Source organism: Oncorhynchus gorbuscha, linkage group LG04, assembly GCF_021184085.1.
Source record: "Oncorhynchus gorbuscha isolate QuinsamMale2020 ecotype Even-year linkage group LG04, OgorEven_v1.0, whole genome shotgun sequence".
Classification (NCBI taxonomy): Eukaryota; Metazoa; Chordata; class Actinopteri; order Salmoniformes; family Salmonidae; genus Oncorhynchus; species Oncorhynchus gorbuscha.
The window spans coordinates 56768417-56840505 of NC_060176.1; the positions used below are offsets into that span (position 1 = coordinate 56768417).

At 44.3% G+C, this 72089-nt stretch overlaps 2 protein-coding genes across 4 annotated transcripts; one reads left to right on the forward strand and one right to left on the reverse strand.

The window, feature by feature from the left end:
• Nucleotides 1-8195: 8195 nt before the first annotated feature.
• On the reverse strand, nucleotides 8196-31939 carry LOC124034339 (rho-related BTB domain-containing protein 2-like). The gene is given in 12 exon segments (XM_046347404.1): nucleotides 8196-12551; nucleotides 12734-12839; nucleotides 13027-13115; nucleotides 14239-14389; nucleotides 14610-14728; nucleotides 14812-15296; nucleotides 15298-15497; nucleotides 15499-15757; nucleotides 16008-16193; nucleotides 16302-16405; nucleotides 16740-16941; nucleotides 30996-31939. Coding segments are annotated over 12 exon segments (2172 nt in total). The 5' UTR covers nucleotides 31061-31939; the 3' UTR covers nucleotides 8196-12345.
• A 1177-nt stretch (nucleotides 31940-33116) lies between these two features.
• Nucleotides 33117-42290, forward strand: LOC124034340 (indoleamine 2,3-dioxygenase 2-like). Of its 3 annotated transcripts, none has more exons than XM_046347405.1 (10): nucleotides 33117-33326; nucleotides 33884-33979; nucleotides 34365-34484; nucleotides 39674-39792; nucleotides 39906-39920; nucleotides 40104-40203; nucleotides 40448-40565; nucleotides 40660-40711; nucleotides 41365-41513; nucleotides 41713-42290. In XM_046347405.1, exons 1-10 carry the CDS (start codon nucleotides 33234-33236, stop codon nucleotides 42135-42137), a joined length of 1287 nt encoding a protein of 428 aa, XP_046203361.1. In that variant the 5' UTR covers nucleotides 33117-33233; the 3' UTR covers nucleotides 42138-42290. The 3 variants fall into 3 exon arrangements, with proteins under 3 accessions (XP_046203361.1, XP_046203363.1, XP_046203362.1); XM_046347406.1 differs by having other exon boundaries at nucleotides 33118-33326; nucleotides 41767-42290; XM_046347407.1 differs by lacking the exon at nucleotides 33884-33979.
• Nucleotides 42291-72089: the final 29799 nt, after the last annotated feature.

The window sequence follows — 72089 nt, forward strand, 5'->3', positions numbered from 1 at the left end:
TCCTTCGCAGATTATGAATCTCTGTTCAAACAGATCTGAGAGTCAACTGGCTAAACTGGCAAGACGGAGCTGCCATTTGAATGATATTCACAAAAACCACAGGTTGGGTACTGACTGTCTTTTCATCTTCCTCTTTCAGTTGTCTTTGCTCTTGATTCTTTCTGTTTTACCTCACCAGAATAGAGCGAACTGTGAAAACGCATGACCAGGGTTCACTGAAAGCAGCCGACACGTTTGGACAATAATCCAGGATTTACAACATGTTATACGTCTGCTTGCATACTAACCTGGACTTAGCCATTCACACTACATTGGTATCCCCCTGCTCTGCCCTTACACACCACCCTCATTGGTGATAAAAACATAATTTCATGGTAATTGAAAGCATATTTTACTCATGGTCACTGTGTAATACTAAGCAAGAGAGGGAAGGAGAAAAATAAAAAATAAGATCATGTCAAATCTACTCCTCCTCTCTGGTGCTCGTTGTTGTCACCCCAGTTGTCTAATCATTACGCACACCTGCCACCATCGTTACGCATACCTGTGCCTCATGACACTCAGCTGAACTCCATCACCTTCTTGATTACCTCCCCTATATCTGTCACTCCCCTTGGTTCTTTCCTTCAGTGTTATTGACTGTTTGGGTTTCATGTCTGTACGTTTTTCCTGTTTCTTGTTTGTACCATGTTCTATTTATTAAATTATTCACTCCCTCTACTTGATCCCAGACTCCCAGTGTGCACATTATAGAATAACACCTCCCCGAAGTGGAGCATCAGGGAGGTTTTTTTTCTTCTTTTTTTCTGCTGACTTCGGGTCCAAATGCCGCTGCCGAGCAACAGGGGATGCCTCAGCTGGCTTGTCAGGCTTTCAGGATTCGGTTGGCTCGGTAGGCTCCCATGCCTCAGCCACCTCGTCAGGCTCCCATACCTAGGCCGGCTTTAAAGGTTCCCGTGCCTCGGGCCAAAGCAAATGGGGATGCCTCAGCTGGCTTGAAAGGTTCTCAAGACTCGGTTGGCTCGTCAGGTTCCCCGCGCCTCAGCGACCGGGCCATTCAATGTCCTTGAGACAGTCTCTCTAATCGGCATCCTGCGGCTGGAGCCGTGTGTCAAGGAGGGGTACTGTCATGTCTATTCCCGCTCCTCTCTAGTGCTCGTTGTCGCCTGTTGTCTAATCATTACGTGCACCTGTGCCTCATTGACACTCACTTTCTTGATTACCTCACATATATATAATATATATATATATAATATATAATATATATATATAATATATATATATATATATATATATATATATATATATATATATATACACACACACACAGTGGGGAGAACAAGTATTTGATAACCTGCACAATCGACAGTGGTTTCTACTTACAAAGCATGTAGAGGTCTGTAATTGCTATCATAGGTACACTTCAACTGTGAGAGACGAAATCTAAAACAAAACTCCAGACAATCACATTGTATGATTTTTAAGTAATTAATTTGCATTTTATTGCATGACATAAGTATTTGATCACCTACCAACCAGTAAGAATTCTGTCTCTCACAGACCTGTTCTCCACTCATTACCTGTATTAACTGCACCTGTTTTTACTTGTTACTTGTATAAAAGACACCTGTCCACATACTCAATCAAACAGACTCCAACCTCTCCACAATGGCCAAGACCAGAGGGCTGTGTAAGGACATCAGGGATAAAATTGTAGACCTGCACAAGGTTGGGATGGGCTACAGGACAATAGGCAAGCAGCTTGGTGAGAAGGCTGTTGGCGCAATTATTAGATAATGGAAGAAGTTCAAGATGACGGTCAATCACCCTTGGTCTGGGGCTCCATGCAAGATCTCCCCTCGTGGGGCATCAATGATCATGAGGAAGGTGAGGGATCAGCCCAGAACTACACGGCAGGACCTGGTCAATGACCTGAAGAGAGCTAGGACCACAGTCTCAAAGAAAACCATTAGTAACACACTACACCGTCATGGACGGTAGTAACCGTCAGTAACACACTACACCGTCAAGCCAGCGCATGTCCAGGCCCGTCAGAAGTTTGCCAATGACCATCTGGATGATCCAGAGGAGGAATGGGAGAAGGTCATGTGGTCTGATGAGACAAAAATAGAGCTTTTCGGTCCAAACTCCACTCGCCGTGTTTGGAGGAAGAAGAAGGATGAGTACAACCCCAAGATCACATTCCCAACCGTGAAGCATGGAGGTGGAAACATCATTCTTTGGGGATGTTTTTCTGCAAAGGGGACAGGACGACTGCACCATATTGAGGGGAGGATGGATGGGGCCATGTATCGCGAGATCTTGGCCAACAACCTCCTTCCCTCAGTAAGAGCATTGAAGATGGGTCGTGGCTGGGTCTTCCAGCATGGCAACGACCCGAAACACACAGCCAGGGCAACTAAGGAGTGGCTCCGTAAGAAGCATCTCAAGGTCCTGGAGTGGCCTAGCCAGTCTCCAGACCTGAACCCAATCGAAAATCTTTGGAGGGAGCTGAAAGTCCATGTTGCCCAGCGACAGCCCCGAAACCTGAAGGATCTGGAGAAGGTCTGTATGGAGGAGTGGGCCAAAATCCCTGCTGCAGTGTATGCAAACCTGGTCAAGAACTACAGGAAACGTATGATCCCTGTATTTGCAAACAAAGGTTTTTGTACCAAATATTAAGTTCTGCTTTTCTGATGTATCAACAACATATGTCATGCAATAAAATGCTAATTAATTATTTAAAAATGATACAATGTGATTTTCTGGATTTTTGTTTTAGATTCCGTCTCTCACAGTTGAAGTGTAACTATACTTCCATTCCTTTTTTTCAACTGGTACCAGGGGACATTCAGACGAGTCTTGTGAGGCCTGTGGGTGTCCTAGAGCAAAACAACTGACATGTACATACATGTTCCTGAGAGTCTCACCTTTGCACAGAGGGGTTACTGTGTAGCCCAAACGGTTCGGATGCTACAGACAGAAGTTGGCAGTTCGGCAGTACAGACTTCCCAACAAGTATCCTGACACTTGTGGAGGTAGTAGAGCAAAACGGAGATAATAATAATAATAGTTTGCAAGCCAAACCGTTCAGACGCTACAGACGATTTTGTGAGATTTTCGGGATGTCTCATGGTCTGACAAACATCGCTGTAGCTCTGTCACCGTTACGGAAGTACGACATAGGCGGATGCGATGTATGGAGACACATCCAATGCAAAACAAACTGATATCAAGTTTAAAGTGACAGATTTTATGGGGATTTTTTTATATTATGCTAATTAGATTTCAGAGGGGGCGCGGAAATCAACGAGAGTTTTTGTTTTTTAAACCTCTAGGCGGTCTTGCCTTCTCTCCATTCAACTGAATATGCATAATCAATCCATCACTTCTAGTATCAGAGGTAATGCTTTACTCTTTAGAGAATTCCATGAATCATACAAGTTGTGTAAGAATGGGTGATGACTGAATAAAGTGGGTCACAGGTCAGTTTAACAGGGTTGTTATTATGACAAACTGGACCATTAGATACGGAAATAAACACCCTCAATCTTGGCTAAATGAGATGCTGTAATCCTACCAGCCAACTACACCCACTTGATGACACGAGACAGACATCACATTTAATTTGCAGACCTTGGGTCTCATGTTATGATAACTAATGGTATTGTGAAGTATCCTCAGACATCTAAATATAAATTGCTGACTCTTCCACTGAATGAGGACGATCGCCTACAGAAATTCAAATCCACATCTCTGCGCTCTCACATCCCCAACAGGAAGACCTTTCAGGAATCCTGCATGGGTGGACGTGTAGGCTTTCCTGGGAATGACAGGGTCTGTTGGAGAGGAACCCCACCCTCGCGTTCTCCACCATGCCAAGGCTGGTGAGAGTGGGCAGCTAGCACTGAAACGGCAGCCTGCCGTGGGCACTGCCAGGCTTAATGCTGCCCTGTCGTCATCAGAGGCTTGCAGAAAAGAACACTGAGATTCACCAAAAAAAGAGGAGGGGGATCTTCGAATTTAAATCCTCTCTCAACGCCCCCACATGGTTTAGCAAAGCGTAAAAAATCATTCACACAGAGTGAGACAGAAAGAGAGAGAAAAAGATATTGAGAGAAATAGAGAGGAAACAGCTATTAGCAGCAGTAAGCAAGCTCAAGAGATCATAGTGAGGCAGTTCTAATCGCAGTAATGGTTTAAGCCCTCATACCCTCCACCAGATGTGGAAAAAAACATCTCCACAAAAACCAAAATCCCCATGCCTAAGACTGTGCCCTGTGGCTCTGGGCCCTTCTCAAAAACCAAACTCCACAACTGACTTACATTTTAGAATACCAAGGAAGTGAAGAGTACTCCAGAGGCCAGATTTGCTTAAACAAAGCTGAAAAGATTGATTTACAATCTTGCAGTTACTGCAAGTTGATGCACAACTGATACCTTAATGCAAAGCTCACAAGTTCAAGTAGTGTAGCTGCACAACAGACAACACACAGCCTAAACACTTCTTATTGATGGATGGACGTTGGGTAGGTGGTAGGTTGATGGTAGGTGAGCCAACACATTTTTTCACTTTTTTCACTTGAAATGTGATTTGCCTTGGTAGTGAAAAGTATGCAAATATTTACCATTAAAACAGTAGATGTTGAATGCCATCCAAATAAATAACACTCAATGCAAAACACTTCTACATATTCTTATGTGTGTTCAATGGCCCATGTTGTTATACAGACTATTCATGGCAGCATTCTGTGGAATAGATTTCAGCACACTATACCCAAGGGGACCCTCTGTGATCCTAATACATTTCCCACGGGTTATCATTAAATGATAAACAACTTCAATCACTCCCAAGGAGTTTGTCCATAGCCCACTCTTGATCCTCATTAACACTTCATGACATCAAAAAAGTTAAATATAAAGGAATGTGTAACAGCACGTAGGTTTTTAAATCTACCGCCAACTGAAACAAACTCCCAGTGCTATCAACAAGCATTTCAACTCATCATGTTATATCATTACTACTTCACATCCACATAATAGATGCTTATGGTGCTTTACGGCTCAATTAGTCATTTCAAAATGCATTGCAACAACATACATACAGCCTCTCCAAATGGGAAACTAAATTCAAGTCATGTGGTGAATCATTACTTTGTAGTGTGGACAAGGAAATCTGTTGTTTCTGTGGGCCTTTGCTTTTGTTTTTGGTAATAAAAACCTATTTAGAGGCAGCGTTTGCTGGACTTCTGCCCATTCCGCTCCATTACAATTACTCAGCAGGCTAGCATCAGGGTAATGAAGAGGGTGTCACAGTGGGTGGACCGGACAGTGACTGACCACTGCTCTGGAGCTCTGTTCTGTTCCTCAGACACTGGCTCCTGCAGTGGGCCCTAATGGCACTGCTGGCAGCACTACAGTGGCAGCCACAGACACGCTGTAGATCTACCGCAGAACAAACACACATGTACTGTACAGTAGTACACTACCTGTATGCAACCTCCTGCTCAAGCCTCAGCTAGTTCTGCATGTGTTTTTAAAAGTGTCAGGGAAAAAAGGAATTACATTTCAAAGCCCAGTAAATAAAGTTTGTATTGATTTGATCTAACATGTAATCTGTTTTGCTGTCTGCCACCGATTCTGGCAATAAAAGGGAATTATGTAAGACAGTATTATAGATAATACGACCATACATCAATTGGAGTTTGGCTGACATAAGGGCAATAGATCACTGCTTAGCTCTAGAATTTATAAACTACCTCCTAAATTGAGGTGGCTTTCAATTTTAGTTTTCGATTTAAAGACAGAATTTTGTCTGAGTTGATTTGTTTTGTGTTTAGTTTGTCTAAGGGGGGCTCTAGATCTCTCAAACTGAACCACACTTGCCATTGGGCCGATTCTAAAAGGAATGCATTGCTCAACAGTACACTTGCAGGGTTTCACACCTGTTCAGAACATTGTTTTATATAAAGTTATGGCAGGAAATCATCTGCCATACAGTTGGCTGTGACATTAGGAGCTACTGATACACTATATTTTGTTCCCTTTCACATCATATCTTCATCTTTGGTCATAATGCTGAATGCACATGAATATGAGCAGAATAATGCATATCAAGGGATGTGCTGGTGGTGTCACCTTTTGCTAACATGATAAATGACAGTATGATTATTTCATAGTTTGCTACTATATCAAATTCAAAATAATTTAATTTCCACATTGTATCTTGAAAATCTGCATTTTTAAACTGAGTCAAAATCATACTGATAATACAGTAATAAGATAATGTATGCTGTTACATACAATGGTTTACAATTTTAAAGCATATTATACCATATCTTAGTGATTGAGTGAAGCAGACTTTATATTCCACTGATTTTATTCCCAATAAGATAAAACATTCTTCTATGATGTAATTACTGAATCATCTACAGCTATCACAAAAAGACTAATACAGTGATCATTTTCTTTGCTTATGGTACTGTAGTGAGTAGAACCAACAGAACTGAAAAATGTGTTCAGTATAGTTCTACGATTTAGATTAAAATGTATTTAAAATCCTCCACATTTATTTGTCTGTATTTTAATTATGTACAGAACATGTCAAATTTATATAAAAATGTAAAAATTAGATTTCAAATCACAATGCAGTTCTGGCTAAGAAACATTTGGCTAAAATATAGGGTGCTTACACCACCCTCTGGTAAACAATGGTTATAACAACACTGACAACGGAGAAGGATGTGAAGGCTCAGAGAAGCACATGAACCCAAGTAAAAAATAGGTTATGGTGACAGAGGCCTAGTGTTGTGCCATTAATTGATTAGAGAGTTTGAATAATACATCTATTGTACACACTGAAGGCACACAATTGCTCATAATCACTGCATTCAATGACTTAGGCTCAAACAATTATTTTAATTATTTTACTTAGATGTGCTTTAGTACTCTCTAGTGTTTAAATAAAGAAGTTAATTGAATGGTATTTTTGAATCAGATACATTACAGATTCCTCGCCTTTTTAGCGCTGGCTAGACGGGTGTATCTTTGGAGCACCCTGTCCTTTGCTGATCTTCTCTCTGTTTTGATGATCCCCAGGGAATATCAGGCACTTGTTGATGTCCAGTTCTGGATCAGTCAACTCTACCCTCCCAATTAAAAAAATAAGTTGATTACTTACATCTCCCAATATCATCCCTGATTAAGAAGAGAGTTGTGCAGGATTATATAGAAACAAATGCTTTTGTAAAGGGCAAAGCATTCTGAGATGAGATATTCCCCCAAAATATACAGTATTTACATCAGGGGAGTCAAACTGACTTCGTCCCAGGGCCGCATTCGGTCTTCAAAGAGGTCCAGAGCCACACTGAAAATGTGTCAAAATTGGCCAATTATTCTATCCATTGTTTTTAGAAAGTATAGAAATGTAGGTCCATTATCATTTCTACATGGTTTTGATTGGATTATAGTCATGTTAAAGTATATTTGGAAGGTTGTGGTGATTTCCACGTGGAATGGAGAAATAACAACAAGTAGGGCACTGACATTATCCGCTGGATAATTTGTAATGTTTAACTTTTTTTGTTGGTCTGTATTAAAATAAAATATACACTATATATACAAAAGTATTTGGACACTCCTTCAAATGAGTGGATTCGGCTATATTTCAGCCACACTCATTGCTGACAGGTGTTTAAAATTGAGCACACAGCCATGCAATCTTCAAAGACAAACATTGGCAGTAGAATGGCCCGTACTGAAGAGCTCATTGACTTTCAACGTGGCACCCTCATAGGATGCCACTTTTCCAACAAGTCAGTTCATCTCATTTCTGCCCTGCTAGAGCTACCTCAGTCAACTGTAAGTGCTGTTATTGTGAAGTGGAAATGTCTAGGAGCAACAACGGCCCAGCCGTGAAGTGGTAGAACACACAAGCTCATAGAATGGGACCGGCAAGTGCTGAAGTGGGTACCGCGTAGAAATAGTCTTTCCTTAGTTGCAACACTCACTACCACGTTCCAAACTGCCTCTGGAAGCAACGTCAGCACAATAACTGTTAGTCGAGAGATTCATGAAATGAGTTTCCATGGCTATAACCGGCCCCGCCTAGATGACTGGAGAAGTCAGATCATTAATCAACACCCTGTTTGGCGATTGGACCACTTTCTATAGGATCGGAGTCATACACAAAGACATCTGTGTGCAGGCTGCTACTTTATATTTATTACATAAACACTATTTACACATTTCAAGAACACATGCTACAGAACTCCAGATCTACAGCTCCTAACAAACAATACAAACATCTGTAACTCTCCAGAACAACACAAATAAATACCTGTTGACGAGCAAAAATGTCAGACCAGGCTATAAACACTGAGAAAAGATTCAAGTTTTGAATTCAACCATTCAATACAAGTCTTGTTTATAACTATGCAACTGATTGTGCAGCAGATTGGTGTCCTGGTACTGCTACAAGCTCCCTTTGGTTTGTGCTTCTCTGCAGCGGTGATATAGCACCTAAACACATGGAAAAGGGCTTTAAAAGTTCTGAGTTAGAACTTTTCTTTTTATCTAGTCATAATATATTTGCAATTAACACCTGAGGTTGCCTACTCATCTAAGGATATGAGCTAAGGCTCTCAGTCTACATAATGCAATGTGCATGTATGGTTTAAACGACACTGGTGTGCCTATGTCCTGCATAGTGTACAAAATCAGCCAGTATCTATGCTGAAATATGTACAGCTCGGCCACATTATAACAATTGGCCATTATCTATGTTTTTGATTTATAATCCCAACTTTTAATTCCCACACCAAGTCAATGCCATCCATTGTAATGATAATACTGGTATTTCTCCATAGTGAAGTTAATGATCAGAAAACAAATTAGAATTGGTATTCTCTGCATTAATTTGATGGGGATGTGCTGACTTTTGTAATTGATTAATGTGTTGCCTAGAGTGGGCTTGTCATCATGTTAGTCTATTGGTGTGGTGAAAAGTGGTTTACTACTAAACATTCCATTCAGAGCATGAACATATTCAACCAAAACACTGTTTAAACTAACAAAAGCACAGGCTCATGATGCTTTCAAGTGTACACACATTAATGCCACACTCAGATATGTACACTTACACATAAACAAAGCCTTCAGTACCATGGTACATTGACACATCTTTAGTACACACAAACTAGTGACCACAGTAACAATATCTACATTCAATGTCTCTCACACACTATACATTAAGGCATGAGGTGTCTTCTTGGATGCAGTGCATTAGCAGAAGAGGGCTAATTGAGATATACTCAAATGCATTTCAACCACAGCATGTAAATGCGGATTGTCAAGTGGAATGGACAAAACTGAAAAAAAAGAAACAAAGGTCTGAATCAAAACATAAATCTTCTAAGGGTAAATTTGATCAAATATATGATTAATACAATATTTCAAAGTGAGACAGTGGTTCATTGATGCATTTACCAATTTGACAAAACACAACAAAACCATTTTACAGACAAACAATTCCAAAACATTACTTGGTAAAAACAGAACATTGACGACTAAACAAGCCTACATACTCGGATGTCCAGTGCAATACAGAATGATCCAAGTGATTAGGAGTTGGGATGGTATGCCAAGTGATTCATCCTTTTACAAGATACATATGTCAAACCTGCCTTTTTCAATTAGATTATAGCAACAAATCACATATGAACTTGATCTAAAAATACTGCCTTGTGCTCCTGCACTGGTCCTTCTGTAGCTCAGTTGGTAGAGCATGGCGCTTTTAACGCCAGGGTAGTGGGTTCGATCCCCGGGACCACCCATACGTAGAATGTATGCACACATGACTGTAAGTCGCTTTGGATAAAAGCGTCTGCTAAATGGCATATATTATAATCTATACCTTAAATTACAGATTACACATCTATATGAGCCTTGTACATGCAGTCTATTTGTATAATTGAGCATTTAAACAACATTCTGAGATATCATGTTAAGTGGATTCATGGTATTTAAATTACTGTGAAGCTCATTTTAGTGAAGACATAAAGGATGTAGGCTATATTTTCTAAGTGCATGAAGGAGAACAATATCCTACAAGTAACTTACATTATCTTACTAAAAGCTATGTCTACAATCTATTATTTTTATATTTATATATATATATATATATATATATATATATATATATATATATATTACAAGTAAATTCTTCACAATAATGTATATTGGCTAGAAGGGTGCTCCATGTCATATTTTCCTTCTCAAGCCATAGAGCCACTTCTTTTGATCTGAAAGCAGTTTGCCTGCATACCATACATGTAACCAGAGGTCAGCACAAGCACTGGAGAAATCTGAAAAAACTATCCATAAAACAAACAAAATCTAGTAGACTATCACACCTTACAATAAGTTGCCCAAATAGCACAAAACAACATGGATTTTCAATTTCATTGATAAGTTAGCAGCATTCATAATTATGTGTGTGAAACAAGTCAAGTTTTGTTATTAATTCTGGTCACCACCGGCATTCCATAGTAATTCCAGGGCACTGCAATGGGGACAACTTCACGTAAAGTGTTGCTAGAAATCGGTGATCCACTTTTGATATACACCTGCTGTAAATACTCACAATAATGAATGAGCACCATGCTTTTAAATCAAAACAATACTGTGGGTTGTCGTTGTTGAAATTACAACAGGGATATAAACATCCTCTTCAGATATCTCTTCAGCGTACACCGAGGATTGTCTTGTAGTGCTGTTATTTTTCTCATCCTATGATCATCTCTCCAAGCTCATTTAGACTGTTTGAAGCTTGTCAGACATGTGTGTCCAGTAGTGTAATGGCCTCGGTGCTCTTCTCATCAGAATGCTGATACATACAGGTGGTGCTCTCACCTCTCTTGAGAAGAGTCCAGTAGCAGGGTGTGAGGAGGAGTTTATAGATGAATGATGAGACCCAGACACGAGACAGTCTCCTGTATGTGTATGTCTGAAATGACCAATGACATGCAATCACAGGGATACCCTATAAGCATAATGTCAAACTTCTAAAAGGCAAGGTCACTGCCATTACAGACAGACAAGCCTAAGACACCACCGTCCAAGAGGGGAACTGCTGTACATGTGGATTCTCCAAGTCCAAGAGTTGGCCTTATGGTTTCTGAAATGCACCAGATCCATTGCTATAATGTGGAATGGTCCGGTTGATAGTGGCATTCAACATAAAGCTGTGGGGTCCAAGATACGTGGATAATTATATCAGACTGTCCTGATAAGGTACAATTGCCGATTTTAAGGAAAAGGAAACTTGGTAGTGCAAAGCTATTCCATTGTTGCAACACAGTGTGGTGAGCTTTGTTTATGTTTGTTGTGCGTTTCAAAAGCAAATGCTGAACAATACTCTGTGATTCAGGTTCTCTTGCATCTTGTCAAAAGACAAACGTGGCTGTGTAAAAGAAAGCCCTTTTCTGACATGTAGCCATACGTCACAACACATGGGTCGTGTATTACACTCACATCAATGTCAGCTGTGCAAGTTGTACAGAAAAATGCAAGATACAATAACTGTACAAAAGAGGACAGGAGTCAAATCTCCGCTGTTGTCATTTAAGTCGTAATTCTGTACAGACTTAGTGGTTTCCAGTAGGCAGATGATCTAAGGGGATGTCCTATATGACTTGAATAGATTCATCTTAATGCAGACCTAATGCATTTTGTTGATATTTCTGGTTGAGTGATTATAATTGTACTGTACACATCCTGGTTTGGTAGATTGTGCAAACACTTAAGGGCAAGAAAGTGTTATCACTGAGATTTGATTTCTGTGTTACTTTGCTGGTTATTGGTCTTTGCTATGTCTGTTGCAGCTGATAAGCACTTGGATGTCAATTCAAGTCAGTCAATGGTTATCATGAGCTTAGGATCACAGTTCTATACCTTGAAGCCAAGCCCCTTCATAACTTGCTCAGTTCTCCCCCTGGTGGTGTATGCAGGAATATCAACAACATATTGAGCAGTCATCAGCACCATCTACCTTGCCTTGTTTATAAGGTTTAAGTCACTGATCTTTAAGGTTTGAGCTTCATTGTCTTTGCATGGATAAGCTAACACAAAAAGAAAGAGAGTAATTACGTTCATTATCGGATTTAGCTGACCCTGCAAACCTGGGGGAGTGTAGCTTGGCTGCAGATGCAAAACAGAAATGAGGGAGGGAGAGGTGAGGGCCTGAATGAGTGGGCCTAGCGTCTGGCCAACAGTGCTGATTCTCCACTTTCCCAAGCCATCTCTACAGATCCCCACAGAGGGCCTTGCCTGTAACCTGAGTGCCAATCAGACGACAGCATTGGAACCAGAAGAGGCGGAGTTGGCAGAGGGAGAAGAGGGAAAGTTCCAGAAGAGCCACTTGCGTTTACACTGCCTCCTCTGGTACAAGTAGTCCTCCTTGTCCCGCTCCTTCCTTGCTCTCTGGTAGTGGTCATCCTCCTTCAGGAACCACACTGGTGGCCAGCGGTGCTTCTCAAAGTAGTCCTGGTTGTCTGCAAGAGGCATGGCTCAACAGCTTTAGCAACATCAAATGCAGACAGATGTGCAGACACAAATGCTTCATATAATGATAACTTCTCTATAAATCCTGCATTGATGTAAAGGGGAGATTCAAATGACAGTCGTAGTTTCACGCACATACAGGTCTCTTTAGTTAGTATTTCACTTGCATTACCTGTAGACGTGGCCTTCATGTCTCGAGGAAACTTGCGGCACACACTATTATAGTTGGTGCAGATGTGGTGAAGGCACCAGCCAGTTAGCTGTTGGGCACAATGGAACTGCCAGAGAGATACAAGATATTATAGAAGACCCTATTCCACACGTTCTAACTTTTTACATTTAAAAGTGTAACACTTGTTAAAGAAATTAGCATTAGAAATAGAAACAGTTGTGAGATTGGAGAAAAACAGTATAAAGAATAAATACACTCCTGGAATTGCAATAGGAACAAGGCCTCCATCTTACCTGAGCCATCTCCAGGTATAACAGCACATCTCCGTCAATATCAGCCCCCATCATAGCAGCCTCCATCAGGACTGTCACTGTATAGAGTTCTAAAACAGAGGCATGACATGCAGGGTATCCCAAGAACAACATAATAATAATCATTTGCAGTAATTATGATTATTGTATTGTCAAGTTTTCTGATGATACCACCATTCTTGGTCTGATGTATAAACATGCTGATACTACTGTGTACAGGTCAGAAATTCAAAGATTTGTCAAGTGGTTTGATGAGCACCAGCTCATCCTTAATGTAAAGAAAACAGAGAAGATAGTGTTTGAACCCAAATCTGTTTGAACCCAAATCTGTTAGTGACCATGTGCCTGTGGTTGTACACAATGTCAACATAGCACAGCTTAGTTTGTACAGGTACCTGGGTGTATATATGGACAATGTGCTGAGCTGGAAGGTCCAAGTAAAGAGTGTCTGCTCCAGAGTCCAACAACACCTCTACTTCCTATGGCTTTCAGGAGTTGTCCTGAAAATAATTATCCTGATCTACCATGCGGTCATATAGATATTCAACTGAAATCTCAAATTGCCCACCTCATACAAACTGCCATGAAGGTCATGGGTGTGAGGCAGCATCATTTCTGATCCCTCCCATGTACTTCACTCTGAGTATCAACTCCTCCCTTCAGGCAGACGCTATAGGGTCCCTACTTGTAAGCTGAACAGATATAAGCACTCCTTCCTTCCCATGTCCATCAAATACCTAAACAGCAATACTATAAGTCAACCTGAGCTATGATAGTACACCACTGACAGAATATAAGGGAATGTGCAACGTATTATGTATTTGGCTATATAAGAAGTGTACAACATGTATAATAAGAGTAACATGTAGTCAATATATTATGTTGAGTGTGTAATGTACAGAGTCTCTTTTGTTTACAGCAGTAATGTGTCTAAGACAATATTTCCTTCTGGGACATTGAAGATCATCCTATCCTATAAAACCCAGTCTGTCACTGTGCACATTGCCAAATCTAACTTGCAACAGAATTATTAAAGTAACAGAAACAACTCTCTCAACATACATATTAGCCTAATAGACACTATGAAGAGAATGAAAAAGAGGGGGAAGTGTGTGTTAAACTATAAGTGTGCATGTCTAGTGTTGCACAGATGTGGCTTTGTGAATGACGGTGTGCTCAAAAACAAGTAGATACCTGTTAGTGCAACTAGGTGTGGGAGGCAAAGACGGTTGGCAAGAACAATGAGCTCCATGGCATCCAGGTCAGTGCGGGAACAGAAGCGCCCAGTGTACAGGTACTCCAGCACAGCCCTCATACAGCTGCGAGTCGTGTTAGGAAACAGCACCTGAGACAAAAGGCACAGATCAACATCATTCTTCCTGTTCCTATTCACTAGTGTATTCTACTGTGATCTTGTGTGTTTGGTTATTTAGGTTAGTTATGCAGGCTGGTTATTCAAGCTGGTTATTCAGGTGACTTGCAGGAGGTCTTGTTATTGTGCACAAAAATGTAATATAGTGGCACACTCTCTAACTCCAGTGAGAGGGTGTAAAGAATTGACTTACTTCTTTGGTGCAGCTCTCCACAAAGGGCCCCCCAAACATAGCTGCCATCCAGTCACAGCTGGAGATGAGCAAGGGCTTATGGGCCATGATCGTTCCATCATCCAGCTTGAACACTACATCTGGAACACAAATAGAAATCATACTGCATCCAAGGAGAAACACAGAGTGTACAAAATCCCTCAGTATTATGATGTGCGCTCACCAGAAAAGGTGCCTTTGGCCAGGCACTCTTTGACTCTGTTGGTGCGCCGTACATGAAAGGCTTTGGTGATTTCCTGGTTCATGAAGGACTCGTTGTTAAGGATATTGGCCACCATCATGCGCAGGTCAAAGACCTCCAGCAGCTCAGCAATGTGTGCGATGTGCATTAGCTCCTTCTCGTGCTCGTCCAGCTGACCAGTGTACAGGTAGCGAAGCACAGCGCGGAAGGGCCCCAGCTGCATGGACTGGTCCATGTGCACCACGGTCATAGGCCTGGGGCTGTAGGTCACTGGGTCATCCACCAGCTCCTCCTGGATGCTGACAAAAGCCCTGCTCCAGGTAGACAGCAGTCTGCCCCTCCGGCCCCCTACAGATTCCCTCAGAGTGCCGTCACTGGTGCAGGCCCGCAGGTTGGCCCTGTCACCTTCGTCAGGGCTCTCACATACATCGAAGCTGGCAGCACGCATCAGCATCTCACGGCCAGACAGAGCGGTGGCGCGAGGGGGGCCGCTCGGTCTCCTCAGACCGGGCGTCCAGGACGAAGAGGTCATAGAACTTGGAGGAGGACGTGGCCAAGTAGATCTTGTGGGCGAAGATTCTCTGCTTCTCCTGTAGGACCAGGATGACATCGGAACACAGGGGGTCCTCTAGAAGACGGACAGGATGCTCCTCAGTGGTGGTGGGGGGGAGGTGGCACAGTGATGATGGGTGGTGGGGGTTTGGGAGGCAGGAAGGGGGCCTGGAGGAGAGACCGCTGCACGTTGCGCAGGTGTGACTTCCAGAACTGCAGGTGACGTCGTGAGATTAGGGCGGCCCGGATGGCGTTATCAAATACGTCCTTTACTCCAAACTGAGCCACAACGCTGGTCTCATAGTACGGCACTCCCAGCTCTTTGGCCACCTCACGGCCCCTCTCTGGAGGTAGAATCTCATTGTATTTAATGGGTCTGGAAGATATGACCATAAATGAAGCCAAAGAGGCCAAAGGTTAAGTGAGTTTACAGACTAAATTAACATGATTCAGAGCAGCATGAGGATGAATAACATTGTATATTGTTTACAAATCTTAGTACAAAGTGGTACCTACATTTCTAATGATGACACAGTGAATCTATCAATCACAGGCTATCAACTTTAACTTGAGATGAAAAGCACTGTTTTAGATTGAAAGCACTGGACTTAGGAGTTGTAGGCCACCTTGCTAGTGGCCGTCGTGCCCGGTTGACTGCCTCCAGGTCAGCGTAGCGCAGGTCCAGCTGGCAGCCCACCAGGATGACTGGAGCCCGGGGGCAGAAGTGTTTGATCTCAGGGTACCACATGGTCTTCACATGGTACAAGGAGTTGGGGTTGGCGATGGAGAAACACAGAACCACCACATCCGACCTCCAATGACGAGTGGGGTTATGGAAGGGACAGACAGGAAAGGTCCACTTACTTTACTCTGCACCAGTACCATGACTTGCATGAGTAAACAAGGTCAGCTGATCTCACCTTCCATACGCAAACCGTCGGTCCTTGTGATGGTCCCCGAACGTGTCCCAGAGCCGCAGCGACACACTGACGTCATCCACCACATCCCTAGATCGCTCCAGAACCTGACCAGAGAGACATCTATCATATGCATGGATATTACCAACAACCACAAAGTGTGAATCTAACACCTGCCCACCAGCCTAATGTGCTAAGCCCAAGATATACATTGTCTTGCAGGTTTGTTAATGTGCAACAACGGTTTACCCAACTGTAGCACTTAAAACAGAGGATTTCAGTATTGTTTTCCTTCACCGTCAAGTTGCTGGTGGACCAAACAGTTAATTTCAAACCCCATGCAGTCCATTACAAAAAACATAGCCACAAACAGAGAAAACCGACAAACAAATAAAGCTTTTTATTAATTAACAGTCAAAACCAGAGAACTCCACCACTCACCTCCTGGCAAACTCTGTACTGGTCTATGGCCCAGACAGTGGGTACATGTGTAGCAAGCAATTGGTACTGAGTGAGTGTGGCATTACAGGCCCGGGCACAGATAAGGCGGGTCTTCCCAACAGCGTTGTCCCCTACCACCACACACTTGATAGTCTCAACATTTGGCCTCTCATAGTCCATGTCAGAATCCATCAACTGGGGCCTGTCAGGGCAGAGGAAAGCAGAGTTTGATAAAATTCCAAAGCGATAATCAACTGGAGATATCAAATATCACAGAGGTACTGAGGAGCTTGTTAAAAACATTTTACCTCATCAAAACCCATCTGACCCCATCAGGTATCAATACTGCAATCAAATCACATTTTATTTGTCACATACTTTGTAAACAACAGGTGTAGACTAACAGTGAGATGCTTACTTACGGGCCCTTCCCAACAATGCAGAGAGAAAGAAAATAGAGAAATAACAGGACACGTAATAAAACACATACTAATAGATACACAATGATACACGGGGTACCAGTACCGAGTTGATGTGTAGGGGTACGAGGTAATTGAGGTAGATATGTGCATATAACTAGGAATATAGTGACAGATAATAAACAGTAGCAGCAGCATATGTGATGAGTCAAAAAAGTTAGTGCAGATACTATTTATGTCACGCAGGTGAATGAGGACCCAAAAGCGACTTGGCGAAAACAGAGTTTTTAATCCAGTAAGATACTTAACAAAACAAAAGGCATAATACTACTCGTAAAGACGAGAACAGACTGGAGACATGATCAAGAGCTGCAGGTTGCCTCGGGAAGGCACTTGAACCTAGCAGACTCAGACACCTGCTCACCACGCAGCATCTGAGGGAAACACGACACGACAGGGCAAAACATAGACACAGCACGGTGAATATAGACAAGGATCCGACAGGGCAGGTACGGAAAACAAGGAGAGAAATAGGGACTCTAATCAGGGAAAAGGATCGGGAACAGGTGTGGGAAGACTAAATGATTGATTAGGGGAATAGGAACAGCTGGGAGCAGGAACGGAACGATAGAGAGAAGAGAGAGCGAGAGAGTGAGAGAGGGAGGGGAGAGAGAGGGATAGAAAGAGGGAAAGAACCTAATAAGACCAGCAGAGGGAAACGAATAGAAGGGGAAGCACAGGGACAAGACATGATAATTAATGACAAAACATGACAGTACCCCCCACTCACCGAGCGCCTCCTGGCGCACTCGAGGAGGAACCCTGGCGGCAACGGAGGAAATCATCAATAAGCGAACGGTCCAGCACGTCCCGAGACGGAACCCAACTCCTCTCCTCAGGACCGTAACCCTCCCAATCCACTAAGTATTGGTGACCCCGTCCCCGAGAACGTATGTCCATGATCTTACGTACCTTGTAAATAGGTGCGCTCTCGACAAGGACGGGAGGGGGGGAGGGAAGACGAACGGGGGTGCGAAGAAAGGGCTTGACACAGGAGACATGGAAGACAGGATGGATGCGACGAAGATGTCGCGGAAGAAGCAGTCGCACAGCGACAGGATTGACGACCTGGGAGACACGGAACGGACCAATGAACCGCGGAGTCAACTTACGAGAAGCTGTCGTAAGAGGAAGGTTGCGAGTGGAAAGCCACACTCTCTGGCCGCAACAATACCTTGGACTCTTAATCCTGCGTTTATTGGCGGCTCTCACAGTCTGTGCCCTGTAACGGCAAAGTGCAGACCTCACCCTCCTCCAGGTGCGCTCACAACGTTGGACAAACGCTTGAGCGGAGGGAACGCTGGACTCGGCAAGCTGGGATGAGAACAGAGGAGGCTGGTAACCCAGACTACTCTGAAACGGAGATAACCCGGTAGCAGACGAAGGAAGCGAGTTGTGAGCGTATTCTGCCCAGGGGAGCTGTTCTGCCCAAGACGCAGGGTTTCTGAAAGAAAGGCTGCGTAGTATGCGACCAATCGTCTGATTGGCCCTCTCTGCTTGACCGTTAGACTGGGGATGAAACCCGGAAGAGAGACTGACGGACGCACCAATCAAACGACAGAACTCCCTCCAAAACTGTGACGTGAATTGCGGACCTCTGTCTGAAACGGCGTCTAACGGGAGGCCATGAATTCTGAACACATTCTCGATAATGATTTGTGCCGTCTCCTTAGCGGAAGGAAGTTTAGCGAGGGGAATGAAATGTGCCGCCTTAGAGAACCTATCGACAACCGTAAGAATCACAGTCTTCCCCGCAGACAAAGGCAGACCGGTAATGAAGTCTAGGGCGATGTGAGACCATGGTCGAGAAGGAATGGGGAGCGGTCTGAGACGACCGGCAGGAGGAGAGTTACCCGACTTAGTCTGCGCGCAGTCCGAACAAGCAGCCACGAAACGGCGCGTGTCACGCTCCTGAGTCGGCCACCAAAAGCGCTGGCGAATAGACGCAAGAGTGCCTCGAACACCGGGATGACCAGCTAACTTGGCAGAGTGAGCCCACTGAAGAACAGCCAGACGAGTGGAAACAGGAACGAAAAGGAGGTTACTAGGACAAGCGCGCGGCGACGCAGTGTGCGTGAGTGCTTGCTTAACCTGTCTTTCAATTCCCCAGACTGTCAACCCGACAACACGCCCATAAGGAAGAATCCCCTCGGGATCAGTAGAAGCCACAGAAGAACTAAACAGACGGGATAAGGCATCAGGCTTGGTGTTTTTGCTACCCGGACGGTAAGAAATCACAAACTCAAAACGAGCGAAAAACAATGCCCAACGAGCTTGACGGGCATTAAGTCGTTTGGCAGAACGGATGTACTCAAGGTTCTTATGGTCTGTCCAAACGACAAAAGGAACGGTCGCCCCCTCCAACCACTGTCGCCATTCGCCTAGGGCTAAGCGGATGGCGAGCAGTTCACGGTTACCCACATCATAGTTGCGCTCAGATGGCGACAGGCGATGAGAAAAATAAGCGCAAGGATGAACCTTATCGTCAGACTGGAAGCGCTGGGATAGAATGGCTCCCACGCCTACCTCTGAAGCGTCAACCTCGACAATGAATTGTCTAGTGACGTCAGGAGTAACGAGGATAGGAGCGGACGTAAAACGTTCTTTTAGAAGATCAAAAGCTCCTGGGCGGAACCGGACCACTTAAAACACGTCTTGACAGAAGTAAGAGCTGTGAGAGGGGCAGCAACTTGACCGAAATTACGAATGAAACGCCGATAGAAATTAGCGAAACCTAAAAAGCGCTGCAACTCGACACGTGACCTTGGAACGGGCCAATCACTGACAGCTTGGACCTTAGCGGAATCCATCTGAATGCCTTCAGCGGAAATAACGGAACCGAGAAAAGTAACGGAGGAGACATGAAAAGAGCACTTCTCAGCCTTTACGTAGAGACAATTCTCTAAAAGGCGCTGTAGAACACGTCGAACGTGCTGAACATGAATCTCGAGTGACGGTGAAAAAATCAGGATATCGTCAAGATAGACAAAAACAAAGATGTTCAGCATGTCTCTCAGAACATCATTAACTAATGCCTGAAAAACAGCTGGCGCATTGGCGAGACCAAACGGCAGAACCCGGTACTCAAAATGCCCTAACGGAGTGTTAAACGCCGTTTTCCACTCGTCCCCCTCTCTGATGCGCACGAGATGGTAAGCGTTACGAAGGTCCAACTTAGTAAAGCACCTGGCTCCCTGCAGAATCTCGAAGGCTGATGACATAAGGGGAAGCGGATAACGATTCTTAACCGTTATGTCATTCAGCCCTCGATAATCCACGCAGGGGCGCAGAGTACCGTCCTTCTTCTTAACAAAAAAGAACCCCGCCCCGGCCGGAGAGGAAGAAGGCACTATGGTACCGGCGTCAAGAGACACAGATAAATAATCCTCGAGAGCCTTACGTTCGGGAGCCGACAGAGAGTATAGTCTACCCCGAGGAGGAGTGGTCCCCGGAAGGAGATCAATACTACAATCATACGACCGGTGAGGAGGAAGGGAGTTGGCTCGGGACCGACTGAAGACCGTGCGCAGATCATGATATTCCTCCGGCACTCCTGTCAAATCGCCAGGTTCCTCCTGAGAAGTGGGGACAGAAGAAATGGGAGGGATGGCAGACATTAAACACTTCACATGACAAGAAACGTTCCAGGATAGGATAGAATTACTAGACCAATTAATAGAAGGATTATGACATACTAGCCAGGGATGACCCAAAACAACAGGTGTAAAAGGTGAACGAAAAATCAAAAAAGAAATAGTCTCACTGTGGTTACCAGATACTGTGAGAGTTAAAGGTAGTGTCTCAAATCTGATACTGGGAAGATGACTACCATCTAAGGCAAACATGGGCGTAGGCTTGTCTAACTGTCTGAAAGGAATGTCATGTTTCCGAGCCCATGCTTCGTCCATGAAACAACCCTCAGCCCCAGAGTCAATCAAGGCACTGCATGTAGCACCCGAACCGGTCCAGCGTAGATGGACCGACATAGTAGTACATGATCTAGATGAAGAGACCTGAGTAGTAGCGCTCACCAGTAGCCCTCCGCTTACTGATGAGCTCTGGCCTTTTACTGGACATGAATTGACAAAATGTCCATCAAATCCGCAATAGAGGCACAGGCGGTTGGTGATCCTCCGTTCCCTCTCCTTAGTCGAGATGCGAATCCCTCCCAGCTGCATGGGCTCAGTCTCTGAGCCAGAGGAGGGAGATGGTTGCGATGCGGAGCAGGGAAACACCGTTGATGCGAGCTCTCTTCCACGAGCCTGGTGACGAAGATCTACCCGTCGTTCTATGCGGATGGCGAGAGCAATCAAAGAGTCCACATCTGAAGGAACCTCCCGGGAGAGAATCTCATCCTTAACCACTGCGTTGAGTCCCTCCAGAAAACGAGCGAGCAGCGCCGGCTCGTTCCACTCACTAGAGGCAGCAAGAGTGCGAAACTCAATAGAGTAATCTGTTATGGATCGATCACCTTGGCATAGGGAAGCCAGGGCCCTAGAAGCCTCCCTACCAAAAACTGAACGGTCAAAAACCCGAATCATCTCCTCTTTAAAGTTCTGGTATTTGTTAGAGCAATCAGCCCTTGCCTCCCAGATAGCTGTGCCCCACTCTCGAGCCCGGCCAGTAAGGAGTGAAATGACGTAAGCAACCCGAGCTCTCTCTCTAGAGTATGTGTTGGGTTGGAGAGAGAACACAATCTCACACTGGGTGAGAAAGGAGCGGCACTCCGTGGGCTGCCCGGAGTAGCAAGGTGGGTTATTAACCCTAGGTTCTGGAGGCTCGGCAGGCCAGGAAGTAACAGGTGGCACGAGACAAAGACTCTGGAACTGTCCAGAGAGGTCGGAAACCTGAGCGGCCAGGTTCTCCACGGCATGGCGAGCAGCAGACAATTCCTGCTCGTGTCTGCCGAGCATGGCTCCTTGGATCTCGACGGCAGTGTTACGAGCGTCTGTAGTCGCTGGGTCCATTCCTTGGTCGGATCCTTCTGTCACGCAGGTGAATGAGGACCCAAAAGCGACTTGGCGAAAACAGAGTTTTTAATCCAGTAAGATACTTAACAAAACAAAAGGCATAATACTACTCGTAAAGACGAGAACAGACTGGAGACATGATCAAGAGCTGCAGGTTGCCTCGGGAAGGCACTTGAACCTAGCAGACTCAGACACCTGCTCACCACGCAGCATCTGAGGGAAACACGACACGACAGGGCAAAACATAGACACAGCACGGTGAATATAGACAAGGATCCGACAGGGCAGGTACGGAAAACAAGGAGAGAAATAGGGACTCTAATCAGGGAAAAGGATCGGGAACAGGTGTGGGAAGACTAAATGATTGATTAGGGGAATAGGAACAGCTGGGAGCAGGAACGGAACGATAGAGAGAAGAGGGAGCGAGAGAGTGAGAGAGGAAGGGGGAGAGAGAGGGATAGAAAGAGGGAAAGAACCTAATAAGACCAGCAGAGGGAAACGAATAGAAGGGGAAGCACAGGGACAAGACATGATAATTAATGACAAAACATGACAATTTAGCAGTCTATTTAACAGTCTATTTAGCAGTCTTATGGCTTGGGGCTAGAAGATGTTCAATGTCCTGTTGGTTCTAGACTTGGTGTATCAGTACCGCTCGCCATTCGGTAGCAGAGAGAACAGTCTATGACTTGGGTGGCTGTAGTCTTTGAACATTTTTATGGCCTTCCTCTGACACCTTCTGGTATAGAGGTCCTGGATGGCAGGGAGCTCGGCCCCAGTGATGTGGCTGCCTGGCTGAGTGCCTGTGCCAATTCGGAAGGTCCCTGACGTTCCTTACTCTTTCATTTCAAGAGACACACTGGGGATTTCAGAGTTCTGGAAGTGAAGTAGGATGTGTTCCTAAAAATAAGCACAGACTCTGCTAACTTAATTTGTCTAGCATCTGGGTTATACTCAGGCAGTATCTGTGTCTTGTCATTTTGTGTTTCCCTGTGTTTTATGCTGACTTACATGCTAAGTTATACTGAGAGGACATTCCATTTCCCAGAACAATGTGTTATAGGATCACAATCTCTCTCCAACATAAGCCACTTTCAACATAAGAAAATATAACATGATTCACATTATTACCCGATGAGATACATCTTTGATCAAATGAAACAGACCACAGGGAGTTCCATTATGCAAGGATGCAGCTGAAATCACATTTCTCTATAAAGCACTTGCAACCAAAACACATTTTTCAATAAATTCAGCCATGGTCTTACCAATAGGCCTGGCAATGTCAAACAACAGCGTTCTTTTGGACAAAAATACTCACACTGACATCTGTCTCTTGATGAATTTCTACATTCAATCATCTAAGCATTATTTGATCAAGAACCCCTCCTTGGCAATCTTAGCAAGCCCCCCCCCCCCCAAAACAAAATCTAACCATTTTAACGGTCTGAGTGTAGTGGGTGAGGAGTCAGGCGCAGGAAGCAGAGAGTCCAGGGGAGTGCTATTTTAATGCACTGAGAAACGCTGAACATAAGCCAACCCTCACAAAAACACAGGGCGTACTGAACGAACAAATGCCCCAAACAGGGGGGCTAAACTGTCTAGGAAAAACCCACAAAATGGGAAAACACAAAACCCATAGACATGCACACAAGTACACCAAACAGACGATCACAATAATTAATCCCGCACAAGGAACCCTGCGGGCCGGCTGACTAATAAAGCCTTACTACCTAACTCAAAACAGGTGCACTCAATCAACACATAAGGAGGGGGAGGAAATAATCCGTAGCAGCTAGTAGGCCGGCGACGACGACCGCCGAGCGCCACCCGAACGGGAAGGGGAGTGTCCTTCGGTCGGAGTCGTGACAGTACCCCCCCCTTGACGCGTGGCTCCCGCAGCACGCCGACACCGGCCTCGAGGTCGACCCGGAGGACGAGGCGCAGGGCGATCCGGATGGAGGCGATGGAAATCCCTCAACATTGACGGATCCAAAATGTCCCCGGTGGGTACCCAGCACCTCTCCTCCGGACCGTACCCCTCCCAGTCCACGAGGTACTGCAGGCCCCTCACCCGGCGTATCGACTCCCGAATGGCCCGTATCGTATAAGCCGGGGACCCCTCAATGTCCAGAGGGGGAGGAGGGACCTCCAGTACCTCACCGTCCTGTAGGGGACCAGCTACCACCGGCCTGAGGAGAGACACATGAAACGAGGGGTTAATACGATAATAGGAAGGGAGTTGTAATCGATAACACACCTCGTTTATTCTCCTCAGGACTTTGAACAGCCCTACACACTGCGACCCAAGCTTCCGGCAGGGCACGCGGAGGGGCAGGTTTCGGGTCGAGAGCCAGACCCTGTCCCCTGGTACAAACACGGGGGCCTCACTGCGGTGGAGGTCAGCACTCCTTTTCTGCCATCCACTAGCCTGTTGAAGGGATTCCTGGACGGCTCTCCAGGTTTCTTTGGAGCGCTGCACCCATTCCTCCACCGCAGGAGCCTCGGTCTGGCTCGGATGCCACGGTGCCAGGACCGGCTGGTACCCCAACACACACTGAAAGGGGGACACAGTAGTAGAGGCGTGGCGTAATGAGTTCTGGGCCATTTCAGTCCAGGGGATGTATCTCGCCCACTCCCCTGGCCGGTCCTGGCAGTACGACCGCAGAAACCTACCCACCTCCTGGTTTACTCTCTCCACCTGCCCATTACTTTCGGGGTGATAACCGGAGGTCAGGCTGACCGAGACCCCCAGACGCTCCATCAATTCCCTCCATACTCAGGACGTGAACTGGGGGCCCCGATCAGAAACGATGTCCTCCGGCACCCCGTAGTGCCGGAAGACGTGGGTGAATAATGCCTCCGCAGTCTGTAGGGCTGTTGGTATACCGGGCAACGGGAGGAGACGGCAGGACTTAGAGAACCGATCCACAATCACCAGAACCGTGGTGTTGCCCTGAGATGGGGGAAGGTCGGTCAGGAAATCTACGGATAGATGTGACCATGGCCGTTGTGGAACGGGGAGGGGTTGTAACTTCCCTCTAGGAAGGTGCCTAGGAGCCTTACTCTGGGCGCATACCGAACAGGAGGAGACATAAACCTTAACGTCCCTAGCCAAGGTAGGCCACCAATACTTCCCCTGAAGGCTCCCCACTGTCCTCCTCACCCCAGGGTGACTCGAGGAGGGTAGGACGTGAGCCCACCGAATCAGTTGGTCCAGAACACCAAGCGGCACGTACCTCCGCCCGACCGGACACTGAGGAGGCGCGGGTTCAGCCCGTAACGCCCGCTCGATGTCCGAGTCCACCTCCCATACCACCGGTGCCATCAGCTTTGAGGCAGGAAGGATGGGAGTAGGTTCGGTGGACCTATCCTCCGTGTCGTAAAGGCGGGACAGTGCGCCCGCCTTCACGTTCTGGGAGCCCGGTCTATATGATAAAGTGAACCGGAATCGAGTGAAAAACATAGCCCACCTTGCCTGCCGCGGGTTCAGTCTCCTAGCTGACCAAATATACTCCAGATTTTGGTGGTCGGTCCAGATGAGAAAGGGGTGCTTAGCCCCCTCAAGCCAGTGTCTCCACACCTTCAGAGCCCTGACCACCGCTAACAACTCCCGGTCCCCCACATCATAGTTACACTCCGCTGGGCTGAGCTTACTCGAGAAGAAAGCGCAGGGGCGGAGTTTTGGTGGCGTACCCGAGCGCTGTGATAGCACGGCACCCACCCCAGCCTCGGACGCGTCCACCTCCACTATGAATGAGAGAGAGGGGTCCGGATGCGCCAACACGGGTGCATCCGTGAACAGCGCTTTCAACCTGTTGAAAGCTCTGTCCGCCTCTGCTGACCATCGCAACCGCTACCTGGCCAAAACCCAGGATAAACCTCCGGTAGTAGTTGGCAAAACCCAAAAACCGCTGCACCTCTTTTACCGTGGTTGGAGTCGGCCAATTACGCACGGCCTTACTGCGGTCACCCTCCATCTCCACCCCCGAGGTGGAAATATGATAACCCAGAAAGGAGAATGCTCATTTGGAGAACACACACTTCTCAGCCTTGACGTATAGGTCATGCTCCAGCAGTCTACCAAGCACCTTGCGTACCAGAGACACATGCGCGGCGCGAGTGGCTGAGTAGATCAGAATGTCATCGGTATAAACAACCACTCCCTGCCCGTGCAGGTCCCTGAGAATATCGTCTACAAAGGATTGAAAAATAGCTGGAGCATTTTTTAACCCATACGGCATGACGCAGTACTCATAGTGGCCCGATGTTGTACTAAATGCGGATTTCCACTCGTCTCCTTTCCGAATACGCACCAGGCTATACGCGCTCCTGAGATCCAATTTTGTGAAGAACTGCGCTCCCTGAAAGGATTCCACTGCCGTAGCAATGAGAGGTAGTGGGTAGCTGAACCCCACTGTGATGGCATTTAGACCTCTATAATCAATACACGGACGCAATCCTCCCTCCTTTTTCTTCACAAAAAAGAAACTCGAGGAGACGAGTGAAATGGAGGACTGAATGTACCCCTGTCCCAGAGACTCCGTGATATATGTCTCCATAGCCAACGTCTCCTCTTGGGACAATGGGTACACGTGACTCTTGGGAAGCGCAGCGTTTACCTGGAGATCTATCGCACAATCCCTTCCTGGTCGATGTGGTGGTAATTTAGTCGCCTTCTTTTTACTAAAAGCGATTGCCAAATCGGCATACTCGGGGGGAATGCACACTGTGGGACCCTGGTCTGGACTTTCCACCGAGGTGGCACCGACGGAAACTCCCAGACACCTTCCAGAACACTCATCTGACCACCCCTTGAGAGCCAGCCATGGAATCCCTAACACCACTGGAAACGCAGGCGAATCAATAATATAGAGACTGATACGCTCCCTATGATTCCCCTGCGTTACCATGTCCAGTGGGATCGTGGTCTCCCTGACAACCCCTGATCCTAATGGCCGGCCATCTAGGGAGTGCACGGGAAAGGGAGAATCTATCGGCACAAGCGGAACACCTAATTTAATAGCAAGTCCGGGATCCATAAAGTTCCCAGCTGCGCCTGAATCGACTAGCGCCCTATGCTGGGAAGAGGGGAAAATTTTAAGAAAAAAAATCAAGACAAACATGTGAACAACAGGGGGTTCTGGGTGAGTTTGGTGCTGACTCACCTGGGGTGATCGAGAAATGTTTCGCCAGCCATCTCGACTCCGAGACGGACCCCCCCAGCACCGATCGGCCGTGTGTCCTCTCCGACCACAGTTGGTGCAGAGGGAGCCTCCTCCTCCGGTACCCCTCGGCAAAGCCCCTCCCAACTCCATCGGAACAGGAGTGGAGGTGCTGGGTGGTGGAACACACAGGACCCTCTCCGAACGCCCGCGAGCAGCCAGCAGATTGTCCAGTCGGATGGACATGTCAATTAGCTCATCCAAGGAAAGGCGGTGTCCCGACACGCTAGCTCCCTGTGGAGGTCCTCCCGGAGACTACACCTGTAGTGGTCGATAAGGGCCCTGTCGTTCCACCCGGATCCTGCTGCCAAGGTACGGAACTCCAACGCGTAATCCTGGGCGCTCCTTTTCTCCTGCCGAAGATGGAATAGTCGTCCTCCCGCCGCTCGGCCATCTGGAGGATGGTCAAACACGGCGCGGAAGCGGCGAGAAAACTCGGGGTAGTGCTCCTTAGCTGAGTCTGGGCCATTCCAAACTGCATTTGCCCACTCCAGAGCATGACCCATGAGGCAGGAGATGAGGACATTCACCCTCTCCGCTCCCGAGGGAGTAGGTCTGACGGTGGCCAGGTACAGTTCTAGCTGGAGTAAGAACCCCTGGCACCCTGCTGCCGCTCCATCATAGACTCTCGGGAGCGTAAGACGGAGGGTGCTGGAGTCGGGAGATGGGGAGTCCTGAGGAGGGGGGGGGCCGAAGGTCGAGAGAGGAAACCGCTTCTCTCCCATCGGTCCATTCTCTCCATCACCAGATCCATCGCCGTTCTGATCCGATGGAGAACGGTGGTGTGATGTAGAACCCTCTCTTCCATCGATGGGAGGGGAGTGGCTGTTGCTCCTGCTGACTCCATTCCAGAGGTGCAGGATTCTGTAACGGTCTGAGTGTAGTGGGTGAGGAGTCAGGCGCAGGAAGCAGAGAGTTCAGGGGAGTGCTATTTTAATGCACTGAGAAACGCTGAACATAAGCCAACCCTCACAAAAACACAGGGCGTACTGAACAAACAAATGCCCCAAACAGGGGGGGCTAAACTGTCTAGGAAAAACCCACAAAATGGGAAAACACAAAACCTATAGACGTGCACACAAGTACACCAAACAGACGATCACAATAATTAATCCCGCACAAGGAACCCTGCGGGCCGGCTGACTAATAAAGCCTTACTACCTAACTCAAAACAGGTGCACTCAATCAACACATAAGGAGGGGAGGAAATAATCAGTAGCAGCTAGTAGGCCGGCGACGACGACCGCCGAGCGCCACCCGAACGGGAAGGGGAGTGTCTTTCGGTCGGAGTCGTGACAAACCATAGATCAGTCTAGGATCCAAGAAAATTGTGGTGAACATAATTAGTTGACAGACAGACAGACGGACACCTATCCACGTCTAGAAAAATAGTGGTTGCTGATCTCGTTATCCAGTTTCCAAGGGAACCAGATTTGCTTCTTGCTTCTGTGTCATACCTTACCCTACTGTAACAGGTGTATGGCAACTGAATGACCTTTACAAAGGAGACTGACAGCCACTCGCAAAAACGTAAACAATGTGGCCAGACATGAGCCAGACTGGACCACGAGGAAAAAATGTAATAGCATATCTGGCCAGCTACTACACCGCCGTAGCTTAACTCGTTAATAAAATGTCCATTCCCAATACCCAGACAACCTCCGCAACTATGAGTTGCAACAATGTCACCACCGTCCTTGACAATGAGGGCGCGAAACATGATGACATTGTCTTTCGACGAAATTTGAGTGTCCACTCTGCATGGCTGTACTGTTGGCTGGTTATGCTTGGTCTCTGTGGGTTCCAATATAGGGCTATTAGACCTGCAATATAGTTAGTAGGCTATCTGCAGCACGCCAATTCATTAAAAATAGCTTCAATATTATGTTCGTGAATGGAAGAAGGCTGCGAACTTGGAAGGCGGCAGAAGCTGAATTCTGTGGTGGATTGCCAACTTACTCCTCAATGCCATTTTCTCTCGTTGGTAATGTTGACTATTTGGCAACAGTCTGCGCTTAAAACTTCTTAAGGATAGGGGGCAGCATTTTCACTTTTGGATAAATAGTGTGCACAATTTAAACTTCCTGCTACTCATGCCAGGAATATATTATATGCATATGATTAGTAGGTGTGGATAGAAAACACTCTGACGTTTCTCAAATTGGTTCAATCATGTCTGTGACTATAACAGAACTTATGTAGCAGGCAAAACCCTGAGGAAAAAGGTAAGATTTTTTACTTTTTTTTGCCTCTGACCGTTCCCTCAGTTGTCTTTGCCAAGGGATATTTGATAGCGACCATTTTACAGTTCCTACGACTTTCACAGGATGTCACCAGTCTTTGGAATTGGGTTGAAGTTAATCATTGGTGCAACAAAGAAGAGGCACATCCTTGAACAACGTTACACTGTTGAGAGTTACGCAAGAGGTAAAAAAGGTCCATGGTTTGTTTACTTGCTCTATTGAATACAGATTGCCCCGTCTACAATTTGATCGATTATTAACGTTTAAAAATACCTATAGTTGTATTACAAAAGTAGTTTGAAATATTTTGGCAAAGTTTATTAGCTTTTGAAATGTTTTGTAGTGACGTTGTGTTTTGACAAGCTGCTTTTTTTCGGATCAAACCTGCTTTATAAATTGATGGAATTAATTGAAAAAAAGGACCAATTGTGATGTTTATGGGACATATTGGAGTGCCAACAAAGAAGCTATGCTTGTTCTTTTGTTTACTGGTTCAGATCAGATAATAGCTTCTCATGCTTTCGCTGAAAAGCATGTTTTAAATCTGACATGTTGGCTGGATTCACAACGAGTGTAGCTTTAATTGAGTATCCTGCATGTGTGATTTAATGAAAGTTTGAGTTTTATAACATTTTATTTTAAATTGGCCTCTGCATTTCCCAGGGCAATTGGCCACTTGAGACGCTAGCGTCTCACTATCCCCAAGAGGTTTTAACATATAGCCACGTCATCAATCATAATTTAGCAAGAACTCAACCGAGGTACTTCAGCTGCAGTTCAGACCTCTGTCTAATGACGAGGTGATGCAACCAAATCCTGTCTGTCATAGAATAGCCTATACAACAACATGTCTAGCACTATCTTGTGTGCAAAGAAGAATTCCATAGTTATTTCGTTATATTATGGACGTATGGATTCTCATGAGGCTATGGACCCTTTTAGTTAGGCAGCTTTAGATGCAAATTAGACTGACATAACTAGTACGTTCGATATATCATAGCCTAAAAAACTCATTATTTCAGAGGATTCCATTAATAGCCGCTTTATAATATAATTATACTATAGGCTATATCCGCTCCAAGAACTGACCATACGTGCAGGTCAGCAAAGTATAAAGGGTTTAGCTAATAACATTCACCCAGCTTGCTACAAAAGCTATTTCTATCAAGCCGAGTCACTGGTCATTCAGCGCCACCGTTACGTAACACCCAGAGGTTCATTCCTTGTGCCATTTTGTGTTATTGAGGTGCATGCCAAAATGTTAGATTAGTATAGGCTATTATAGGTTACTAACCCAAAAGCCTATCCCGTTGCGCATTTGGCCAAAATGTCTCCTTACCTCAACATAAGGAAATGGTGCATCGGATTGACCGATGTTTGAGACTGAGAAGAAGAGGGCTCCATCCGATGCGGTTAGCACTCTACCGTAGCCTGGGCTGAACGTCATTTTCGCAGCAAGGATAACTATAGGGAATTAAATATATTAAATATAGGGGATTAAATAGGGGCCACGCCGCTAAAGTCACCAGAAAAGTATACTTGGTAAAAATAATAAGGTTATCATCACCGTGTGCCTGAGGACACTTGTGGTCTACATGAGTCCGTCTTCACCGTCAACCGCAGGCCACGCCGCGTCAAAGAACCAGCTCCAGTCACCTACGTAATTTATTATAGAAGCACGCGCACCAATAAAAACCCCATTCATTATAAAACAGCGTTCCACTGCAAATCTCCCATAAATCCCATTCAATCCTAACGTAGGCTATTTAGCTGCTGTATCTTCTGGTTCAGATTCTACTGTAAAGACATTTAGTCTCAGCTCGCCACTGTACAGATCATTATTACGGTTAATGTCTAAACTCCAAATATTATGTCTGAGATAAGCAATAAACTATATATATCTCTTAAAATCGTAGGCTATTGCAAACATAATGGGATGTGATCTGAGTGGACTTTAAAGTTGCCATGACTGCCATCACTCAATGGGGTTGTTTTTTCCCCTCTCAAGTATTCTGTTCACAAAACATAAAACCTTCCAAATACAAATAAAATATTTGCATGACTATAGGTCAATTTAACCATGTGTCATTTGGCAAAGTTCTAACCTAACTCAAAGCATAGCCGTTATAAACAAGATTTTACACACGTTAAAACATTTTAAACACCCACAGGCATCATAAATACTGTTTGAAAATTATTTTAAGCTCCTTACCTGTTCTCTTGTAGGCTGGCCAAACACTGCACCTTAGTTTGTTTAAGAAAGAGTGGTAACTCATCCTTTCACTTTCAATATTCCCCTTTCCTTTTTTGCCTGCCCCCCTACCCCCCCTCCCCTCTCTCTCTCTCTCTCTGTGAGGCATGCTGTCACCCCCTACCTTTTCTTTTTTGCCTGTCTCTCTCTGTCTCTCTGTCTCTCTGTCTCTCTGTCTCTCTGTCTCTCTCTCTCCCTCTGTCTCTCTCTCTCTCTCTCTCTCTCTCTCTCTCTCTCTCTCTCTCTCTCTCTCTCTCTCTCTCTCTCTCTCTCTCTCTCTCTCTCACACACACACACACACACACACACACACACACACACACACACACACACACACACACACACACACACACACACACACACACACACACACACACACACACACACACACACACACACACACACACACAAAGTCACATGTTTTGGTATATTTTAACCTTGTTGAGAGAACAGGAAGATTAAATTACATTTTACCATTAGAGTTGAAAGTTTCTATAAACTTACCCAGAGCAGTAATTTTCCACAGTGTTAAATGTCCTTGTGTGGAAAGGAAATCCAGAGTAGGCCTACTGGATACACCAAAATGGTATAATTGTGTAATGACAGTTAGTAATGTATTTTCTATAGATTGAAAAATTGCCCAGACACAATGTTTTTAGATAACAATAATGAGCCAGAGGCTGCATCGCACCCATATCGGCGCACACTCTCTCATTGTACAGTAAACAGCTATTGTTAACAGTAACCCCCTTTGGGAAGGACTAATTAGTTATTGACTTTCATAAACACATGTGTGTTTTTGGCTACAGTAACCCTAATCAAGACATTGCTTGAGACAATGACATTGCATATGTTAATTGACATATGTGAATAAGTACCGAAATGTGTCCACCATGTTATTCTATCCATTGTAATTTGTTATATATTCCACTAGATGAGGCTGCTGCATTACTATTTTCTTCACATAAGCTACTATTTTGACATCACTGGTAATCAGAATGCGATATTGATTGAACATAACATTTCTCGCATAGACATGTTTATAGATTGATACCAGTACAGGTCAAACTAGATCACAAGGCCAAAAGCATATCTCGACCCTAGAACTACTAACACATAATGACATGAGACCATTGTGCAATAGTGTGACTACAGGTAAAGAGAAAAGTTGTGTAAGCAGATTTTTGTTGACACGGTTTACAAGTGAACTCTGTGCTGGGGTCCATACAGTTTGAGGTCTGGCTGGGCTCTAGACAGTTTGAGGTCTGGCTGGGTTCTAACTTTGCATACTTACCAGATCATTCAAACTGCCCTCTTTCAGCCCCCATGGCCACTACTATCACAGACTCACAGAAGCCTTTCTCTTTGGACCCCTACCATGTCTCTGAGGAATTTGGCTTCATCCTCCCTGCACCCCTGGTAGGTATTTCAATGGATACCAATTGCATTTGTAATTGGTGTCAGTCAATAGTTGGTATTTGCTGAATCTCATTAGGTCTGCTGCTCCTGCTTATAGTAATTCGTTTTTGTTTGTTGATTGAAAGTAAGTGTAAAGTAAGTAGCATTGATTAATTTTGATATGTGTTTGGCAGGTTATAACTTTCTTAGCCTCACACAGTGACATTCATTTTCCTGAGACCCCAAATCAAGCTGTGGTTTTTTGTGTAGGTAGTTTGGTATTGGTATTTTTTTGTCTCTCCAACCCTGTTCCTGGAGAGCTATCCATCTGTAGGTTTTTCACTACAACTCCAGTTGTTACTAATCTGATTCTGCATATCAACCAGCTACTGTAATCATTAGAATCAGCTGGCTAGATTAGGGTTGGAGTGAAAACCTACAGGACTGTAGCTCTCCAGGAACAGAGTTGGAGAGCCCTGCTCTAGACTGCATTGGCGTTTGAATTTGGAGTGCAGATGAGAGCATTCCAATCCAGGACAATACCTTGACACTTTTCAATATGACTCAATACCCTAAAGGCAGAGTTGCCGCCATACTACCAGCCCTGGATGGACATTGCCCAGCATGTTACAGAGCTCATTTACTCTCACATGCTGCGCTCCCACATTCTCAAGGTAAAGCTGTCTATACTGTAAAACTCAGCTGATCAGTAAGTAACAAGGGGTGAAATAGGGGGAATGAAATTCTACCACCTGGTTTGGAGGACATTAAACAGTGGAAATTAAATAGATTTATAAGTTCAACAGCTTTTGGTGACAGTTCCACACTGTTAATAACAATGTGTGACTTCATGTGTGACGAGATAATGACAAAAGATACATCTGGTTTGATGATGAAGATCATTCATTTCATTGATTCATTACATAGCCTGAAGCATTCAAATATCTAACAAAGTAAATGGGTAATGTGTAATATTCCAAGCATAGTGTATTAATAATGACTAACATTTGTACGCGATAGACTGTAGTGTCAGCTCCATTTTTATACTTACTCCCTCAGATGCCCCTGCTGAACACCCAACTCCTGGAGAGCCACAGAGAGCTGCGTCTGGCCCACTTGGCCCTGAGTGTGATGACCATGGGCTACGTGTGGCAGGAGGGGGAGGATGACACAGTCAAGGTTTTTCACCAACCCTTCTTAGTAGGAATATTCTGGGCCTGGAGAGGGAAGAGAGACACATGTAACCATTAGATTATTTTCTTCTAAAATCACAGCAGGTGAAAAAATTGCTGATCATATTTTCTGACTATAAATCAAAGGTCAAAATATCCAGCCACTTTGGCACCTTCAAGTTTGAGATCAAATCATCAAATAAAATGAATGTTTCTAGGTCACATGCACCAAATACAACAGGTGTAGACTTTACAGTGAAATGTTTACTCAAGAGCCCATTCCCAACAGTGCAGAGTTAAAAAGTAAGACAAATATTTGCTAAATAAAAAAGGAAATAGTAACACAATACATAACAATATCGAGACTATATACAAGGAGTGCCAGTACCAAGTCAATGTGCAGGGGAATGAGGTAGTTGATGTAATGCAGTACTGTATGTACATGTGGGTAGGGTCATAGCGACTAGGCAATCAGGACATACAGTATATTCGGGAAAGTATTCAAACCCCTTTCCTTCTTACACTTTTTGCTACGTTGCAGCCTTATTCTAAAATTGATTACATGAAAAAAAATATTCTCAATCTACACACAATACCACATAATGACAAAGTGAAAACAGGTTTTTAGAAACTTTTGCAAATGTATTAAAAATAAAAAACAGAAAAACCTATTTACATAAATATTGAGACTCTTTGCTATGAGACTTGAAATTGAGCTCAGGTGCATCCTGATTCCATTGATCATCCTTGAGATGTTTCTACAACTTGATTGTTGTTCACTGGTGGTAAATTCAATTGATTGGACAAGATTTGGAAAGGCACACACCTGTTTACATAAGGTCCCACAGTTGACAGCGCATGTCAGAGAAAACACCAAGCCATGAGGTTGAAGGAATTGTCTTTAGAGCTCCGAGACAGAATTGTGTTGAGGCACAGATCTGGGGAAGCATACCAAAACATTTATGCAGCATTGAAGGTCCCCAAGAACATCAATCTTAAATGGAAGAAGTTTGGAATCACCTAGACTCTTCCCAGAGCTGGCCACCGGGCCAAACTGGGCCAAACTGAGCAATCAGGGGAGAAGGGCCTCGGTCAGCAAGGTGACCAAAAACCCAATGGTCACTCTGACAGAGCTCCAGAGTTCCACTGTGGAGATGGGAGAACCTTCCAGAAGGACAACCATCTCATGCAACAGTCCACCAATCGGGCCTTTATGGTAGATTGGCCAGACGGAAGCCACTCCTCAGTAAAAGGCACCTGACAGCCCACTTGGAGTTGGCCAAAAGGCACCTAAAGGACTCTGACCATGAGAAACAAGATTCTCTGGTCTGATCAAACCAAGATTGAACTCTTTGACCTGAATGCCAAGGGGCACATCTGGAGGAAACCTGGCACCATCCCTACGGTGAAGCATGAAGGTGGTAGCATCATGCTGTGGGGATGTTTTTCAGCAGCAGGGACTGTAAGACTAGTCAGGCTCGAAGGAAAGATGAACGGAGCAAAGTACAGAGAGATCCTTGATAAAAATCTGATCCAGAGTGCTCAGCACCTCAGACTGGGGCGAAGGTTTACCTTCCAACAGGACCATGACCCTAAACACACAGCCAAGACAACAAAGGAGTATCTTCGGGACAAGTCTCTGAATGTCCTTGAGTGACCCAGCCAGATCCTGGACTTGAATCCTATCAAACATCTGTGGACAGACCTGGAAATAGCTGTGAAGCGACGCTCCCCATCCAACCTGACAGAGCTTGAGAGCATCTGCAGAGAATAATGGGAGAAACTCCCCAAATACAGATGTGCCAAGCTTGTAGCGTCATACCCAAAAAGACTCGAAGCTGTAATCACTGCCAAATGTGGTTCAACAAAGTGACGAGTAAAGGGTCTGAATATTTATGTAAATGTGATATTCCCATTCTTTTTTCAAATATACATTTGCAAAAATTTCTAAAAATAGTTTTTGCTTTTTCATTATGGTGTACAATTGAATCAATTTCAGAATAAGGCGGTAAAGTAACAAAATGTGGAAAAAGTAAAGGGGTCTGAATACTTTCTGAATGCACTGTATAATAAACAGTAGCAGCAGCATGTGTGAAATGTGAAAGTGTGTCCACACTTTCTAGTGTGAGTGTGTATGTGCGGGTGTGTGTATATGTGTGTGAGCGTATGTAGTGTGTGTGTGAGTTGGAGTGTCAGTGTAGTATGTGTGAGGGTGTTGGTAGAGTCTAGTTAATGTGTATGTGTGTGTGGGTAGACTCTAGTGTGTGTGTGTGTGTGTGTGTGTGTGTGTGTGTGTGTGTGTGTGTGTGTGTGTGTGTGTGTGTGTGTGTGTGTGTGTGTGTGTGTGTGTGTGTGTGTGTGTGTGTGTGTGTGTGTGTGAGAGAGAGAGTGTGTGGGCAGAGTCTAGTGTGTGTGTGTGTGTGTGTGAGAGAGTGTGTGGGCAGAGTCTAGTGAGTGTGTGGGTAGAGTCCAGTGAGTGTGTGTGTATAGTGTGTGTGAGTGTGTGGGTGGAGTCTAGTGAGAATGTTTTGTGTGTGTGTGAGCGTATGTGTTGTGTGTGAGTGTCTCGGTAGAGTCTAGTAAGTGTGTGTGAGCGTATGTATTGTGTGTGAGTGTCTCGGTAGTGTCTAGTGAGTGTGTGTGTATAGGGTGTGTGAGTGTGTGGGTAGAGTCTAGTGAGTGTGTGTGTATAGGGTGTGTGAGTGTGTCGGTAGAGTCTAGTGAGTGTGTGTGTATAGGGTGTGTGAGTGTGTGGGTAGAGTCTAGTGAGTGTGTGTGTATAGGGTGTGTGAGTGTGTGGGTAGAGTCTAGTGAGTGTGTGTGTATAGGGTGTGTGAGTGTGTCGGTAGAGTCTAGTGAGTGTGTGTGTATAGGGTGTGTGAGTGTGTGGGTAGAGTCTAGTGAGTGTGTGTGTATAGGGTGTGTGAGTGTGTGGGTAGAGTCTAGTGAGTGTGCATAGAGCATGTGCAAGGAAGGCAGTGCAAACGGTAAAGGAATAAATAACTAAGGGAGTCAATGTAAATAGTCTGGGTAGACGCTGGGCGTAGAAGCTGTTCAGGTGGCATTTGGTTACAGACTTGGCACTCCGGTACCGCCTGGTACAGAGGTCCTGGATAGCAGAGAGTTTGGCCCCAGTGATGTACTGGGCCGTATGCACTACCCTCTGTAGCGCCTTGGGGTCAGATGCCAAGCAGTTGCCATGCAAAGGGATGATGCAGCCAGTTGAGATGCTCTCAATGGTGCAGCTGTAGAACATTTTGAGGATCTGAGGAACAATGCCAAATCTTTTCAGTCTCCTGAGGGGGGGGAAGAGGCGTTGTCATACCCTCTTCACGACTGTGTTGGTGTATTTGGACCATGATTGGTCCTTAGTGATGTGGACACCGAGGAACTTGAATCTATCGACCCGCTCTACTACAGCCCCTGTAAATAGGGTCGTGTTCGGCCTTACGTTTCCTCTAGTCCTCGATAAGCTCCATTGTCTTGCTGACATTGAGGGAGATGATGTTGTCCTGGCACCACACTGCCAGGTCTCTGACCTCCTCCCTATAGGCTGTCTCATCGTCGTCAGTGATCAGGCCTACAAAATCAAATCAAATTGTATTTGTCACAAGCGCTGAATACAACAGGTGTAGACTTTACAGTTAAATGTTTACTTACAAGCCCTTAACCAACAATGCAGTTTTAAGTAAATACCCCCCCAATAAAAAGTAAGAGATAAGAATAACAAATAATTAAAGTGTGGCAGTAAATAACAATAGCAGGGCTAAATACAGGGGGTACCGGTACACAGTCAATGTGCGGGGGCACCGGTGTTGAGGTAATATGTACATGTAGGTAAAGTTATTTAAGTGACTATGCATAGATAATAACAGAGAGTAGCAGCAGTGTAGAAGGGGGGCAATGCAAATAGTCTGGGTAGCCATTTGATTAGATGTTCAGGAGTCTTATGGCTTGGGGGTAGAAGATGTTTAGAAGCCTCTTGGACCTAGTCTTGGCACTCCGGTACCGCTTGCCGTGCAGTAGCAGAGAGAACAGTCTATGACAAGAGTGGCTGGAGTCTTTCACAATTTTTAGGGCCTCCCTCTGACACTGCCTGGTATAGAGGTCCTGGATGGCAGGAAGCTTTGCCCCGGTGATGTACTGGGCTGTACGCACTACCCTCTGTAGTGCCTTGCGGTCGGATGTCGAGCAGTTGCCATACCAGGCAGTGATGCAACCCATCAGGATGCTCTCGATTGTGCAGGGTAAAACCTTTTGAGTATCTGAAGACCCATGCCAAATCTTTTCAGTCTCCGGACGGGCAATAGGTTTTGTCATGCCCTCTTCATGACTGTCTTGGTGTGCTTGGACCATGTTAGTTTGTTGGTGATGTGGACGCCAAGGAACTTGAAGCTTTCAACCTGCTCCACTGCAACTGCATCGATGAGAATGGGTGCGTGCTCGGTCCTCATTTTCCTGTAGTCCACAATCATCTCCTTTGTCTTGATCCGGTTGAGGGAGAGGTTGTTGTCCTTGCACCACATGGTCAGGTCTCTGACCTCCTCCCTATAGGCTGTCTCATCGTTGTCGGTGATCAGGCCTACCACTCTTGTGTCACTGGCAAACTTAATTATGGTGTTGGAGTCGTGTGTGGAATCTACAAAGACAGCTTGTTGGAATCAGCTTTTTGGAATCACAACACAACCACCGTTGGAGTTGTGCGTGGCCACGCAGACGTGGGTGAACAGGGAGAACAGGAGTGGACTGAGCACGCCCCCAGAGGGGCCCCCGTGTTAATGGTCTGAGTGGCAGATTTGTTGTTGCCTACCCTCACCACCTGGAAGTGGTCTGTGAGGAAGTCTAGGATCCCGTCCCAGGGTCCTTAGCTTAGTGATGAGCTTGGAGGGCACTATGTTGTTGAATGCTGAGCTGTAGTCAATGAACAGCATTCTCACGTAGATGTTCCTTTTGTACAGGTGGGAAAGGGCAGTGTGGATTGCAACAGAGATTGTGTCATCTGTAGATCTGTGCGAATTGGAGATGGTACCAGGGATATGAAGAGCAACAAATCATTACTAGATCCATGCACATTAGGGACTTACTGTATGTACATTGGCTATCTGTAAATGTAACCCCAGTCATCATGCAATACACTGAGTATCAGCTGTTATATAACAGCAAGTCCCTCTGATATGAACTCTTATCTCCCATAAGATGCTTCCCCGCAACCTGGCCATTCCATACTGTGAGGTGTCTCAGCGCCTAGGACTTCCTCCCATCCTTACCCATGCAGACGCAGTATTGGCTAACTGGAGGAAGAGGGATCCACAGGGGTAAGATTAGAACACTCAACAATCTCCTGTTACACAATTCTATTTTTGTCTGTCAGTGATATTTAAGGAAAATGTGTTTATTTTTCATGTCACCCCCTCATCTTCCATACCAGACTGTTTGACATGGAGTAAGTATCGCCTTGAATAACTGATTCCAACAAGCTGTCTTTGTAGATTCCACACATTCCAATAGTCTTTGCTTGTTAGCTAATACAATTTGTAAATCTCATAAAATGTTTGCTGGAACTTTGACTTCTTACCAGCTGTCATTGTGGCCTTGGTGATAGTTGTTGTTTTCATCGCTTTCCCAGGAACTTGGAACTGCTTGTCACGCTACCTGGTGGGGACAGTGTGAGAGGGTTCTTCATGGTCACTCTGCAAGTGGAGCTGGCTGCAGTGCCAGCCATTAAGGTGGAGGCCTCTCCTGAAACACACAAAGAGCTGTATAATCTTATGTCCAGTTGGCCACACATGTATTGCACTTTCTGAAAAGGACAGGCATGAAACCGTCAGAGGAAACAGTGGTCTTTTAGTTGTGACTAGTAAAGACAAAATAGACAAGACACACAAATAAAAAATACTACAGTAGCTCACATAACTGAGCAGATAATATCCATAGTGTTATGTTGATTTGTGATGTTTTGTTGTGTTTCAGAGTATTCCTTTGGTTATTAATGGGGTCCAGCGCGGTGATGCTGAGACTGTAACCAGAGCACTAGAGGAATTCAGCCAGGCCATACAGGGCATGACAGATGCACTTAAACTGATGCATGGTACAGTTGAAACAGATGAGATTTTTTACTGCATTGACATTCAGTCCAGTTCACCTGCATTCTCAGCATGTAGATGTCTCTTATGTTGTTCCAGTGTATGTCAAACCAGAAGTCTTCTATGGCATTATGAGGATCTATCTGTCTGGGTAGGTACTGAATACCCCTAGGCCTAGACGATATAAAATGAGTTTTTATGTCTGACAAAAGTTAATGACGCATATAATATACATGTAATTTATGACTATATACTGAGAATACCAAACATTAGGAACACCTTCCTAATATTGAGTTTCCCTCAGAACAGCCTCGATTTGTCTGGGCATGGACTCTACAAGGTGTCGAAAGCATTCAAGCTGGCGCATGTTGACTCCAATGTGTCCCATAGTAGTGTCAAGTTGGTTGGATGTGCTTTGGGTGGTGGACCATTCTTGATACACACGGGAAACTGTTGAGCGTGAAAAACCCAGCAGCATTTCAGTTCTTGACACAAACCAGTGCGCCTGGCACCTACTACGATACCCTGTTCAAAGGCACTTACATCTTTTGTCTTGCCCATTCATCCTCTGAATGTCACACATACACAATCCACGTCTCATTTGTCTCAAGGCTTAGATATCCTTCTTTAACCTGTCACCTCCCCTTCATCTACACTGATTGAAGTGGATTTAACACGTGACATCAATGAGGGATCAGACCTTTCACCTGAATTCACCTGGTCAGTCTATGTCATGCAAAGAACAGGTGTTATTAACGTTTTTGTATACTCATTGTATTATATACCTGTATGTATGTTGGTCAGGTGGAAAGACAACTCCTCCATGCCAGCTGGGTTGGTGTATGAGGGCGTCCAGGCAGAGCCTATGGAGTATTCTGGTGGGAGTGCTGCCCAGAGCAGTCTTCTGCACTGCTTTGATGAGCTGCTGGGTGTCAAACATGAAGCAATGAGTGGTAAGAAAGCAAAGGTCCAGAAGAGTCAGTGTGTACAAAAGATATTACCGCACAAAAATCCATCAATGTTATGCAGAGATACTTTTTAACAGGCCTTTTCTTATGTAATAAGGAAATGTTCACCACAAAGAGTTGTAACACGTGTTATACAGACATAGACGTCTGTTTTATTCTACATAGACACATCTTTTGCACTTAGGTATCCTAAAGACGTCATTTCCAGTGAGGGTGAATGTGCTATCTACATGTACAGGTGCCTTTCTGACCCGTATGAGGAACTACATGCCCCCTTCCCACAAGCGTCTGATCCAGGACATCTCTCTGCAGCCCTCCCTGCGAGGCTTTGTCCAGCAGCAGGCCTGTGAGCCGCTAACCGCAGCCTTCCAGCTCTGTGTGACCAAGCTGCTTGCCCTCCGTAGCTACCACATCAACGTGGTCAGCCGCTTCATCACTGTGCCCGCTGCCCGTGCCCGACAGCTCCGAAACCAGGGGAACATTTCCCAGGAAGAGACTGTCAGCAGGGCGCCCACGGCACTGGAGGAGAAGGGCACCGGCGGCTCGGGCATCATGAGCTTCCTAAAGACTGTAAGGGACTGCACACGGGACGTCTTTAATCTAAAATAGAATGTAAAATATGTATCAGATGACTAGTCCAGACCGACTGTGCTCATACCACAATCCCCAATTCCTGCATGAGGGTCAGACGCCTTGACTTTTTCTACATTTTGTTATGTTTAAGTATTATTCTAGAATTGATTAAATAGCCTTATGTTTTCATCTTCTGTTTGACGATAATGGGATGGACGAAAGCATCACACCAAATTCCATCAGAGACATGCCATGAGACATAAAGTGTTCAGGAAAAACAGGCTTATTCTTAATGTCTGTAGTCATTGTGTATACAATTTATTTCCAAGTAGGGCACTAACATTTTTAGCACAGTGGATATAAACTGCCATTGTCTGTCCTCTATATAAAGGTGTCTTATCTCCATCAGGGAGTTATTTCCGAACACAATGCAGTGGAGTGAAGCTCCATCAGTTACCAGAGATATTCCTTCACTCCTCTAGACCAGCGCTCCTCCTGCCCACATACACCCCTCACATGCCCCAGCTATCACTTCCTGGAGTGATAAAGCATGGAATACCCAAAGAAATAAAGAGCTGGATTGTGCCATGAATGGCCTGTGTGCCTTGGCATTATCTTCACCTTTCCTGGCTCGCCTCCATTGGCGTTTCATTACAATAACTGTCATGCACCATCAGATAAAGCTGGTGATGTGTGTCAATCTGCCATGGAAATTCAATTCCACAAACGTGACTGATCTATCTTACCCTCCCTCTTCTCCCACATACTGAATAGGGAGGACATGCAAAAACAAGAGATTGTCATTGAGAGGAAAATTATATCAGGCATCTGTCCCAAAAGCCATGCTTTTATGGGCTGTATACTAGTTATTTTTCACTAAACAAGCAAACGGAGAAGGAAAGAGCTCCTTTACTTACTCACACATACCTCTTTTACAATCGGAGAAACTGAGTAGTAAACATGACAGGAAGGGAGGGACGGTCAGACAAGACAGACATACAGGAGAGTAGAGTAGAGAATAAGAAGGGAGGGAGAGAATTGGGTGGCGAAAAATAAAATACTGCACTCACATGTCGCAGTGATCTGATTAGAGCCCTCTTCTGCAGCCAAAGCAAATAATCCCTTCCTTATTACCTCAGCGTGGAGGAGTCCCTGACAACCCTCCAGTAAACACTGGCTATCTCTAAGGATCTGTTCATTGTGTGTCCGGGCCTGTTGGGCCTGTCTGTCACGTGGGAGAGGGTTCAGTGGAGCTTTTTCGGGGGACGTGATATACAAACACACACAAAAACATACGCACACCCTTTATTCTTTCATATGTTGTTAATTCAAGGTTAGTCCATTGTATTGCCTATGTTGTTATAAAACATTTGCGATCACAATGGAAAAACTACATGGTGAAACCCCACCTTAACCTATGGCCATGGAAATCAACCTAGAGCTGGGGGATTTATTGGTCTCTGTCCTCATTCTGTAGTGTTGGTACAAGGTCCTGTAACAGCTGTCAAACCTCCATAAGATAATGTAAATTTAGTAATATTGCTGTCAATGATTGTATTGCACTGTATTAAACAACCTGGAATTTCACAATCTGTTATATTACAAACAAGGAGACAAAACTGCTTTTAATGATTCACCTTTGGAGTTGATGAAAGATTTTCAAGATATTTTTTCCAGTTGTTATAAAATGAGCCATCGTTGGAAGAGAGAAGAATACATGTAATTCAAGGCGCCTCCCCTCACAAGGTTAGTAGGAGCCTGAGCACGTCAGGGCCTTTTGTTTTAAAGATTAACAGAGCCACGATCAGAGTGACGAGCATAGCGGCTCACACTGACACCACTAGTGAGTGACTCACTAGCCAGGTGTGGAACAGAAACAGAAACAGTGGCAATGATTTGATTTGATTTATTAGGGTCCCTATTAGCCAACTCCAAATGGCGAAAGTTAGTCTTACTTTGGCCCAACATATAACAAACAATTTATTACAGGCAAAATACTTCACAATTTCCATACATTTAAAAATATGAACATGTAGTTTGTGTGTGGATCTATCAGGTACACATACATGTCAGTATATAAACACAACAAGTAGGTCACGTGCCGTGAGGTGTTGATTTAATTGTTTTTTTTTAAACCAGTGGGTCACACACACTCACACGTACACATCCGCACGTGCTCACACATGTGCACAGTCAAAAACACACACACACACAGTCATAACACCCGTGACTACCCGCATGTTCCTGTGTCTGGCCTGTAGCCAGAGATTCCCCTGTGCACCACCACACGTCCCACTGCTGGCTGTCCACCTCCCTCCTGCTCCACTGATTGACTTCCTCTTCCACTAAAGGTTGTCTCTAATGTCACCTTCCCTGATGGCGCCCACATAATCATGTTATCAACAGCTTCTCATCCGTGTTTTTAACAAACTTACAGGAAGCTCTCGGGGGCTCTCCAGCATGGAGAGGGAATGTCCATCTATCCATCAATCTCTCTTTCTCTCGCTCTCGCTCTCACTCTCTCTGACACACACCCCCACCCCACACGCCTACGAGTACTGTACATGCAGATACACTAAAAGATACATAGCTTGATATGGAGAGCATGACTGAGAGTTAAAGTAGAAACTGAATAGATTACACAGCATGTAATCGAACATAAACACCGATCAACTATGTATGAGGGTGATGAATTTGCATTAGGTTGTGGTCACACATCTGCCTGTTCAAAACCCAGCTAAAAGCAGTCCTGTTGAGCCTGTGCTGCAGTTGAGTGACAGCTGTTTGGATCTGTGGCCCTTTAACACAAGGCTTTAAAAATACACTATATGACCAAAAGTATGTGGACACCTGCTCGTCGAATATCTCATTCCAAAATCAACTCACTCCAAATTAATATGGAGTTGGTCCCCCTTTGCTGCTATAACAGCCTCCACTCTTCTGGGAAGGCTTTCCAGTAGATGTTGGAACATTGCTGTGGGGACTTGCTTCCATTCAGACACACAAGCTTTAGTGAGGTCAGGCACTGATGAGGTCAGGGCTCTGTGCCGGCCAGTCAAGTTCTTCCACACCGATCTCGACAAACCATTTCTGTATGGACCTCGCTTTGTGCACGGGGGCACTGTTTCCTGCTGAAACAGGAAAGAGCCTTCCCCAAACTGTTGCCACAAAGTTGGAAGTACAGAATCATATAGAATGGTATTGTACTGTATGCTGTAGTGTTAAGATTTCCCTTAATTCCCTAGACCATTATTCCTCCTCCACCAAACTTTGCAGTTGGCGCTATGCATTGGGGCAGGTAGTGTTCTCCTGACATTTGCCAATTTCAGATTCGTCCGTCGGACTGCCAGATGGTGAAACGTGATTCATCACTCCAGAGAACGCATTTCCACTGCTCCAGAATCCAATGGTGATGAGCTTTACACCACTCCAGCCGTCGCTTGGCATTGTGCATGGTGATCTTAGGCTTATGTGCGGCAGCTTGGCCATGGAAACCCATTTCATGAAGCTCCCGACAAACAGTTATTGTGCTGACATTGCTTCCAAATACCGTTCTGTGAGCTTGTGTAGCTTACCACTTCGTGGCTGATCCGTTGTTGCTCCTAGACCTTTCCACTTCACAATAACAGCACTTACAGTTGAAGGGGCATCTCTAGCAGGTCAGAAATTTGACGAACTGACTTGTGACAATCTATAACGGTGCCACATTGAAAGTCACTGAGCTCTTCAGAAAAGCCATTCTACTGCCAATGTTTGTTTTTGGAGATTGCATGGCTGTGTACTCGATTTTATACACCTGTCAGAAACAGGGTGTCCACATACTTTTCTGTATATAGTGTACGTCCCTGTTACATATTGGGGCTGATTCCGACCCGAGTTAAGTGTTCGTAAATGGAGCGTAATTCCCTTTTTGCGCATTGTTCTCTCTATGCGTATTCTGACCTTGAACTTAATTAAGAATGAGAATAGCATGCTATTCATCCGGGATGGAGATCTAAGAAATAAAGGTGTGGCAGAGGTGTGTCAAGGTCAGCCACACTCTAACCTTGACTTAATTCCCTCATAATTCCACCACCTTTATGTGCGAGAAACCTTGAATATGGTCGAGCAAACCTATCGGTTCCATGTGAAAAAATAATCTACTTCATTTTTCCTGATAGAAATAACAGCGTTCTACGTGCACCGTAATTTATAAATATATAAGAGCTATTGATAAGAGCTAGGTGAATGAGTAATCCGTTTGGAAGAGGGGATTACACAATTGTTTTTATGAGCCCTGGAGGCGAATGTGAAACCAGTCATATGGAAACAAACTGAAAATCATATCAGCATGACAGGTATTATGGCCCCTTTTCCACGGGGAAGTCGGCTATAATTAACTGTGCAGTTATTCCACATTTTTATTGTGTGCCCTCAAAATTATGAGACAAGTTATAGGGCTGAACCTGCCGAGTTGATGTATGAGTTGATGTATGTTTTAATTATATGCCCAGGCTTTTCTCTATTTTATTTTACAATTTGTAACATGTTAAATATTAGCTACTATCCAGAGCCACTGTCAGTAATAGGCACAAACATTTATAACTCTAACTTCAGTGTTAGTTTTCTTCCAATTGTAGCATACATTTAGGCTCATTCCATTCCATTCTGTTTACTTTTCATTCCTCTGTCACGTCTGTGTGGATGATCCTGAGGGTCGCAAGCTTTAGTCGATTATATTAGGCTAACATTGGGACTTGTAGTCTATTTGAATCATTATGGAACTCAGACCACACATAAACGTTACAGTGCCTTCAGAAAGTGTTGTTGTAGTACATGTTGTTGTAGTACAGCCTGAATTTAAAATGGATTAAATGTAGGTTTTGCGTCACTGGAATACACAAAATACCCCATAATGTCAAAGTCGAATGATTTATTTTCAAATGATCACAAATTCATAAAAATGAAAAGCTAAAATGTCTTAAGTCAATAAGTATGCTACCCCTTTGTTATGGCAAGCCTAATAATAGGTTCAGGAGTAAACATTTGCTTAACAAGTCACATAATAAGTTCACTCTGTGGACTCACTCTGTGTGCAATAAGAGTGTGTAACAGGATTTTTCAACGACTACCTCAGCTTTGTACCCCACACATACAATTATCTGTAAGGTCCCTCAGTTGAGCAGTGATTTTCAAAAAAAAGATTCAACCACAAGACCAAGAAGGATTTCCAATGCCTCGCAAAGCAGGGCACCTAAATGCAGACATGGAATGTCCCTTTGAGGTTATTAATTACACTTTGGGTGGTGTATTAATACACCCAGTCACCAGAACGATGCATAAGGTAAGTCTACATGACAACCACTGAGAAGTGCATAAGAAGGGCATGTGTAGGAATTGGCCCCATAGAGCATAATGCTTATCGCTCTGATCAGGCATCCTACAGTAACATTGCATTACGCATATCAATTCCTTAAACCTCCAGCAAGTAATATTGTATAGGAAAAACTATACGGATCTACAATCAACGGAAAAAGTAGCTGAGTGTAATATATCACCTTGATGATACATGATAATGGCAAAAAGTGTGATAATAAACCCTATGACAGTAGAGGGATGGAGAGGTTCTAACTCCAGACAGAGAAAAGACACATGGTGGTGCACACACAGTCAAGAACATTGTGTACTGTAGGACACACTGTACAGTTAGCTTTTCTGCGTGGGATAAACCTCATTAATCCATAGTGATGTTTTATTTATGTAAGGGATGGGTTCTTTGGAGTGGAGCTTCCCTGGGAAAACATTCCTCTTCCTCCCAGGGGATTGGGACTAGTCCGCCGTGCCACGGCGGGATCAGGATGAGGGGGGGCAGCACACACCAGGACAACCAGGACACGAGGGTGTTAGAGAAGTGCACTTCGGGTACACTGTACTCCAGGAGACCCAGAGGAGAGGACCACATCTGTTGATGCACTCTTATCCAACTCCATAAGTATCTTCGCATTCAAAGAGCACATTCATGAGTACAGTGTGATAATAGTAGCTTGATACTTGGTACATTGGTTAGACAAGGCCAAGCTTTGTAAACAAACATAGCTCAAGTCGCTCCTCTGTGGTTGTATGTATTGTGCTAAAACCGCTATCTTTGATGTATGTAGTACTAATAGGTCTCTGCTCTTCCTTCAGTGGCTTCCTGGACAATTCCTAAGGTCATGGAAACACATATTTACGGAGAACTCTAAGTTATTACAACATGTTCTGCCAAATCATGTCCGCCACTCAGGCCAAACACAACCAAAATAAAACTCAAAACTCAAATATTATGCCATGCGATATACAAGTCCCTGAATTTGGAAACCAAATATTGTGACTTACTACAGTGATATAAGCATATTACAAAATCGTTAAAAAAAATATTAAGCAAATTATTTGCAGAAGAGAGCATGAGAGATCCAACTGAAATATTGGTTCAAGGCTGAAGTTATTTCTTCAGCTAGCCACCCACGGTGTACTCTTCATGTACAGTATTTAGTATATTTTAAAATCATGTACTGGATACCTAAATGATATTCCATGAGAAAAAATGTGGTATATGCTTAAAAGGAGACATAGAAAAGGAGGATCTCTTTTTAACCTGCTGTGCAGTGGGATAAGTCAGGGTCACACAGAGAGATTCTTGGAAGTCTTTAAAAAATCTACTTTGAAGCAAAAGAATACACCTCACACACATGGTTATGGGCTTAAAAAAACAAGACACCTGTACCATGTCAGATAAAACATATTCAATTTTGAGTTATCATCCCAATATTACACTGTATGTACATCACAGAAGACTGAAATATAACAAAACTGTTTGACATAGAAACACTGATTATTTTACCAGAAAAATAAAGAAATATCTTTATTAAATATTAATACAATTCTACCCATGAGTCCAAATAGGTCATTGGCTGCAGGAAAGGGCTACAGAATAAATATTCAGTGTTTAACTAAAGGATTGGACCCTTTTTTCCATTTTTGCCTAAAATGACATACCCAAATCTACTGCCTGTAGCTCAGGAACTGAAGCAAGGATATGCATATTCTTGATACCATTTGAAATGAAACACTTTGAATTTTGTGAAAATGTGAAATTAATGTAGGAGAATATAACACATTAGATCTGGGAAAAGATAATACAATGAAAAAAACATGTGTTTTATTTATTTTTTGTTCCATCATCTTTGTAATGCATGAGAAAGGCCATTATATGACTCAGGACTCTAGGCGCAATTTAGATGTTGGCCACTAGATGACAACAGTGTATATGTACAGTTTGAGACTGATCCAAAGAACCATTACATTACTGTTCAAAATGTTGTATCAAGTCTGCCCAAATGTGCGTAACTGGTTTATTGATACATTTTATTTTTTTTGTTTTGAATTTTAAGATAGTAGCTACTATCTTGTCTCATCGCTACAACTCTCGTACGGGCTCGGGAGAAACGAAGGTTGAAAGTCATGCGTCCTCCAATACACAACCCAACCGCACTGCTTCTTAACACAGCACCATCCAACCCGGAAGCCAGCCACACCAATGTGTCGGAGGAAACACCGTGCACCTGGCAACCTTGATTAGCGCGCACTGCACCCAGCCTGCCTGGTGCACAATGAGACAAGGATTTCCCTACCGGCCAAACCCTCCCTAACCCGGACGACGCTAGGCCAATTGTGCGTCGCCCCACGGACCTCCCGGTCACGGCCGGTTATGAGAGAGCCTGGGCGCGAACCCAGAGTCTCTCTCTGGTGGCACAGCTGGCACTGCAGTACAGCTCCCTTGACCACTGCGCCACCCGGGAGGCCCCTATTGATACATTTTCAAGTACATAAATGTGCACTCTCCTCAAACAATAGTATGGCATTCTTTCACTGTAATAGCTACTGTAAAATGGACAGTGCAGTTAGATTAACAAGAATTTAAGCTTTCTGCCCATATAATGTCCTGGGAAAGTTTCTTGTTACATACAACGTCATGATAATCACATTAGCTCAACTGGGGGGACACTGATCCCGTAGAGGATTTATTAATCAAATTTGAGAATTTATGTAAGAATATTTGTTATGTGTCCTTACACCTATAGCCTGGCAGTTCTGCCCTGAACATTCTCCTAAATTGTTGTAAATGGAGCAGAGATGAGAGGTTAGCAGAATAATCACATGCAAGTACATTTGGGAACACCTGGGTGTTTTTACTCATATAATGATAACCCCAAGCAAAAATACCGCAATTGATTTTTTAAGTGCACATTTTATTATGATTCGGGGAATGATGCCCAACAATGAAGCAGAGTGAGTTCTCACAATAGTGTCCACAAAACAGTTTTATTCAATTTAATAAATTCTAATGTTTATAGTATGTACAGAAACGGAATCCTAATTTACTCACCAAAGGAACTCACTCACTATTAAATATTCCTTCAAGTAAAGCTACCCTAATTTATGGCTTCCAGGGTTTTAGTCTGGCCCTCCACAGACTGTATACCACACCACACCACTCTGCCTGCCTGATCTTCTGCAGCCCTTTCATGTTTATTGTTCTTATATTAATGAGACAATTTTCCAAAAATAATTCCCTAGAAGGATCCTCCATTGTCCAGTAATATCAAGACAGTGTGTCTAGCCAGACCTAACAGACACATTTAAATGGCCTAATGGTCAAAATAGTAGACAATTTACCATGCTTGGTATTTGCAACACTCTCTCTCTCTCTCTCTCTCTCTCTCTCTCTCTCTCTCTCTCTCTCTCTCTCTCTCTCTCTCTCTCTCTCTCTCTCTCTCTCTCTCTCTCTCTCTCTCTCTCTCACGCACACAAATACAAACACAAACACAAACACACACACACACTACAGGGGCCAGGATCTTCACTTTCCAACTCCAGTCTTCAAGCAAAAAAGGTCTATAAAATGTAATTACCCAGAACAAGGTCTTGTAACACGGCAGTGTACTGTGACCTGTATGCAACTTTATAATTTTTGTTACATCATAAATCCAACACTCAACTAGCTCTCCCAAATTCAATTTATTCACTATGAGGGACAAATCAGTTTCCGACAACTTCTATAATTTAGTCCAATGTAAAAAAAGATGTTTGTAGGATTAACAAACAACAGGATTAAAAACAGCAGTAATGACAGAACAATTTGGATCCATTTATAGCACATGGCCTTCACATAACTAGGTAGTTTACCAAGTAGTAGCAGCGTGAAAGGCAGACGAGATGATTATGATAAAGTACATTGTCCTGCTGAGAGGGATGATGGCTCTAATAAGCACCTCAGCTACACTATCATGGATTCTCAAGACAGTGGATCATTGTAAATGAATGTTTGTGGGAGTATTAGGCAGCTATCCTTTCATAGAATAGATTGAAGAGTATATTTTTACGGTAAATTTAAGGTTCCCAGGTACTGGAGTATCAAACATGAATACCATTGCTTGTAGAGAATTGCACTGGTCTGGTAAACATGACTAAGCACATTAAATCCCCTTGTGTTCTAGCTCCCTGACGTTTTAGTGTATACAGCAGTGATTTTTTTGTCATTTTACTACTTTCGAAGGATCGAATCGGGACAGTTAAGGTCAAACAGCTCAAACCCATTTCTAAATGCCTTAGGTAATAAGTGCTCAGGCCTCATGCTGAATTTCTATGTAGCATGCTGGGTGCCATTCAAAATCACTGGGACACAAATGGATTTGACGGCTATGCTTATTCTCATTGTGAATAAAATAATAAGTCTCTCACTGGATTCTGTGTTGTTAATACATGGTTCAAATAAAGATTCTTGAGAGGAGTTCTGGGGACAAAAGGGATAAAACAGCAATCATTAGCAAAGTGGTTGGGGGTAGAGTTGTTTTTTATGGCACGGGTGAGGGGCAAGGCCTTTTTATCTTAATAGGCAGGATGCTACATATGGCTGTGTGCCAACACTGCCCAGGCTGCTGTTTTCCCACCCCTCACCCGCTGCTCTGGCACCAAGCAGGCCCGGGAGAAATTGCCCGTCATGCAGTAGCTCAGCAGCAGCTTGAAGTAGACAGTCTCACGCTTGTTTCATTAATAGAGAGGGTCGGAGCCCGGCATGTTCCACGGAAGGCACTCCTGTTGTGTCTTCGGCTTCAAGCTAAAGAGCTGGATGTTAATTAGAGGGTTGAAAATATAATTTAGGTGGAAATTGTCTAACTAGATGCAGCACGAGTGGCCACTGTGGAGCCTCAGAGGATGCTCCCCTCACAGGCTTCTTTGTTTGATCTGCCAATTGGGATTAGCGACAGAATTAAAGTATACAGCTGAAACCCACATGAATTTACATCTCAACCTGGAAATCTAATTAGGCTAATTCCTGCAATTTCTGAGATGTTTTGGAAATATCACACCTACAATGACAGGAGCCATTTAAAAAATATGTTTTAATTGAACCTTTATTTAACTAGGCAAGTCAGTTAAGAACAAATTCTTATTTCCAATGATGGCCTACACTGAACAAACTCTAACCTGAAAGACGCTGGGCCAATTGTGCACCACCCTATGGGAATCCCAATTACGGCCAGTTGTGATACAGCCTGGAATCAAACCAGGGTCTGTAGTGACACCTCTAACACTGAGATGCAGTGCCTTAGACCGCTGCACCAGTTGTGGGCCATCAAAGGTGGAATGGAAAAAAAACATCATGGGTTTTATTTCACAGGCAATTAAACGTACAGGTACCACGTTACACATGGACTTTGTGCATTTATGCCAGACAACTAATGCACATTTGAATGTATATTTGCTAAGTTACATGCTGCAGGAGCCAATGAAAGGCCAAGGTCTCATGTTCATTCTGAGAGTCAGTAAATGAATGTAGTTGATATCAAGATAAAGAGGTTATTAAACCTCTCAGGGGAAAATAGTGCAGGTAAAGCGTCTGCAGCTCTGTGGGAGCTGATGCCATTTTTCCTGTGGAAAGGAAAATAGAGCAGCCCCTCTGTCCTCCACCGCTGGTGGGAACGTCTGTCAGCGAGGCACAGCCGGGTCACATTAACAACCAGTTTTCCCACAATCTGGCCTTTATTAGTGCTGCTAATAGCAACCCTAGAATCAGGTAGATCTGAACTGCCCCACAGAGAGAACACTGAAAACTACTTCAATTCATTGGAACTAAAAATATCTCTCCCCCCGCGCTAGACATGCCAAAAGTAGCTTTTAATTCCTCGGCTACCACAAATGATATTGTTAATTTGGGCTACATAGTGTCTAGTCATATATTTGATGGATGGTATTACTTAGGAAGGCCTTTGCAAGTAAGGCTTGCCAAAAAAAGAGGGAAGAAACTGTTGCGAACATCTGCAGGTCTGTGTTAAATAAGTTTATGTTCTTATTGTAGTTGACCTAGCCTTCACTATCAAAAATCATTCACTATCAGAAATATCATAAGAAGTATTCAGAAATATCTGAAGTGTTGTCACACCCTGACCTTAGTGTTCTTTGTTTTCCTTGTTATTTTGGTTAGGTGATGGTGTGACATGGGTGAAGTATGTGTTTTGTCTTGTCTAGGGGTTTTGTATGTTCATGGGGCTGTTTCCTTTCTAGGTAGTTTGTATGTCTATGGTTGCCTAGATTGGTTTTCAATTAGAGGCAGCTGTCTATCGTTGTCTCTGATTGGGAACCATATTTAGGCAGCCATATTCTGTGGGTACTTGTCTTCTGTCTTTGTGTCTTTGTGTCTATGCACCAGATAGGACTGTTGTGGTTTTGCCACATTTGTTGTTTTGGTATTTTGGTGGTCATGTTTATGGTCTTTATTAAACATGTTGAACTCTAACCACGCTGTGCTTTGGTCTGATCCTTCGTCCACAGAAGAAAACTGTTACAAGTGTACTGAAGTTAGCAACGGTCATCAAAATTGTTAAAAGTTTTTTTTAAACAATTCTAATAAACGCAACAGTTGGACAATGGATTAAGAAATTGACTGACTTAAACCACATTTAAAAACATATTAGCATGGACAAATAATACATGGAGTTCAGGGATTTGGGTGGAAATTCAGATACTCAATTTATTGTCAAATGTCACTTTTTTCATAGAATGTATTTACAGATGTGAATAAATTAACATAAAGGGGTTGAACAGGGCTGCAACCACCAAACAAAGAGCTATGTCTAGGTCTACCTGCACTCACCTGGCTGTCTAGGTCTACCTGCACTCACCTGGCTGTCTAGGTCTACCTGCACTCACCTGGCTGTCTAGGTCTACATGCACTCACCTGGCTGTCTAGGTCTACATGCACTCACCTGGCTGTCTAGGTCTACCTGCACTCACCTGGCTGTCTAGGTCTACCTGCACTCACCTGGCTGTCTAGGTCTACCTGCACTCACCTGGCTGTCTAGGTCTACTTGCACTCACCTGGCTGTCTAGGTCTACCTGCACTCACCTGGCTGTCTAGGTCTACCTGCACTCACCTGGCTGTCTAGGTCTACCTGCACTCACCTGGCTGTCTAGGTCTACCTGCACTCACCTGGCTGTCTAGACTGCCTCATTAATTACTGTTCTTGTCACGTTCTGTTGCATAATTCAACAAGTGTGTCAATATCAAGATATCATGGGATAAAAAAAAAATCAACAAACTTGGCTCTAGATTATACCTACTGTATCTATACATACTTTACATTGTTTGCGAGATCCGACATAATATCACTATAATCCGAGTATTCATTTTCTGAAGTTTATTTTATTTCAGCACATCTAATTTGTAAACATTTAAACTGTATTAAATTATTACTTTTATAAATTCCACAAAAAATGAACACCAATCAAAATAAAGTTATCTTTCATCTCTTTCTTGTGATGTAAGTGTCGATACGATGCGTTAAATCCCAGACAAAGCTTCGTCGTTCTTAACATTTCTTCATTACAGACAGATCCTCAAATGAGCGGGGTATGCGCGTTGCTACTGAAGTTCCATGGCCTTCAAATACAAATAAATAGATAAATACCTTTGTGTGTGCTCAAGCTCCCTGAACAAACAATGGGAAAATCTCAGTCTCCTGTTTGTGTTGTCTACCATATTTAGCTCATGGTTTAATCAAATTTAGTTTAGCCTCACATAATTTACTCAATATATACAGTATAATGAGTAAATGATGTGAAGCTTTGCACAGCGGTAGAGGGGCTGTCAATATCTAAGAATGATTTGTTTGGCAGATGTGAGCTTCTTTGAATAAGAACATGTATCGTTAAACACACCTTGCCAAACATCCTCACTCATGACTCCTAGGAAGTCAACCATCCATGTGGCCTTCCACCACATCCGCCGCCATAATACAAAATGAGATATGTTTGTTGAGTCACAAAGGATGAAAGGAACCACAGGGAAGTATGGCATCTTTCCCATTTACAAATTACTCATCATAGTTTTATCAGAAGCAATGTTTGACTAAAATAAAGTACAATAAGCCCCTATCATTTCCTGTTTTAACCCTTGCCTAGAGCCTATAATGTGTGTAATAATAACAGTGGTCGGTCGTCATACAGAACATGTGCTCTCCTATACAGAACGCTTGCCAGATGATACTAGCCAGACTTTTGTTTTCTCTGATCCTCTGACACATTGGTTACTCACTCCAAACCTTTTACTGAGACGTGGTGTCAAAGGAACATTTGTAATTACTTTTTGACCAGTTTCATACACTGCCAAACAAACACATCTCATCATTCATTACTGTGAGTATCTTTACGCAAAGAAACTTCAAATGGCCAAGCTTCCGCTACCTGTATACTTGATAAGTCAGCAGTTGCAACATACGGCTCCTATATTGCCACTCCACAATATCACCACAATCACATGTTCACACCACTCCACTGCTCCATGATCTACTTAAGGAAATCCTGAACCCCCAATGCTGTCTATAGATAGACTGGCCATGAGCCACCAGGGATCCTGACTGTTCTAGATACAGTATAATTGTCCTGTTTTCAGCACTAAGTAAACAGGGGCTAAATCTAATGTTATCTTCATGAAGATTGTGTTTCCAGCAAGTGGAGTGCAGATAGCAGCTACATGTCCTGGGGAGAGTGGAGACAGCCTTTGGAATGCTAATAGCCTCTGATGAGTCCAAATATGAGCAGGTGAGGATTGAGCTTCTTCCAAACACATGGGGACCCATTTAGTGAAGTTTGAAGGGGAAAGGAAATTTAAAACAGACAAGGGGGGTTGGCCATTTAAACTGTGCAGTACAATCAATATCCAATCAGGAGGGCAGAGTAGCCTCATACAAGAGACAATAAATATGCGTGTTAACAGAAAGTAAGTATGTGGAGGAGGAAACACAAGGGAAAACAATGCAGCAACAGCAACAGGCAGGGAAATGAAGTCAAGTGAAAAGGAAGTTCAGCAGATTCCTGTGCAAGCTGTAGATGATTAGCGTTGATGACTCTGAGTGCTCCAGAGAGCAGGTGTTCACAGGACTAGTTTCTTTGCTATTAGCTCAGCTATCTAAATATTGAGTGTACACAACACAGTTTCTGCTGTGAATGATTCCCAAAAAGAAGCAGCAGGGAGGCTTGATAAGCAAGGAGGCCTAGGAGGCTGCACATACTGTAGTCATGAGTCAGAAAACATAACAGCGTGAGCTCACAGTTCTAATGCATTCAGACACACTAAGCTAATGTTAAGAGTTCAAGGTTAATATTCCAATCGGCTCTATCTTGATATTGCCGCACATTGCCCATCGCTTATTACAAGCATGGGTAGGGCACTCAGGTTAATCAGGCAAATGTGACCTTTTTAATCAAAACGTATACTGTACAAGTATTACATAATTCAAATATGTTACTCAGTTCAAGTATTTGTTATTGTGGCAGAAAAAATACTTATTCAACTTGAGTATATAAAACTCAGCGTTCTCAAACCTATGATTTTCCAGAGAACACACACGCACTTTATGAGACACAGGAAATTAAATTACAGCGGTCCGTATATTTACAACCATCACTGAGAGAAGATAATAATGTAGCAATTTTGTACACCAAAAACTTTGCTTTCCAGTAACAACCTTTGGATCAGGCCATTCTGATTGGGGAACAGAACATTAATTCCAGGCTTTCGCATCCTTTAAAGGGAACATGTTCAACGGGGAAAATTATATTGTTAACTGAAGAAATAATGTCCTGCTTTTAAATCGAAAGTATTACAGATATTAAATTAAAGATCTAAACAATTGACAACCTTTCTAGCCCGACAGAAATCAATCAATCAATAAATCAAATGTATTTATAAAGCCCTTTTTCAATCAGCCATTGTCACAAAGTGCTCATACTGTACAGAAACCCAGCCTAAAACCCAAATCAAATCAAATCACATTATATTGGTCACATACACATGGTTAGCAGATGTCAATGCGAGTGTAGCGAAATCACAGCAATATCTAACAAGTCATCTAACAATTCCATAACAACTACCTAATACACACAAATCTAAGTAAAGGCATGGAATAAGAATATAAATATACATATATGGATGAGTGATGACTGAGTGGCATAGGCAAGATGCAATAGATGGTATAGAATACAGTATATACATATGAGATGAGTAATGTAAGATATGTAAACATTATTAAAGTGGCTAGTGATCCATTTATTAAAGTGGCCAATGATTTTGAGTCTGTATGTAGGCAGCACCCTCTCTGTGTCAGTGACCCCAAAGAGCAATGACGCCAAAGAGCAAGCAATGCAGATGTAGAAGCACAGTGGCTAGGAAAAACTCCCTAGAATGGCAGGAACATAGGAAGAAACCTAGAGAGGAACCAGGCTCTGAGGGGTGGCCAGCCCTCTTCTGGCTGTACAAGGGTACATGGCCATTAAGTTCTTCAAGATATTCAAACGTTTATTGATGACCAGCAGGGTAAAATAATAATCACAGTGGTTTTAGAGGATGCAAACAGGCCAGCACTTCAGAGGAGGAGAGAGACAGTCGAAACAGCAGGTCTGGGACAAGGTAGCATGTCCCGTGAACAGGTCAGGGTTCCATAGCTGCAGGCAGAACAGCAGAAACTGGATCAGCAGCATGGCCAGGTGGACTGGGGATGGGGACACCCAGGAGTCGTCAGGTTAGGTAGTCCTGAGGCATGGTCCTAGGGCTTATGTCCTCCGGGAGGGAGAGAGAGATGGTGTGGGGGGGGGGGGGGGGTCACTTGTCAGCTCTGAAGTTAGTTTTGAAATAGAGTAAAATATTATAGCAGTGAGCAAATAAAATCTATCTCTAAAATGTAACAAAATTTCACCCAAGGCAACTAAGCATTTTAATTCAAACACATCACATTGAGCTTAGTGGTCTGCAAATAAAAGCAAAATCCCAGAAAATAGCTAAATGAGAGTTTATGTTGGGAAATGCAACCCACCATATATCAAAGTGTGTGACTCAAACTCGTCGGCATAATGGCAGCGGTACGGGTGCTCACAGGTGGCCCCTTTCAAGTTAGCAAACATCCTCTATAAAAGTGCAGAGTTGACAAGTGACTTTGCATTGAATCATCCTTACCAGACAAGGGCCCCATATGCACCTGAAAACCCACCCTACCGAAATTCTCACCCGCCCACTTCAAACCCCTTTAACAAGCTTAGTAACTGCTTGGGTTGGCTAAATGTCTACAAGCAACCCACCGTGGAATGAGGCCAGGGCAAGTTTTTCTAGAGGAGTAGCAGTACGATAGAATGTGGGTTTAGGGTTTGGGAAAGGGGTAGAGTTGAGGCCATGGCTATGGATAGTAGGGTTTAACAGGTAGGTGCTTGGGAGCTGTTCATGAGCAAACACAGTGGGAGAAGAATGTCAGTGAAAAGAAGATTAGTGATATTTCTCTCCAAACAGACTGGTTATCGTCCCAGACACAACAAGCTTCCCAGAACAGAGGTGTTTACAAGCTCATGATTTTCTTAATGGAAAATATTTGCCCCAAATATAGTCCCCGCCAGTGCAGAGGTCTGTTTCTGCAAGCACATTAGCTTTTCCACATAAAACACTGTCTCAAAATTGTGCCGTTTTCAATTAAAACTTCCTTTAGCTATTGTGTTTCCTCTAAGTCCTTTATCACTGCTAGTGCCAGCAGCAGCAAACCAGTATAATGCAGTACCGAAATAAATGAAGTATGTTATGTAAGTAAGTTATTTCAGGAACAGTTTTTGTTCTGTAAAAATAAAATAAAAACTGAACATTTCATGAAACATGTTTAAAAAAGTACATGAATACAAAATCTAGTAAATTAATTAATTGTTTCGAGTAAAAACAAAAGATTGCACCAATTAAGGATAGTTTTCTTTTATTTCTGTTCCAAACTTTACTATTTTCATTGCTTCATTTTATGAAGCTTTTACAGCAGTGTTATTTTTAAAACTAAGCACAGTGACAACAGGGTTTAAGGGTGTTATTCACACTTTCAGTAAGACTGTGGCATTCTTACGGGATCAACAGACTCCAGTCCAAATGGTCTCTCTCCTTTTCTCTATGAAAGCTGCCATCAAAGAGGCCACCACTAAAGTGAAAGCCAAGCTGAAATAGCTCTACCATTCATCTGAATGTCTGGGCTAGTGATGAAAGACATACAGCTATAAACACCCATTCCCTACCGCTGCTCAACAATATACAGTAATCTGCAGTCTGAAAGAATTCACATTTCGCTGAGAAATCTAAAGTAAAACCCCAAATTACAGGAAATTAAGTTCTATGTGAAATTAAATTTCCTAACTAATCAAGTGGCTTTAATCTTTTCTTTTGTAGGCCTATATGCCAGGCTATTTCCTGCTTTTCTCAGATAGAGATCTTATAGGCTTGGCTTTACTTAACACACTAGGAATTGCAAGCTCTTGGATTGTAATAATCATTGAAGCAAAGAACATGATATAGGGTTATTGAACCCTAAAAATAGTGGTACGCCAAACCCTAGCTGCTTGTCCACAACCCGGTTCAACACTAAAACTAGCCTTAAAACCTCTACGGGATCAGTGTCCCCCCCACGGGACGGTTGAGCTAACTTGCGCTAATGTGATTAGCATAACGTTTTAAGTAACAAGAACATTTCCCAGGACATCGACATATTTTATATCGGCAGAAAGCTTAAATTCTTGTTAATCTAAATACACTGTCTAATTTATAGAAGCTGTTACAATGAAAGAATACCATGCTATTGTTTGAGGAGAGTGCACATTTATGTACTTGAAAATGTATCAATAAACCAATTACGCACTTTGGGCAGACCTGATACAACATTTTGAACAGTAATGTAATGGTTCTTTGGATCAGTCTAAAACTGTGCATATACACTGCTGTCATTTAGTTGTCAACATCTAAATTGCGCCTGGACTCCTAAGTCATATAATGGCGTTTCTCATGCATTTCAAAGATGATGGAGCAAAAAAATAAATAAAACACATGTTTTTTTGCATTGTATTATCTTTTCGCAGTCCTAATATGTTATATTCTCCTACATTAATTGCACATTTCCACAAACTTCAAAGTGTTTCCTTTCAAAGGTATCAAGAATATGCATATTTCATGCTTCAGTTCCTGAGCTACAGGCAGTAGATTTGGGTATGTCATTTTAGACAGAAATTGAAAAAAAAGGGTCCGTTTCTTAAGAGGTCCTAACACTAATATTAACCCTAATGTCAACATGCTATCTCAACCCTAACCCTAGCCATAATCCTAATCCTAACCCTAATTCTTGACTGGAGATATCAGCAGTGAATTAATTCACATGTAGTGGGCTCAAAGTTTCATGACAGAGGACAGAATACTAGACAATGGCTTACCACAACCCGCAGTCACCGTAAGGCGGAGGTTGCAGAAAGTTATTCCCCCCCAAAAAACTGCCACTGGTAGCTGCATGCATAACTAGAAGTGAGCTAGAGGTGAGAAATCCACCACTGCTGGTGACCGCAAACACCCCTCTGTCAGGGCTCCACAGGGGTCCAATGAGGACACTCTAAAGAGTGGTACATTCCCTTCAGTTTAGAAACCCATACTTCAGTGCTACTATTCATGCAAGCAATACTTGGTCATCTGTCATCCTGAACAGGAATGCAAACAAGCTCGCTAACAAATACCAGGACGGTAACGCCACGTGGATGTCTGCTTCTTCACAAGCTAATATCAGAGAGATTAATTCAGATATGAGGCTACACTATGTAGACCATACTGGGCCATGTTGGAGTAAGCCAAAGTTGTGGGTCAGACACTACAGCAACTCAAACGAGGGAGCGAGTTGGTGTCAATTTTGAACCAGAGGATGTGTGAGGTTGTTGTAGGAGCATAGAAAAAGGTACCAGATAATACTGCAGGTTGGGGATATGTGGCCATCCAATCTTGATGAACACAGCTAGTGAGAGATGCTCTTATTGATTACAATAGGATAACTATATTTTACTCTGTGAGTCACTCGTGGCAGATGTGCAGTTAGCCAGCAATGTACAAGGGAAGATTATCCATTTCATTGTGAGGTCAACTCATCATGCCACCACACCCAACACCCTTAGGGGACACTATCTGTGGGAGCAAGACTCCCATCCAACAGGGAGAGGGCAACAAGTGTGGGCTCGCTGTGTGTATCTAGATGTCTATTTAAAGATGTGATCAACAGTCAAACGCTCTCAGATCCATGATCAAGGCTGTTGGGAGGGCAGTGATTGAAGTCAGTGCAAAACCACTCACACCTGAATTTTACAGCTGACAATTAATGCATCATAGCCCCAGTACTTTCAAAAGCCTTTCTCACAGTGAGGCCGAAATCTAAAACGTCTTTGGGAATTTGACATGCGGAACTGCCAAGAATTCTCACATGAAGGATTATAACAATCCCTCTTGTTTCCCTTTTTAGCATCAGTCACTGTGAGTGTTCTATGTGGTACATGTTGCATACTTATTCAAACCCACAAGACCAAAGTGCTACAAAGGAGTCGTAAAGACAGAACTCATTTATTTGACTTTGACATACACACACAAACCACACCAAAATATATTTGGACTTACTCCACCTTTCACATCAACTGAATAAAGATCATTTTGATGTGGATTGGGAGTTTTGGCTGAAAAGCCTCAGGAGCAGATTAGTTTCCATAGCAAGTTCAAAGTTTAAGAGGATCTGCCTTTGAGTCATTAGTTTCACATTCTATATGTGACCAGTCACTGAGACTGGTTCACTAACATGCCTGGTCTCACAGAGCATCAAAGCTAATATCGCTCTACCTTTAGGAACTACTACAAGTCAATGACGTGTCGGAAGTCAATGATGTGTTTGTTCCATCATTGTTGATGACAACAAATAGATCTCATCTATTGACGGTGAATAGAAATGATGTGTCATTGTCATCCACTGGAAAACAACATCAGTTCCCAACACATATCAAACTCCTCTCGGTGTAATTGTAGAGCTGAGATGAGAGATAAAAGGAAAATAAAATATTTTGGAGCATATGTGAGTCCCAAAGCGTTCTCTCACCTTTTGTATCCCCTTGTAATTCATTTGTCTAATTGCCCCTGTGTGCACTAAATCACATGTAATATCTGCACTAAACAGAGTGAGACAAAAGAGCAGAGGGGCCCCAGCCCACAAAGTTTTCACCTGAGAAGGATTTGTGTTGTTTTGTTCAGGGCATTATGGATCTGTGGAAAATGTACGGCCAATTCTTCCTGATTGTCAGGTCTGGAGATACAGCAGGCTATAATTGGAAGTTCTAAATGGCTTTTCTGTCACTAGGGTAGACATCACTAAATAGATGTTAAGGAAACCTCCCAATACTGCCTGTAGCTGCACAGACAGCAACCTTTGTCACAGACCAATTCAATGGAGAGGGAAAGTTTCCAGTATATTGTACCCTGACTATTAGGGAGCACTATGAGGAACCATGATGCAAATATCCAGTCTGATATAACCGCTGGATAGATATACAAAAATAATTCCTTATAAGAAACCATCCCCTCTTTTTGGGTTGACACAGGCACAAACATCTTAAAGGTCTAATGCAGTTGTTTTTATCTGAATATCAAATCATTTCTGGGTAACAATGGAGTACCTTACTGTGATGTTTTCAATTAAAATGGTCAAAAAGAAACAAAAATAGCTTCTTAGCAAAGAGCAATTACTCAGGAAAGAATTTTGCTATGACTGTCTGCGAGTGGTCTGAGTGGGGAGAGGAAAAGTGAACTAGCTGTTATTGGCAGAGAGGTTTGGAACTGTCTTTCTTATTGGTCTATTAACTAATTTACCAGACAGGCCAAAACTCCCACCAAAACAGGCTGAAATTTCAAACAGTCTTTTCAAACAGCTCTTACACTAAAATGATATTATCATCATTGTAAAGATCAGGAAGTCCCACACACTGTTTATGCAGGTCAAACAGACTGAGTGCTCACATTCCAAAATTAACACATTTCACCTCACATGACCATAATGCACAAGACTCACAGTAAGGTGTGTAAACAATTAAATTCACGTTTGTGCATAGTCAGTCATAATTAATCACAGAGATACATATGGTCATAAACTATTATATACGTACAAATTGATCCAAATTCAAACCTAGGGAACAGTAAAAACAAGATGAAGTTGAATACTGGTGAAATACCTACCCATATGACCATTACACGCAGGACGCACTGTGGCCGTAGATATAATTCCAATTACCTATTTCAAAAACAACTGGCTTACCTCTAATAATTTGATATTAATGAGATGGGCACATGTAGTAGTTACAGAACATATAATATACTGTATACATACACTGAGTGTCCCCCCCCCCTGCTTTGCCCTCAGAACAGCCTCAATTTGTTGGGGCATGGACTCTACAAGGTGTCAAAAGCGTTCCACAGGGATGCTGGTCCAAGTTGACGCCACAGTTTTGTCAAGTTGGCTGGATGTCCTCTGGTTTGTGGACCATTCTTGATACACATACAGGAAACAGCTGAGCATAAAAAAACACAGCAGCGTTGCAGTTCTTGACACACTCAAACCAAGACAAATAAATGTAACATATTCATGTAAGAAATGGTATGATATAAAATTCTTGGTTCAGACCTTTAGAAGACATGGTAGACAAATGGTGAATACAATACAATTTTCTTCTCAGTAATAGATTATCAGTATCTCCCTCCTCCTAGGAGCCTTAACATATTCGATACCAATGTATCTCAGAGAGCTGATGTTGTGACAACCCTCCACAGGATATTGTACTTATGTTCTGCTATCCTTATTTTCAGATATCGTTTTGTTTTTCCTGCATAGCATAGACCACAAATAAACTTTATGATGTATACCACATTTTTTTGTAGAACAAAAAACACCCTTAATGGCCTTGCCCGTGATGGGGTGATTGAACATTGTGCATTTGTTTGTAAAGTTACACCTGGTACATTGGCAACATCTGTAATTACCTTCCGGCACATTGTCTAGGAAGGTGCTACTGTACGTGGCACCGGTGGAAGATCAGACCTCACCACCATTTGACTGATGTTGGGGGTGTGTCTGAAGACTACTCGCAGGGGTTCTTAAAAAAAAAATTAAGTTGTGGGTCAGTGGTCAAAATGTACCAGTGTTTTTTAATGATATTGTCGAGCCGTTTGCCAAGTGGGGAGTATTGAAGGAAGCATTGGACTCGTTGGTCAGGGGATAGGGTGTCACCCTGGTTCTTAATTTTGTAATGGTTCCGTGTGTCATGCAGCCATTCCTCTGGGTAACCCCGCTGTCTGAAGCATTCATCCAGACATTGCACTTGTTTGTCATAGTCATTCTGTGTGCTACAGATCCATTACTATATTTTATTTACAATTTCAAAGTATTTTTCCAACCTCATACACAGTACCAGTCAAATGTTTGGACACACCTACTCATTCCAGGGTTTTCAGAATTTTTACTATTTTATACATTGTCGAATAATAGTGAAGACATCAAAACTATGAAATAACACACATGGAACCATGTAGTAACCAAACAAGTGTTAAACAAATCAAAATATATTTTATATTTGAGACTCTTCAAAGTAGCCACCCTTCGCCTTCATGACAGCTTTGCACACTCTTGGTATTCTCTCAACCAGCTTCAGGAGGTAGTCACCTTGAAAGCATTCAGTTAACAGGTGTGCCTTGTTCAAAGTTCATTTGTGGAATTTCTTTCCTTCTTAATGCGTTTGAGCCAATCAGTTGTGTTGTGACAAGGTAGGGGTGGTATACTGTCATGTTTTGTCATTTATTATCTTGTCTTGTCCCTGTGCTTCCCATTCTATTCGTTTCCCTCTGCTGGTCTTATTAGGTTCTTTCCCTCTTTCTATCCCTCTCTCTCCCCCTCCCTCTCTCACTCTCTCGCTCTCTCTTCTCTCTATCGTTCCGTTCCTGCTCCCAGCTGTTCCTATTCCCCTAATCAATCATTTAGTCTTCCCACACCTGTTCCCGATCCTTTCCCCTGATTAGAGTCCCTATTTCTTCCTTTGTGTTCCGTTCCTGTCCTGTCGCTTCCTTGTCTAGAATTCACCGTGCTGTGTTTGTGTATCGCCCTGTCGTGTCGTGTTTTCCTCAGATGCTGCGTGGTGAGCAGGTGTCTGAGTCTGTCTGGTTCAAGTGCCTTCCCGAGGCAACCTGCTGTTCACCTGCTGTTCAAGATCGAGTCTCCAGTTTGTCCTCGTCATTTCGAGTGAAAGTTGTGTTTTTTGTTTGTATTTACTTTACTGGATTAAAGACTCTGTTTTCGCCAAGTCGCTTTTGGGTCCTCTTTCACCTGCATGACAGAAGGAACCGACCAAGGAATGGACCCAGCGACTTCAGACGCTCGTTACACTGCCGTCGAGATCCAAGGAGCCATGCTCGGCAGACACGAGCAGGAATTGTCTGCTGCTCGCCATGCCGTGGAGAACCTGGCCGCTCAGGTTTCCGACCTCTCTGGACAGTTCCAGAGTCTACGTCTCGTGCCACCTGTTACTTCCTGGCCTGCCGAGCCTCCAGAACCTAGGGTTAATAACCCACCTTGCTACTCCGGGCAGCCCACTGAGTGCCGCTCCTTTCTCACGCAGTGTGAGATTGTGTTCTCTCTCCAACCCAACACATACTCTAGAGAGAGAGCTCGGGTTGCTTACGTCATTTCACTCCTTACTGGCCGGGCTCGAGAATGGGGCACAGCTATCTGGGAGGCAAGGGCTGATTGCTCTAACAGGTTCCAGAACTTTAAAGAGGAGATGATTCGGGTTTTTGACCGTTCAGTTTTTGGTAGGGAGGCTTCTAGGGCCCTGGCTTCCTTATGCCAAGGTGAACGGTCCATAACGGATTATTCTATTGAGTTTCGCACTCTTGCTGCCTCTAGTGAGTGGAACGAGCCGGCGCTGCTCGCTCGTTTTCTGGAGGGACTCCACGCAGTGGTTAAGGATGAGATTCTCTCCCGGGAGGTTCCTTCAGATGTGGACTCTTTGATTGCTCTCGCCATCCGCATAGAACGACGGGTAGATCTTCGTCACCGGGCTCGTGGAAGAGAGCTCGCATCAACGGTGTTTCCCTGCTCCGCATCGCAACCATCTCCCTCCTCTGGCTCAGAGTCTGAGCCCATGCAGCTGGGAGGGATTCGCATCTCGACTAAGGAGAGGGAACGGAGGATCACCAACCGCCTGTGCCTCTATTGCGGAGTTGCTGGACATTTTGTTAATTCATGTCCAGTAAAAGCCAGAGCTCATCTGTAAGCGGAGGGCTACAGGTGAGCGCAACTACTCAAGTCTCTCCATCAAAATCCTGTACTACTTTGTCGGTCCATCTACGCTGGACCGGTTCGGGTGCTACATGTAGTGCCTTGATAGACTCTGGGGCTGAGGGTTGTTTCATGGACGAAGCATGGGTTCGGAAACATGACATTCCTTTCAGAGAGTTAGAGAAGCCTACGCCCATGTTCGCCTTAGATGGTAGTCATCTTCCCAGTATCAGATTTGAGACACTACCTTTAACCCTCACAGTATCTGGTAACCACAGTGAGACTATTTCTTTTTTGATTTTTCGTTCACCGTTTACACCTGTTGTTTTGGGTCATCCCTGGCTAGTATGTCATAATCCTTCTATTAATTGGTCTAGTAATTCTATCCTATCCTGGAACGTTTCTTGTCATGTGAAGTGTTTAATGTCTGCCATCCCTCCCGTTTCTTCTGTCCCTACTTCTCAGGAGGAACCTGGCGATTTGACAGGAGTGCCGGAGGAATATCATGATCTGCGCACGGTCTTCAGTCGGTCCCGAGCCAACTCCCTTCCTCCTCACCGGTCGTATGATTGTAGTATTGATCTCCTTCCGGGGACCACTCCTCCTCGGGGTAGACTATACTCTCTGTCGGCTCCCGAACGTAAGGCTCTCGAGGATTATTTGTCTGTGTCTCTTGACGCCGGTACTATAGTGCCTTCTTCCTCTCCGGCCGGGGCGGGGTTCTTTTTTGTTAAGAAGAAGGACGGTACTCTGCGCCCCTGCGTGGATTATCGAGGGCTGAATGACATAACGGTTAAGAATCGTTATCCGCTTCCCCTTATGTCATCAGCCTTCGAGATTCTGCAGGGAGCCAGGTGCTTTACTAAGTTGGACCTTCGTAACGCTTACCATCTCGTGCGCATCAGAGAGGGGGACGAGTGGAAAACGGCGTTTAACACTCCGTTAGGGCATTTTGAGTACCGGGTTCTGCCGTTTGGTCTCGCCAATGCGCCAGCTGTTTTTCAGGCATTAGTTAATGATGTTCTGAGAGACATGCTGAACATCTTTGTTTTTGTCTATCTTGACGATATCCTGATTTTTTCTCCGTCACTCGAGATTCATGTTCAGCACGTTCGACGTGTTCTACAGCGCCTTTTAGAGAATTGTCTCTACGTAAAGTCTGAGAAGTGCTCTTTTCATGTCTCCTCCGTTACTTTTCTCGGTTCCGTTATTTCCGCTGAAGGCATTCAGATGGATTCCGCTAAGGTCCAAGCTGTCAGTGATTGGCCCGTTCCAAGGTCACGTGTCGAGTTGCAGCGCTTTTTAGGTTTCGCTAATTTCTATCGGCGTTTCATTCGTAATTTCGGTCAAGTTGCTGCCCCTCTCACAGCTCTTACTTCTGTCAAGACGTGTTTTAAGTGGTCCGGTTCCGCCCAGGGAGCTTTTGATCTTCTAAAAGAACGTTTTACGTCCGCTCCTATCCTCGTTACTCCTGACGTCACTAGACAATTCATTGTCGAGGTTGACGCTTCAGAGGTAGGCGTGGGAGCCATTCTATCCCAGCGCTTCCAGTCTGACGATAAGGTTCATCCTTGCGCTTATTTTTCTCATCGCCTGTCGCCATCTGAGCGCAACTATGATGTGGGTAACCGTGAACTGCTCGCCATCCGCTTAGCCCTAGGCGAATGGCGACAGTGGTTGGAGGGGGGCGACCGTTCCTTTTGTCGTTTGGACAGACCATAAGAACCTTGAGTACATCCGTTCTGCCAAACGACTTAATGCCCGTCAAGCTCGTTGGGCGTTGTTTTTCGCTCGTTTCGAGTTTGTGATTTCTTACCGTCCGGGTAGCAAGAACACCAAGCCTGATGCCTTATCCCGTCTGTTTAGTTCTTCTGTGGCTTCTACTGATCCCGAGAGGATTCTTCCTTATGGGCGTGTTGTCGGGTTAACAGTCTGGGGAATTGAAAGACAGGTTAAGCAAGCACTCACGCACACTGCGTCGCCGCGCGCTTGTCCTAGTAACCTCCTTTTCGTTCCTGTTTCCACTCGTCTGGCTGTTCTTCAGTGGGCTCACTCTGCCAAGTTAGCTGGTCATCCCGGTGTTCGAGGCACTCTTGCGTCTATTCGCCAGCGCTTTTGGTGGCCGACTCAGGAGCGTGACACGCGCCGTTTCGTGGCTGCTTGTTCGGACTGCGCGCAGACTAAGTCGGGTAACTCTCCTCCTGCCGGTCGTCTCAGACCGCTCCCCATTCCTTCTCGACCATGGTCTCACATCGCCCTAGACTTCATTACCGGTCTGCCTTTGTCTGCGGGGAAGACTGTGATTCTTACGGTTGTCGATAGGTTCTCTAAGGCGGCACATTTCATTCCCCTCGCTAAACTTCCTTCCGCTAAGGAGACGGCACAAATCATTATCGAGAATGTATTCAGAATTCATGGCCTCCCGTTAGACGCCGTTTCAGACAGAGGCCCGCAATTCACGTCACAGTTTTGGAGGGAGTTCTGTCGTTTGATTGGTGCGTCCGTCAGTCTCTCTTCCGGGTTTCATCCCCAGTCTAACGGTCAAGCAGAGAGGGCCAATCAGACGATTGGTCGCATACTACGCAGCCTTTCTTTCAGAAACCCTGCGTCTTGGGCAGAACAGCTCCCCTGGGCAGAATACGCTCACAATTCGCTTCCTTCGTCTGCTACCGGGTTATCTCCGTTTCAGAGTAGTCTGGGTTACCAGCCTCCTCTGTTCTCATCCCAGCTTGCCGAGTCCAGCGTTCCCTCCGCTCAAGCGTTTGTCCAACGTTGTGAGCGCACCTGGAGGAGGGTGAGGTCTGCACTTTGCCGTTACAGGGCACAGACTGTGAGAGCCGCCAATAAACGCAGGATTAAGAGTCCAAGGTATTGTTGCGGCCAGAGAGTGTGGCTTTCCACTCGCAACCTTCCTCTTACGACAGCTTCTCGTAAGTTGACTCCGCGGTTCATTGGTCCGTTCCGTGTCTCCCAGGTCGTCAATCCTGTCGCTGTGCGACTGCTTCTTCCGCGACATCTTCGTCGCGTCCATCCTGTCTTCCATGTCTCCTGTGTCAAGCCCTTTCTTCGCACCCCCGTTCGTCTTCCCTCCCCCTCCCGTCCTTGTCGAGAGCGCACCTATTTACAAGGTACATAAGATCATGGACATGCGTTCTCGGGGACGGGGTCACCAATACTTAGTGGATTGGGAGGGTTACGGTCCTGAGGAGAGGAGTTGGGTTCCGTCTCGGGACGTGCTGGACCGTTCACTCATTGATGATTTCCTCCGTTGCCGCCAGGATTCCTCCTCGAGTGCGCCAGGAGGCGCTCGGTGAGTGGGGGGTACTGTCATGTTTTGTCATTTATTATCTTGTCTTGTCCCTGTGCTTCCCATTCTATTCGTTTCCCTCTGCTGGTCTTATTAGGTTCTTTCCCTCTTTCTATCCCTCTCTCTCCCCCTCCCTCTCTCACTCTCTCGCTCTCTCTTCTCTCTATCGTTCCGTTCCTGCTCCCAGCTGTTCCTATTCCCCTAATCAATCATTTAGTCTTCCCACACCTGTTCCCGATCCTTTCCCCTGATTAGAGTCCCTATTTCTTCCTTTGTGTTCCGTTCCTGTCCTGTCGGTTCCTTGTCTAGAATTCACCGTGCTGTGTTTGTGTATCGCCCTGTCGTGTCGTGTTTTCCTCAGATGCTGCGTGGTGAGCAGGTGTCTGAGTCTGTCTGGTTCAAGTGCCTTCCCGAGGCAACCTGCTGTTCACCTGCTGTTCAAGATCGAGTCTCCAGTTTGTCCTCGTCATTTCGAGTGAAAGTTGTGTTTTTTGTTTGTATTTACTTTACTGGATTAAAGACTCTGTTTTCGCCAAGTCGCTTTTGGGTCCTCTTTCACCTGCATGACATATACAGTAGACAGCCCTATTTGGTAAAAGACCAAGTCCATATTATGGCAAGAACAGCTGAAATAAGCAAAGAGAAATCACAGTCCATCATTACTTTAATCAATCAATCAATCAAATCAAATTCAGCCGATATCACAAAGTGCTGTACAGAAAACAGGCCTAAAACCCCAAAGAGCATGCAATGCAGAAGCACGGTGGCTAGGAAAACTCCCTAGAAAGGCAGGAACCTAAGAAGAAATCTAGAGAGGAACCAGGCCCTGCAAGGTGGCCAGTCCTCTTCTGGCTGTGCCGGGTTGAGATTACAACAGTACATGGCCAAGATGTTCAAACTTTCATAGATGACAAGCAGGGTCAAATAATAGTAATAATTACAGTGGTTGTAGAGGGTGCTTACAGGTCAGGAGTAAATGTCAGTTGGCTTTTCATAGCCGAGCATTCAGTTAGAGACAGCAGGTGCGGTAGAGAGAGAGTCGAAAACAGCAGGTCCTGGACAAGGTAGCACGTCCGTTGAACAGGTCAGGGTTCCATAGCCGCAGGCAGAACAGTTGAAACTGGAACAGCAGCACGACCAGTTGGACTGAGGACAGCAAGGAGTCATCAGGCCAGGTAGTCCTGAGGCATGGTCCCAGGGCTCAGGTTCTCCGGGAGGGGAGGGAGAGGGAGGGAGAGGAAGAGAGAGAGAATTTGAGGGAGCATACTTAAATTCACACAGGACACCGGATAAGATAGGGAGAAATACTCCAGAGATAATAGACTGACCCGAGCCCCCTGACACATAAACTATTACAGCATAAATACTGGAAGCTGAGACAGGAGGGGTCAGGAGACACTGTGGCCCTATTCGACGATATCCCCAGACAGGGCCAACCAGGCAGGATATAACCCCACCTACTTTGCCAAAGCACAGCCCCAACACCACTAGAGGTATTTTTTTAATGTATATCTGTCTTTGTCTTATCTCGTGTCTTATCCCATGAACTGTAAATAGCCAGTCTTTTTTGTATATATCTTAATTAATCTCTCTTTCTAACTATGAACTAAATAACCTTTCATGCAACCCACCTCACCCAATGTGGTATGGATCTGCTATTTTTATTCCTTATAACTGGAACTTCCATCGGGAGCTAGCCAGCTAACTAGCTACTAGTCTTTTTTAGCCACGGATAGCGGTCCTCAAGTTTTTCCCCTGGGATCAGCCAGCCTTAGCTCAGACAGTCACCTGCCAGTCTGCACAGCGCGATATCAACCCAGAGCATATCGGACTGCTTCTCTCTACCATATCACCGGATTCCTGCCGCTCTGGATCATTGCAGCTAGCTGCAAACGAGTGGCTACTGTTAGCTAACGCCTCTGTCCCGAAGCAAGCACCAGCTAACCTTGAGCAAGCCTCGAGCTAGGCCCATATATCAGCTAA

Bases quoted from the DNA above. Each gene is read 5' to 3' on its own strand.
- LOC124034340 (XM_046347405.1), top strand. From the start codon at position 33,234: ATGGCCACTACTATCACAGACTCACAGAAGCCTTTCTCTTTGGACCCC. The intron at 34,485-39,673 runs GTTTTTCACCAA...ATCTCCCATAAG, and splicing joins GGGAGGATGACACAGTCAAG to ATGCTTCCCCGCAACCTGGC. The intron at 41,514-41,712 runs GTAAGAAAGCAA...TTTTGCACTTAG, and splicing joins CAAACATGAAGCAATGAGTG to GTATCCTAAAGACGTCATTT.